Source organism: Oncorhynchus keta, chromosome 14 (assembly GCF_023373465.1).
Source record: "Oncorhynchus keta strain PuntledgeMale-10-30-2019 chromosome 14, Oket_V2, whole genome shotgun sequence".
NCBI lineage: Eukaryota > Metazoa > Chordata > Actinopteri > Salmoniformes > Salmonidae > Oncorhynchus > Oncorhynchus keta.
This window is the reverse complement of record NC_068434.1, coordinates 33,066,200-33,136,900: the sequence shown is the minus strand read 5'-3', so window position 1 is coordinate 33,136,900 and position 70,701 is coordinate 33,066,200. Positions and strand designations below refer to the sequence as shown.

The window sequence follows — 70,701 nt, the reverse complement described above, 5'->3', positions numbered from 1 at the left end:
CTACCCCCAAGCCATAAGACTGCAGAACAGTTCATCAAATGGCTACCCAGACGATTCACATTGACACCATTTATTTATTTTTTGCAGTTTGCACTGGCTTTATGCAAAATCACTGGACTTTACCCACACACTCACACATACTACACTGACACACATGTGTGTGTGTGTGTGAGTGTTGCAGTAGATTGAAGTAGAAATGTTACATGCATATCTTTTAAGAGCAGACTATTTTACACCTGGCTTTGTTTGACAGCACCTTTACTGGGCCTTTAAATGAGTTACTCTTTACAGTTTACACTTAATGGGATAGTTCAGAGAAATAATGTATTCAGATATTTGTTTTCTTACCTCATAAGCAGTCTTTGGACTGCTCTTAAAGGAAAACTCAGCCCAAAAATCTCTGGCTGAGAGTTTCCTTTTGCAAGGGTGGAGACTTCAGAACTCCCAATTTCTAACACGCATGGGCACAGAACTTAATCACGCAGATGACCAAATTTTTGTTCTAAGGAGTGACTGCAATCAACACTGGTTTTGGTAGAAAAGTCACTGCCAATAAACGCTTATGTTAGCATTTTCGGACTAAAAACATTATTTTACTTAGCATAGTGTGTCCGAAGTTGCACATCACACTATTGTATGACTGTTTTTGAATACAATGTCCTATATATTTTCTTAAATATCCTCTGTGTTGTGTGCTTATTGTTTAACCATTGATATACTCTAAGGGCCATTTTGAGAACTTATGGAGAATCAGTTACTGCTGAAATGTCTACCAATTTCATGTCCATCTTTTTGTGAGAAATTACATTGGTCACTCAAAACATTTGTAAAGTATAAATAGTCCACACTTTGGATGAGGCCTTACAAATAGAGTTAGTAGAAGGACCTGTAATAAACATATAAAGAATTATCTTATGAATCATTATTAAATACTTTAAAAGTTATTTATAAATGTGTCAATAACTAGGTTATAACATTTACAAATGTGGTAGTAGGTTTAATGACTAATAAATTAATCAACGATTCACTAATCCATTATAAATGCTTTATTTGATAAATTTTCTTATTTATCCATTATTTTACCAGGTAAGTTGACTGAGAACACTTTCTCGTTTGCAGCAACAACCTGGGGAATAGTTACAGGGGAGAGGAGGGGGATGATAGAGCCAATTGTAAACTGGGGATTAGTAGGTGACCATGATGGTTTGAGGGCCAGATTAGGAATTTAGCCAGGACACCGGGGTTAACACCCCTACGATAAGTGCCATGGGATCTTTAATGACCTCAGAGAGTCAGGACACCTGTTTAATGTCCCATCTGAAAGACAACACCCTACACAGGGCAGTGTCCCCAATCACCACCCTGGGGTATTGGGATAATCTTTAGACCAGAGAAAAGAGTGCCTCCTACTGGCCCTCCAACACCACTTCCAGCAGTATCTGATCTCCCATCCAAGAACTGACCAGGACCAACCCTGCTTAGCTTCAGAAGCATGCCAGCAGTGGTATGCAGGGTGGTATGCAAGGTGGTATGCTGGATTCGCTTTATAGCTCAATTGACATTTAAAGTCAATGTTCCCACGTTCACAGAGACTACATTCACGGTAAACGCTGCGTATGTCGGCTCAATCAGAAATTAGCTATACATTTTAATGCAGATCTTCCACGATACTTTGACGATATGGATTGAATCCAGCCCTAAGTATAGGGTAGTCAAATAAATAATAGGCCTAAACATACATTTTGTTTACCACCTTGAATGTAGAGAAATGCTTGTCGCAATGGAAAAAGAATGTCACAAATTTGCAGTGCCTTCAGAAAGTATTTCTACCCCTCAAGTTATTCAACATTTTGTTGTGTTACAGCCTGAATTCAAAATAGATTAAATAGGTGGGGGTTTTTTTCAACCGTTCGCTGCCCACACCCGCCTGCTCGACTAGCATCACTACTCTGGACGGTTCTAACTTAGAATATGTCGACAGCTACAAATACCTAGGTGTCTGGCTAGACTGTAAACTCTCCTTCCAGACTCATATTAAACATCTCCAATCCAAAATTAAATCTAGAATCGGCTTCCTATTTCGCAACAAAGCCTCCTTCACTAACGCCGCCAAACACACAAACTGACTATCCTACCGATCCTCGACTTCAGGGATGTCATTTACAAAATAGCTTCCATTACTCTACTCAGCAAACTGGATGCAGTCTATCACAGTGCCGTCCGTTTTGTTACCAAAGCCCCTTATACCACCCAGACTTATATTTCCCTCACTAACTTTAAACATCAGCTATCTGAGCAACTAACCAATCGCTGCAGCTGTACATAGTCCATCTGTAAATAGCCCACCCAATCTACCTACCTCGTCCCCATATTGTTTTTATTTACTTTTCTGCTATTTTGCACACCAGTATTTCTACTTGCACATCATCATCTGCTCATCTATCACTCCAGTGTTAAATTAGCTAAATTGTAATTACTTCGCTACTATGGCCTATTTATTGCCTTACCTCCTCACGCTATTTGCACACACTGTATATAGACTTTATTTTTTCTATTGTATTATTATATTGTGTTATTGGATTGTATGATTGTTTATTCCATGTGTAACTCTGTGTTGTTTGTGTCACACTGCTTTGCTTTGTCTTGGCCGGGTCGCAGTTGTAAATGAGAACTTGTTCTCAACTAGCTTACCTGGTTAAATAAAGGTGAAATAAAAATAATAAATAAATAAATAATGACAAGGTGAAAACATGTTTTTTGAAATTTTGGCAAATGTTTTGAAAACTAAATATAGAAATATCTCATTTACATAAGTATTGAGTCAATACTTTGTAGAAGCACCTTTGGCGGCAATTACAGCTTCAAGTCATCTTGAGTATATCTGTATCAGCTTTGGACATCTGGATTTGGAGATTTTTTCCCATTGTTCTTTGCAGATTTTCTCAAGCTCTGTTAAATGTGGAGCGGCAGTGAACAGCAATCTTCAAGTCTTTCCACAGATTTTCAATGTTATTCAAGTCTGGGCTTTGACTGGGCAACTCAAGGACTTCCACATTCTTATCCTGAAGCCCTTCCAGCATTGCTTTGGCTGTATTCTTGGGGTCATTGTCCTGTTAAATCTTTGCCCAGGTCTAAGGTCGTTTGCACTCTGAAGCAGGTTCTCATCAAGGATTTGTCTGTATTTGGCTCCATTCATTTTTCTCTCTATTCTTACCAGTCTCCCAGTCCCCGCAGCTGAAAAGCATCCCTGTAGCATGATTCTGCCACCACCATGCTTCATGGTAGGCGTGGTGTTAGATGGGTGATAAACTGTGCATGTATTTCTCCAGACATAGAGCTTTGCGTTCTGGCCAAGAGTTTTTGTCTGATGAGAAAAATTTTACTCAACAATATTTGCCTTTTGCACGGAGAGTCATTCATGTGCCTTTTTGCAAACTCCAGGCATGCTGTCATGTGCCTTTTTCTCAGGAGTGGCTACCATCTGGCCACTCTGCCATAAAGCCCAGACTGGTGAAGTACTGCAGAGACTGTTGTCCTTCTGGCAGGTTCTCCCATCTCAGCCAGGGAACTCTCCTGTTCTGTCAGAGTGGTCATTGGGTTCTTGGTCACCTCCCTCACCAAGGTCCTTCTTTTCGGGTTGATCAGTTTGGTTGGACAGCCAGCACTAGGCAGAGTCTGGGTAATTCCATATGTTTTCCATTTCCCATTGATGGAGACCACTGTGCTCTTGGAAACTTTCAACACTCTAGAAATGGTTTAATACCCTTCCCCCCATATATGCCTCATCACAATTCTATCTCTTTCTAAATCATGCCCAAACCACAGGAGGTTGGTGGCACCTTCATTGGGGAGAATGGGCGTGTGGTAATGGCTGGTGTGGAATTAGTGTAATGGTATCAAATACATGCTTTCCATTAGAGGTCGACCGATTAATCGGAATGGCCGATTAATTAGGGCCGATTTCAAGTTTTCATAACAATTGGTAATCTGTATTTTTGGACACCGATTTGCCGATTTTTAAAATGTTAATGTTTTATTTTATATTTTTGCACCTTTATTTAACTAAGCAAGTCAGTTAAGAACACATTCTTATTTTCAATGACGGCCTAGGAATGGTGGGTTAACTGCCTTGCTCAGGGGCAGAACTTCCGGTTACGAGTCCAACGCTCTAACCACCTGCCTTACATTGCACTCCACGAGGAGCCTGCGTGGCAGGCTGACTACCTGTTACACGAGGGCAGCAAGAAGCCAAGGTAAGTTGCTAGCTAGCATTAAACTTATCTTATAAAAAATAATACATCTTAATATAATCACTAGTTAACTACACATGGTTGATGATATTACTAGTTTATCTAGCGTGTCCTGCATTGCATATAATCGATGCGGTGCCTGTTAATTTCTCATTGAATCACAGCCTACTTCGACAAACGGGTGATGATTTAACAAGCGCATTTGCGAAAAAAGCACTGTCTTTGCACCAATGTACCTAACCATAAACATCAATGCCTTTCTTTAAAATCAATACACAAGTATATATTTTTAAACCTGCATATTTAGTATATATGCCTGCTAACATTCATTTCTTATAACTAGGAAAATTGTGTCAAGCAGTCAGGGTATATGCAGCAATTTGGGCTGCCTGGCTCATTGGGAACTGTGTGAAGTCCATTTATTCCTAACAAACGCTGTAGTTAATTTGCTAGAATTGTACATAATTATGACATAACATTGAAGGTTGTACAATGTAACAGGAATATTTAGACTTATGGATACCATCCGTTAGATAAAATACGTAACGGTTCCGTATTTCACTGAAAGAATAAACGTTTTGTTTTCGAAATGATCGTTTTCGGATTCGACCATTTTAATGACCAAAAGCTTGTATTTCTGTGTGTTATTATGTTATAATTAAGTCTATGATTTGATAGAGCAGTCTGACTGAGCGGTGGTAGGCACCAGCAGGCTCGTAGGCATTCATTCAAACTGCACTTTCGGGCGTTTTGCCAGCAGCTCTTTGATGTGCTTCAAGCATTGAACTGTTTTTTTTACTTCAAACCTATCAACTCCCGAGATTAGGCTGGTGTAACCGATGTGAAATGGCTAGATAGTTAGCGGGGTGCGTGCTAATAGCGTTTCAAACGTCACTTGCTCTGAGACTTGGAGTAGTTGTTCCCCTTGCTCTGCATGGATAACGCTGCTTCGAGGGTGGCTGTTGTCGATGTGTTCCTGGTTCGAGAGGAGAGGGACGGAAGCTATACTGTTACACTGGCAATACTAAAGTGCCTATAAGAACACCCAATAGTCAAAGGTATATGAAATACAAATCGTATAGAGAGAAATAGTCCTATAATTCCTATAATAACTACAACCTAAAACTTCTTACCTGGGAATATTGAAGACTCATCTTAAAAGGAACCACCAGCTTTCATATGTTCTCATGTTCTGAGCAAGGAACTTAAATGTTAGCTTTTTTACATGGCACATATTGCACTTTTACTTTCTTCTCCAACACTTTGTTTTTACATTATTTAAACCAAATTGAACATGTTTCATTATTTATTTGAGGCTAAATTGATTTTGTTGATGTATTATATTAAGTTAAAATAAGTGTTCATTCAGTATTGTTGTAATTGTCATTATTACAAATAAATTAAAAGAATTGGCCTATTAATCGGTATCGGCTTTTTTTTGGGTCCTCCAATAATCGGTATCGGCGTTGAAAAATCATAATCGGTCGACCTCTACTTCCCATGTGTTTGACCCCATTCCATTCGCTCCATTTTAGCCATTACTTTGAGCTATCATCCCCTCATCAGCCTCCACTGGTCCAAACAATTGAATTGGCCACAGGTGGACTCCAATCAAGTTGTGGTGACATCTCAGCTCATATCCGCAGGAAGTAGTTAAGGGGTGGAGGTTCTGCAATCTTTTTTACTAGTCCTGTAGTAGCAGACCAATATAGACGTCTTCAGCGAGGGCAAAGGCCCAGTGCACTACGTTTGAAACTAAATGTACACTCCATGACCAGAAGTATGTGGACACCTGCTCGTCAAACATCTCATTCCAAAATCATGGGCATTAATATGGAGTTGGTTCCCCCTTTGTAGCCTCCACTCTTTCCACTAGATGTTTGAACATTGCTGCGATGAATTGCTTCCAGTCAGCCACAAGGGCATTAGTGAGGTCGGGCACGGATGTTGGACGATTAGGCCGGGCTCGAAGTCGGCGTTCTAATTCATCTGTGCAGGCCAGTCAAGTTCTTCCACACCGACCTCGACAAACCATTTCTGTATGGAACTCGCTTTGTGCATGGGATGCTTAAGTTGGAAAGGGACTTCCCAAAACGGTTGCCACAAAGTTGGATGCACAGAATTGTCTAGAATGTTATTGCACACTGTAGCATTAATATTTCCCTTCACTAGAACTAAGGGTCTAGCCCGAACCATGAAAAACAGACCCAGACCATTATTCCTCCTCCACCAAACTTTACAGTTGGCACTATGCATTCAGGCAGGTAGCCTTATCCTGGCATCCGCCAAACCCAGATTTGTCCATCAGACTGCCAGATGGTGATGCATGATTCATCACTCCAGCGAACGCATTTCCACTGCTCCAAAGTCCAATGGCGGCGAGCTTTACAACACGACAGCCGACATTTGGCATTGTGAATAGTTATTGTGCTGACATTGCTTCCAAAGGCAGTTTGGAACTCTGTAGTGAGTGCCATTGTTTCTCCTAGACATTTCCACTTCACAATAACAGCACTTACAATTGACCAGGGCAGCTCTAGCAGGGCAGGAATTTGATGAACTGACTTGTTGGAAAGGTGGCATCCTATGACAGTGCCACGTTGAAAGTCACTGAGCTCTTCAGTAAGGCCATTCTACTGCCAATGTTTGTCTATGGAGAATGCATGGCAGTGTGCTCAATTTTATACACCTGTCAGCAGTAGGTGTGTCTGACATAGCCAAATCCACTAATTTGAAGGGGTGTCCACATATGTTTGTGTATATATAGCGTATTAGTGTGTCTACCAGCACTTGTATCTTGAGTCTGATATTTATCTGTACAAAACAGTTAATCTGATGATAATTGTGGAATATAAAAATACTTGCTTGATATATATTTTCCAGTTTCTTGAAATACATTGCAAATTAAACTTATTTCTATTTGAAAACTGAAATGGTCTATTCATTTGTTTTCCATTTTAGTAGCCACTTTTATCCAACACAACTTACAGTAGCGAGTGCATACATTTTCATACTTTTTTGTACTGGTCCCCCATAGGAATCAAACCCACCACCATAGTATTGCGAGCACTATGCTTTAACAACCTAACCACAACATCACACACCACTTAAATGTACTCAAATACTGTATTGTGCATTGTTTTTCTTCATGTTTTTTCTACAGGTACAAACCTAGATGCCCAGCCTATGCACAATACAGTAATTAACATTTACATTAAGTGGTTTGTAAGGATGGTAAATTAATACTGCACAAAAAAATCATGTTATTTGATGTAAAAAAATATATGTATTTGTTGTGGATGATTTGTGTCTTTGCCCATAACTTTGCACCTTTTAGATCTAAATGTTTAAGGACAGGGTTTTGTTATTTCTAGATTCCATTAGAATGACAATCGCAGAGAAAGGTACACGGCAACAACTTTTTCAATTCCAACTATTGAATCCTCCAAGATACTGTTCTTAATTATGCAACGACCTTTTTTTTGCCAAAGTGGTGATGCTGAAATATTTGTTTTGCCCTGGTACAGTTGTCTATCTGTCCGCTAATACTAGTAAAGGCCCAGTAAAATAATTTGTTTTGTATAATTTCTCATATTATTATTATGATTTTTCAGGGGGTGCTGCAGCACCCTCAGCACCCCTGCTTCCGGCTTCTATGCCTGAGCTCAAATACATGAGTGTCATAGCAAAGGGGTGTGAATACTTATGCAAATCAGATGTTATGTTAAATCAGATGTTTGTTATATCATTTTCAATACATTTGCAAAAATGTCTAAAAACATGTTTTCACTTTGTCATTTTAGGCATAAGTCAAGGGCTATGAATGTATTTACATGTCGAAGACAAGTGTTGCAAACTGAAATGGTCATACTACAATGTCTAACATCATTCACTAGTGGTCACTATATTACACATGTGTCATTTTGTCTGTTGAAGACTTTCAGTTCCTTCATACTGTATGTACTGTACCATTTTACCTATCTTCCTCATGAATCTATGTATTTAATGTCAGTATGGGAGTATAACAAAAAAAAGAAAAGACATTTGTATTACAACATTTGATGTGTAAACTGGGGGGGGTTAACTTTGGTAGTTTAACCCCTGAATGATGTGCAGCATTTAGTCTACTACCCTTGTTACCCATCTGCTAGGCGCTCTGTCTGTTTCTTTCCAGAAATATATCTTGGTGTAATGTTATTAAAAAGTGAAAAGGAGTTTATAGATTTTGTTATTACTTTGCAGGCCTAGATCTAGAATAAAAGTTATAACAGTTCATTGTAAATTTGCACTAGGACAACTTAGAGGTGAAACAACCCATGGACAAACACAAGTGCTGATTTGATTTAGAACAAATAAACCAAAATAAATTGACTTTAACAGGACCATGCACAGACCTTTGTGGGGCATGTGCTCAGTCAGAGTCCTTGAGCAATTATTAGGCTACTTTGATTACTTAGTTACATAAAAGCAATAGATGGCCACATCTTTATGGCAAATTAAATGACACAAATAAATAACCGTTGGTCTCAAAGTAATTTAATATTTCATATATAATAACTATAGTCATGTAGAACATATCTATTTACAGTGCCTTGCGAAAGTATTCGGCCCCCTTGAACTTTGCGACCCTTTGCCACATTTCAGGCTTCAAACATAAATGTATAAAACTGTATTTTTTTGTGAAGAATCAACAACAAGTGGGACACAATCATGAAGTGGAACGACATTTATTGGATATTTCAAACTTTTTTAACAAATCAAAAACTGAAAAATTGGGCGTGCAAAATTATTCAGCCCCCTTAAGTTAATACTTTGTAGCGCCACCTTTTGCTGCGATTACAGCTGTAAGTCGCTTGGGGTATGTCTCTATCAGTTTTGCACATCGAGAGACTGACATTTTTTCCCATTCCTCCTTGCAAAACAGCTCGAGCTCAGTGAGGTTGGATGGAGAGCATTTGTTTACAGCAGTTTTCAGTTCTTTCCACAGATTCTCGATTGGATTCAGGTCTGGACTTTGACCTGGCCATTCTAACACCTGGATATGTTTATTTTTGAACCATTCCATTGTAGATTTTGCTTTATGTTTTGGATCATTGTCTTGTTGGAAGACAAATCACCGTCCCAGTCTCAGGTCTTTTGCAGACTCCATCAGGTTTTCTTCCAGAATGGTCCTGTATTTGGCTCCATCCATCTTCCCATCAATTTTAACCATCTTCCCTGTCCCTGCTGAAGAAAAGCAGGCCCAAACCATGATGCTGCCACCACCATGTTTGACAGTGGAGATGGTGTGTTCAGGGTGATGAGCTGTGTTGCTTTTACGCCAAACATAACGTTTTGCATTGTTGCCAAAAAGTTCAATTTTGGTTTCATCTGACCAGAGCACCTTCTTCCACATGTTTGGTGTGTCTCCCAGGTGGCTTGTGGCAAACTTTTTCTAGGGTAGGTGCAAAATAAGAAAAAACTATTGCAATACCTATACCTGACAACAGACGTAAGGAAACATATTATTAGATGTGCAGCCCAAGTGCAGGCCAGAAGTCCTAGAAATAACGTGTATTAGCAGGGGCTAAGGTAGCTGAGGAACCCTCAACTTCGTTCACCTCGATATGAGAATGGAGTTGAGGCACAGTTTCTAAACCCAGAGGCGCAACAGGCCGGGTTTTGTGGTTGGAGAAGTCAATGAGAGAAGAACAATTATTCTTTAGTTGTTCCTTTTCTCGAAATCTACAGGTACAACCTAGATTCGAGCCAATGTCTTAAGTAGTTTAACATGTTATTACTCCAACCTAGTGAAAGTGGCAAATCGACACGTTTTCCTTTTCGTCAAAAACAACTTTATAACGAAGAAATGCCTTTGATTTGACGGCCTGCACATGCGCAGTTTGGTGCGAGACCTTTATTCCTGATGATGTGTTTCTAAGCATGAGCTCTGCTAGCCAACATCGCCATGACATTGACATTTGTATTTATTCATTGCATTACACGAACATTGTACGAAAGAATATAAAATATCACACATAACAAAAGAACCCCCCCCCCAAAATGCATAAATAATAAATAAATCCAGAGTCACAAAAAAAGTATACTGAACAAAAAATATCAACGCAACATGTAAAGTGTTGGTCCCATGTTTCATGGGCTGAAAAAAAAGATCCCAGAAATGTTCCATATGCACAAAAAGAGAATTTCCCTCCAATTTTGTGCACAAATTTGATTACATGCCTGTTAGCGAGCATTTCTCCTTTGCCAAGATTTTCCATCCACCTGACAGGTGTAGCATATAAAGAAATTGAACAAACAGCATGATCATTACACAGGTGCACTTTGTGCCGTTTTGTCACACAACACAATGCCACAGATGTCTCAAGTTGAGGGAACTTGCAATTGGAATGCTGACTCCAGGAATGTCCACCAGACCTGTTGCCAGATAATTGTTCATGTTAATTTCTCTACCATAAGCTGCCTCCAAAGTCATTTTAGAGAATTTGGCAGTACATCCAACTGACCTCACAACTGCAGACCACGTATTACCACACCAGCCCAGGACATCCACATCTGGCTTCTTCACCTGCAGGATCATCTGAGACCAGCTACCCAGACAGCTGATGAAACTGAGTATTTCTGTCTGTACTAAAGTCAGACAGAAATGTGGGGGAAAACTGATTTTGTGGGGAAAACTGATTTTGTGGGGAAAACTGATTTTGTGGGGAAAAACTGATTCTGATTATCTGGGCCTGGCTCCCCAGTGGGTGGGCCTGGCTCCCAAGTGGGTGGGCCTATGCTCTCCCAGGCCCACCCATGGCTGCGCCCCTGCCCAGTCATGTAAAATTCATAGATTAGGGCCTAATTTATTTATTTGAATTGACTGATTTCCTTATGTGAACTGTAACTCAATAACATTTCTGAAATTGTTGCATGTTGCGTTTATATTTTTGTTTAGTATGTATTACGCTATATACAAGTTACATTTTGACAAAATACTGTAGACACTTCTTTGATTATTTAGATTTATATATTTTGGGGATGTTAAATAATATTGTAAATCAATTAGAAATATATTTAAAAGTGTATTTTTTACCCATGAACTTTGTTTTATGGATGAAACATTTTCCCAATAAAATGACAATATACACAATGTATTGGCAGTGACTGTGCGTGTATGTAAAATAAATAAGAATATCGAATTTGGTCATGCTTTACCCATCTTATCACTAATATATAGTTTCATATCTGTCCAAAATATTTCACTATGCAAACCATCACTAAATAAATGCTCTACAGTGACATTTTCCAATTCACAAAAGCTACATTCACATTCTACATGAATTACATATTTAGAAATAAGACTATTCGGAATATTTAAGGATCTTGTAAGAGACTTTTTTCTACCTTATTAGTTATGAAATATTTATGTGGATTAGTCCACGCACACAGTCATTTCACATCAAATGAAGATGCCCATAGAAAAATTGCAGCAGGGGTAGTCTTCCGATTAATCATTTCTATGTTTATGCCATTAAATTCTATACTATCCCTGTAACTTAGTGCATGTAATGAAAAGCTTGATCGATCCTTCAGTAAAGTAAGGATTCCATTGGGAACAGCTTTCATGAAAATATATTCCTTTCACAACATAACAAAGCTATATTTGGCTAATAATTCATTGTAAATATAAAGATTACCATTAACAGTTATAAATTGACTAACCACTAAGATATTATTGGCGATCTAATTATGAAAAAATAAGGTTTTATTTCTATATTTAATATCACCGTTATTCCAAATAAAACATTTGTGTGTAGAGAAGTTGTGCTTGTATAAAAAGGACTAGCAAATTAGAGCTTGTTAATGGAATGTTGCTAATTTAAGTTAACCCACAGCATAAGGGCATTGGAGTAAAAAATGAAGCCCCCCATTTTTCTGGAAAACAAAATGTGGTATCATATTCCAAAGACTATAAGATTTTGTTGTCTGCCTAAACAACGATCGCCAACAAGTGTGATCAGGGATTTTTATTGGAGAAGCTGTTTTAGCCTATCTTCAAACTGGACCGTCTGTGGTTGAGGGTTCCTCAGCTAGGGAAATTGCAACCATTACATCCCGAGCATGCTAGCTAACTCACTTGTACAGCAATGATACATACAAAAGCTTATCACAGGAAGCTCGCAATATCTAACAGGTACAGTGGCGATTTTAGCATGTAAATCTTGGTGGGGCAAAAAATATATATGTGGGATGCATGCCATCAATGCTACTACAGAACACAACACTATCAGTGGAGCCATGTGTGGCAGCAAAACAGTCATTCAGCCTCATTTACTGCCTTTAAAAAAAACATAGCTAATATGGCTTACTTGCTTAAACAAATGTGGTTTCTAATGACAATTGAGATGTACAAACTATGGCATAAGGGGACGACAAGCGGATAAGAGGCCATCCGTAATTTCGATTAAGACATTAATGAGCGAGCTAGGATGGATATAGTCATAACTATTTGTTCAGCACTTTGAAATGTACAGTAACAGAATTCAGAACATGGGCCGTTCTTACAGTGTTCTTCCTGTACACCAGGTCAGAACCATAGGGTCAATTAAGGGTACATATATACAGACAATGAAAACTCTTCCAGTATTCGATGATTACATTTCTCAAAAACAGTTTTTTTTTACCCCTTGTTCCTCCCCAATTTCATGGTATCCAATTGTTTAGTAGCTACTATTTTATCTCATCGCTACAACTCCCGTACGGGCTCGGGAGAGACGAAGGTTGAAAGTCATGCGTCCTCCGATACACAACTCAACCAAGTCGCACTGCTTCTTAACACAGCGCACATCCAACCCGGAAGCCAGCCGCACCAATGTGTCAGAGGAAACACTGTGCAACTGGCAACCTTGGTTAGCGTGCACTGCGCCCGGCCCGCCACAGGAGTCACTGGTGCGCGATGAGACAAGGATATCCCTACCAACCAAGCCCTCCCTAACCCGGACGCTAGGCCAATTGTGCGTCGCCCCACGGACCTCCCGGTCGCAGCCGGTTGTGACAGAGCCTGGGCGCGAACCCAGAGTCTCTGGTGGCACAGCTGGCGCTGCAGTACAGCGCCCTTAACCACTCCGCCACCCGGGAGGCAAAAAAAAAAAATGGTCACAGGCTACATGTGCACCACCAGTAGGCAAAATTAAGAGGTGAAATTAGATCAAATTATTAGGTTGAGGCAAATGGGCTACTAATAGCTTACTACACAACATACAATTTGGATTAATTTCTTAGCTACAGTATACATATCTCCCTGGCCTATTACATAATTTATACAGCAGCATAAAATACATTTTTGGACTAAACTTGAACAGGAATGTGACGCAGCGTTACAAATTTTGTCATCAAACTTTGTCATTAAAGTCTGGCATTCTCTTGATTTATGGTGCTTTCAAGACAACTGGGAACTATGAAAAAAAAGGTTGAATCATGATGACGTCAGTGACTTTCAAGTCATAGCTCTAGGCCAGAGGCCAGAGTTCCCTATTTATAATTCAGAGTTGGATGAAAGTTCAAAACGTATTTTCCTAGTCATAGCTTGTTTTTCCCGAGTTCACAGTTGTCTTGAACTCACTAAAGTCCGATTTTGCAGTTCCGAGTTAAGTTGTGTTGAGCGTGGCACAAATCATGCTTCACTGACAGCATGGCCAATGTTGAATGTTTATAATTTGAAACTAGGAAAAGAGACCCTTAATCTTAGATTTGGAACCACATAGCCACTCCACTCAATAGCAGGCTAATGATTGCTTTGCAATGCTTGCAGTTAGCCACTGATTCCTTCCAAACCACTCATTGTTGAATTTGCAATTTCCAACTTGCTGTGTAATGTTTATGTGCAATAACCAATGGCCAATGAGTACCGATACATTTTATCTATAATTTCCCTTCATTATTTATCTTCATTTGACAAGGATTCAAAAGCATTTGCCAGTAGATTTTCAACTTGATTCATGATGATGACTGCTAGTTAAGATTTTGAAAGTATGATGTTGACATGATCAGTCCAATCAAAGCTACTGTAGATATAACGGGATTTGACGTAATTTTATCTGTGGCCAATGACCTTGAGCCTTCTTTTATGGGCACTTCTAATGTTACTCTATGGTAGCACCCAAGGGGCTTGAATTTTCTAGCTCTAATCTTAGACTTGGCAGTAACGTAGTGTCCCCATGAGTGACAGAACACTGAGCCAATCACGGCGCAACGCTCCATATTTTCTGCTGTCTTTCCTAACCACCAAAGAAAGCATTGAGCTAGGCTGAAACACCTCCATTTTGGAGGAAAACAAAAAAGGAGACCATGTTTGTATGCGACTTTATTACCGCCATTATATAAAAAAATCTTTTTTACATTGTTTGCAAACTGATATGTCACAAAATAACATGCAAAACAGGCAAGCTGGGAACTTGTAGAATGTATGTAGCAGGTTAGGATAATTAGTTTAATGTTAGGAAAAAGATTAGGGTTAGCCAAAATGCTTTCCTAACTTGCTATGAAAATCACTTCAGGCGAAGTGGCCTGTTTTTAGGGAGTCCCGTACGCAACCTCCCCATATCTGCAAGCATGACCAATGGCATGACACCTTATTGATAAGTACATTCGACCAACCAATAGGAATACATCAACATCTAATACATATTTCTGCAGAGGCAAGTAGAAACATAACCAACCTCTTAGAAAAGCTTAGTAACCAAATATTTTCTGTAACTAACCCAAGATAGACTAGAGACTGTCATTTTACAATGGGAATAAATTAATCATAGCAGGCAGAGCAAGCAAGGGCAGAGCCAAGCACAAGCCAGTGAGATTCTAAAATATATTTGCATATTTCCGTTAGGGAACACCTACTCTGTGAAGTGCATGTGCAATAACTCGATTCACCTTTGCAATCCTTCTAAATCCTTGGAAATGCCAACCCTATGCTTCACATTTATACATCCGGCTTCACATTTATACATCCGGTGAAATATCTGGCTCGTTGGCAGCCCTCGGCTCTAACCCCTCAGCCCTTGAATGACGTTTTACATCGTTACATCCGAGTGTACCTTAAATGTCCCAGGCCCAAGCGAATGAGAGTGATGATCGGAGAAGCAACATTCTTGGTGGGAATGTTGAAGTTGAGATGAAAAACAACCAACCTAAAGCTATTCATGTAACAAGCAAGCTAACATAGCTAAGTAGCTACAGTTACCGATAGTTGGCTCGCTAGTTTTATTGTTTGGTCATTTAGTCCAATACATTTTCAGAATTACCAAACATATATTTATGAAGCTAGCTATGTTTTATAGGCTCCTCACTACGAGACTAAGCCAATTTACCAATGCTAAAATCAATGTCATATACAGTGCCTTGCAAAAGTATTCGGCCCCCTTGAACTTTGCGACCTTTTGCCACATTTCAGGCTTCAAACATAAAGATATAAAATTGTCTTTTTTTGTGAAGAATCAACAACAAGTGGGACACAATCATGAAGTGGAACGACATTTATTGGATATTTCAAACTTTTTTAACAAATCAAAAACTGAAAAATTGGGCGTGCAAAATTATTCAGCCCCTTTACTTTCAGTGCAGCAAACTCTCTCCATAAGTTCAGTGAGGATCTCTGAATGATCCAATGTTGACCTAAATGACTAATGATGATAAATACAATCCACCTGTGTGTAATCAAGTCTCCGTATAAATGCACCTGCACTGTGATAGTCTCAGAGGTCCGTTAAAAGCGCAGAGAGCATCATGAAGAACAAGGAACACACCAGGCAGGTCCGAGATACTGTTGTGAAGACGTTTAAAGCCGGATTTGGATACAAAAAGATTTCCCAAGCTTTAAACATCCCAAGGAGCACTGTGCAAGCGATAATATTGAAATGGAAGGAGTATCAGACCACTGCAAATCTACCAAGACCTGGCCGTCCCTCTAAACTTTCAGCTCAATAAGCTGAATAATAGGCTGAATAATTTTGCACACCCAATTCTTCTGTTTTTGATTTGTTAAAAAAGTTTGAAATATCCAATAAATGTCGTTCCACTTCATGATTTTGTGTCCCACTTGTTGTTGATTCTTCACAAAAAAATACAGTTTTATATCTTTATGTTTGAAGCCTGAAATGTGGCAAAAGGTCGCAAAGTTCAAGGGGGCCGAATACTTTCGCAAGGCACTGTATTTCAGCAATAAGGCCCGAGGGGGTGTGGTATATGGCCAATATACCACGACTAAGGGCTGTTCATATGCAATACGCAACACGGAGTGCCTGGACACTGTACTTAGGTGTCGTATATTGGCCATATATCCCCAAACTCCCGAAATGCCTTATTGCTATTATAAACTGTTTACCAACGTAAAAAAATATATGTTTTGTCATACCTGTGGTATACAGTCTGATATACAGCTCAAACTACCCAGTTTATAAATATATATATTTTGCAAGCTAGCATCCTCATTTTGTCTGACAGGCTGAAAATGCAGCCATGTTGATTAAATGTGACACTTTGCGGCCACTGGAGTATGACACGTGACTACAGTTTGCATTGAATTGTGGGTCATATCAACCCCACAAGTCATCAAAGTTCTACACTTGCTCCCTGGAGCTGAATGGAGGGCAGAGTGGGCAACAGTAGTGAATTGGTATATGGTATATGGTAGTGAATTGGCATATGGTTTCGACGGGGATTCCCCCAAGGGAATATGTCTAGCGCGAGGGCTGAGGGGGCACTGTAACCATTGTTCTATTTGTAACTGTAGTACCCAATAATATATATAAACCCTGGGTTGATGATTCAGTGTGCAGTGTGCAGTACACGTTACACTGACGTCACACACAGATGCGCGCGCCCACTCAACATAGCTTAGGTTAACGTTTTTATTACTTCTAAACAAAATTTTGGTTCTCACGCTTTCAATTCTGTTTTAATTCTTGCTTTCACAGTTGCTAATATTATATTTGTTTGTGATCTTTGCAAAATAACTGCAAAATAACTGTTTTGGATACAGCACTTGTTAACTAGAATGCTAAAGCTCATTGATATAGGCTGCGGCAAAAACTAGCCAAAGAGCCATTTTTTTCTGGTTGAAGTGTTTTTTAGGTATAATACAGTTGATTTGCTATGATGACCCAAACATTATATTAAGCCTCTTTGGGATAGGGGACAATATTTTCTTGTCTGGATGAAAAGCGTGCCCAAAGTAAACTGCCTGCTACTCAGGCCCAGAAGCTAGGATATGCATATAATTGGTAGATTTGGATAGAAAACATTCTAAAGTTTCTAAACCTGTTAACATAATGTCTGTGATTATAACAGTGCTTATTTGGCAGGCGAAACCCTGAGGACAAACCATCCAGGGGGAAAAGAATTGAGTTCACTGTGTTTTCTATTGGTTTTCTATGGGTGACTAGATTTGAGGCACATGGTTGCAGTTCCTATGGCTTCCACTAGATGTCTTTAGAAATTGGTTGATATTTTTCCTTTGAGTAATGAAGAGGTACGGCTATTCAGAATGAGTGTCAAGCCAATTGGACTCTTTTGTTTGGAGAGCGTGACCTGGAGCTTGCTCCACTTTGATTTTATCCGCTATTGAACACAGTATATTCCGTCTTAAATTATATCGATTATTTACGTTTTAGGATAGCTAAGGATGGATTAGGATAGTTGTTTGAAATGTTTGGACCAAGTTTACAGGTAACTTATTAGATCATTTGTAGTCCTTTTGGGCGAGTTGGAACCGGTGTTTTTCTGAATCAAACGTGCCAAATAATCTGACGTTTTGGGGATATGAAAAAGGAGTTTATCAAACAAAAGGACCATTTGTGATGTTTCTGGGACATATTGGAGTGCCAACAGAAGATCTTCAAAGGTAAGGCATGATTTATTTAGTTATTTCTGACTTTCGTGTCGCACCTGCTTGGTTGAAATATGATTTTCATGTATTTGTATGCTTTCGCCGTAAAGCCTTTTTGAAATCTGACACGGTGGCTGGATGAACAAGAAGTTAAGCTTTATTTTGGTGTATTGCTCTTGTGATGTTATGAAAGTTAAATATTTCTAATAATTTATTTTGAATTTCGCGCTCTGCAATTTCACTGGATGTTGTCGAAACGTTCTGCTAGCGAAACGTCTAGCCGTAACAGGTTTTAAGCAGGACATTCATACGAGCCTTAAAATCCAAACATAATCCATGCACTCATATGCAACATGTAAAAATACGCTTTTTTTTGCTGGCATTCTATAAGAACTCCCCATTGTTCTGCCACCAACTTGAAGTGCATCGCCCTCGCGTGGCAATGTTTGCAAAACACAGAAAGGCATCTGTTGTTCTTTGAGAGGCTTTGAAGCCATCTGTTGGCCATATTGGCACTCCCCAGTCGGAGCAGTCCTCCATAGGAATTCTATAATATTTAAATGAAATGTTTTCATAGGAAAAATTACATGTATTGAACTATTTTTGTTGTAGTGGGGACAGTAACTTTAGTAATCTAAAAAAGAGTATGCTTTATGGATTTTTAAAAATATATAGTTACATTTTATTTTTATGAATAGCTCAGATAATATAATTTAAAAGTATGCTTTAAGGTGTCTGTAATAGAATAAATGTAGCAAAATCAAATGCAGACATGAATAAATGCATTTCTAGCTAATAAATGCATGAATAAATGCATTTAAATGCATTTAGATAAGAGGAATACCTATGTATGAATGCTGTTAATTGACTACAGCGTTCAACACCATTGTCCGCTCCAAGCTCGTCACCAAGCTTAGGACGCTGGGACTAAACACCTCCCTCTGCAACTGCATCCTGGACTTCCTGACGGGCCGACCACAGGTGGTGAGGGTAGGAAACATCACCTCCGCCATGCTGACCCTCAACACGGGGGTCCTACAGGGGTATGTGCTTTGTCCCCTCCTGTACTCCTTGTTCACCCACGACTGCATGGCCACGCACGTTTGTTTGCTGACGACACAACGGTGGTAGGCCTGATCACTGGCTACAATGAGTCAGCCTATAGGGATAATTGGAAGTGACCTAGCAGTGTGGTGCCAGAGCAACAACCTCTCCTTCAACGTTAGTAAGACCAAGGAGCTGATCGTGACTACAGGAAAAGAGGGGGACTCCCCCATCCGCATCGATAGGGCTGCAGTGGAGCAGGTTGAGAGCTTCAAGTTCCTCAGTGTCCAAATCACTAAAGACTTAAAATGGTCCAAACACCCATGCCCAGTCGTGGAGAAGGTGCGACTATGGCTCTTCGCCCTCATGAAGTTGAAAACGTTTAGCATGAGCCCTGAAATTTTCAAAAAGTTCTACAGCTGTACCATTGAGAGCATCTTGAATGGCTGCATCACTACCTGGTATGGCAATAGCACCTCCCTCGATTGCATGGCGCTACAGAGGGTGGTGTGGACAACCCAGTACCTCACTGGGGCCAAGCTCGCTGCCATCCAGGACATCTATATCAGGCGGTATGGAAGGAAGGCCCGGAAAATCGTTAAAGACTCCAACCACTCAAGCCATAGACTATTCTCTCTGCTTCCACACAGCAAGCAGTACCTGTGAATAAAGTCTAACACCAACAGGCTCTTCAACAGCTTCTATTCCCAAGCAATAAGAATGATATACAGTGGGGCAAAAAAAGTATTTAGTCAGCCACCAATTGTGCATGTTCTCCCACTTAAAAAGATGAGAGAGGCCTGTAATTTTCATCATAGGTACACTTCAACTATGACAGACAAAATGAGAGAAAAAAATCCAGAAAATCACATTGTAGGATTGTTTATGAATTTATTTGCAAATTATGGTGGAAAATAAGTATTTGGTCACCTACAAACAAGCAAGATTTCTGGCTCTCACAGACCTGTAACTTCTTCTTTAAGAGGCTCCTCTGTCCTCCACTCGTTACCTGTATTAATGGTACCTGTTTGAACTTATCAGTATAAAAGACACCTGTCCACAACCTCAAACAGTCACACTCCAAACTCCACTATGGCCAAGACCAAAGAGCTGTCAAAGGACACCAGAAACAAAATTGTAGACCTACACCAGGCTGGGAAGACTGAATCTGCAGTAAGTAAGCAGCTTGGTTTGAAGAAATCAACTGTGGGAGCAATTATTAGGAAATGGAAGACATACAAGACCACTGATATTCTCCCTCGATCTGGGGCTCCACAAAAGATCTCACCCCGTAGGGTCAAAATGATCACAAGAACGTTGAGCAAAAATCCCAGAACCACACGGGGGGACCTAGTGAATGACCTGCAGAGAGCTGGGACCAAAGTAACAAAGCCTACCATCAGCAAGGGCATTGAAGATTAAACGTGGCTGGGTCTTTCAGCATGACAATGATCCCAAAGCACACCGCCCGGGCAACGAAGGAGTGGCTTCGTAAGAAGCATTTCAAGGTCCTGGAGTGGCCTAGCCAGTCTCCAGATCTCAACCCCATAGAAAATCTTTGGAGGGAGTTGAAAGTCTGTGTTGCCCAGCAACAGCCCCAAAACATCACTGCTCTAGAGGAGATCTGCATGGAGGAATGGGGTGAAATACCAGCAACAGTGTGTGAAAACCTTGTGAAGACTTACAGAAAATGTTTGACCTCTGTCATTGCCAACAAAGGGTATATAACAAAGTATTGAGATAAACTTTTGTTATTGACCAAATACTTATTTTCCACCATAATTTGCAAATAAATTAATTAAAAATCCTACAATGTGATTTTCTGGGATTTTTTTTCTCATTTTGTCTGTCATAGTTGAAGTGAACCTATGATGAAAATTACAGGCCTCTCTCATCTTTTTAAGTGGGAGAACTTGCACAATTGGTGGCTGACTAAATACTTTTTTGCCCCACTGTATAGCTAACAAAACTGCATATCTGAGTTAACCTTGTATTTATATATTTCACCTTTATTTAACCAGGTAGGCAAGTTGAGAACAAGTTCTCATTTACAATTGCGACCTGGCCAAGATAAAGCAAAGCCGTTCGACAGATACAACGACACAGATTTACACATGGAGTAAAACAAACATACAGTCAATAATACAGTATAAACAAGTCTATATACAATGTGAGCAAATGAGGTGAGAAGGGAGGTAAAGGCAAAAAAGGCCATGGTGGCAAAGTAAATACAATATAGCAAGTAAAACACTGGAATGGTAGTATCCTTAATTACCATTTATTTTAAGTTGTTCACTGTCTCTGCACACTCACAGGGCCCTACACACTCACACACACACTCACTCCATAATATGCTCACTTACACATAATATCCACATACATTTATACTGACTCTACACACATGAACACCCACTCACATACAAGCTACTGCTACTCTGTTTATCATATATCCTGTTGCCTAGTCAACTTATCCCTATACATATCTACCGCCAGTATTCCTGTACATTGTAAATATGGTATTGTAACTGACCCTGTACAGTATGCTTATTTGCTTCCTTATTGTGTTCTTCATGTTTCTTGGGTGTTTTTTTAGTATTACATTGTTATTGATTATTGCATTGTTGGGTTTTGAGTTTGCAGAAAGAAATTTCACTGTGGTTGTGCATGTGACATAAAAACTTGAAACTATAGCTTCCAAAATATTTTTTACAACGGTGAGGGGAGTGCCAAGATGTAGGAAAGGTTGCTTCAACACAGCGCCCCCTATTAGTCATTTTGTGTATATATAAATTATTGGTTGTACCCCATGAGAACCCAAAATATAGGCCAATAGAAACTCTCGTTTGCGTTGCAAAACGTTCTCCGTTTGGAGTAAATTGTTTTGAAACGTTTTTCAACCGAACAAGGTAGTGGATACACTCCTGGTAAGGAAAATTTGACACAGCAAGCCATAACATGTGACTCTTGTTTTTCGACTCTGCCTAAACCATAAAGAATGATAGAAGACTCTTCGTTGTATCGTTCATATTATGGCGTCCGTAGTTATGGAATGTTAACTCACAAGCATAATTAATTGGCTATGGATGGAATTATGTGATCCTTTTTTAACCCATAGGGCAGGTTTTCCCATACTCGGTTTTGCACTACACAGCTCATTCAAATAGTCAGCTAATCATGCATCTTTGATCATTTGAATCGGCTGTGTAGTGTCAGAGCAAAAAGCAAAACGTGCACCAAGTTTGGGAAACGCTGTAATAGGAAGTCCCACCCAGTTGACAATTTCAAAATTATGAAAGTCCTCAATGGCGCTGCCTATGCTGACATAGGCTTTGGGGCACTAAGAGTCCTCTATCTAACTCTATGGCCCAAACGCATTATTCCGTCTCTAATCTGTGCTTCCGTACTCATAGCCATCGGAAAGATCATACTACGGTCACTTTTATATAGGACCGACTGTAAATCATTCTCTGTCCTCCCTTACGATGGCGTTTTTACAATCGATTGTCTTGATCTTCATGGCATCTTTTTGTATTGGTAAGTAGCTACTTGACTAGCTTATCTATATTATTCTATGTTTACAGTCTTTTTGGCAAACCCTTGTCTAACGAGTCGCTGTCACTATATATTAACAATTGCAAAATTAGGCCTGGATTCTTCACAAATTAATCAGTTAAAACTGCGCTATGAAGCAGTCGTGCTTTTTTAATCAATTAGTAAATTCATAGATCATGGAAAATATTTAGCTTCATTCCCACTAGGCACATACTGGAGGAATCAACTCAACAACATTACGTTGAACCAACGTGGATAGACGTTCGATTGACGTCTATGCCCAGTGGGTTTTTCTTTGCGAAACGTAGATTACATTAGGCCTGTTCAATATTTGTGACATGACACGGTCTGGTTCTTGCCAGATTAGTATACCAGTCTGTTTATGCAACTCCCATTTGTGTAGACCGAGATATAGGTAAATATGAAAAAGGTATTCTGGTGTCACACCTTTCCTCCCCCATCTTTCAGTTCCCGTTTACTGTGCAAATATAGAATACTATATTCTCTGCAACTATTGCAGAAATACGTTAGGCCGTTTTAAATTTGGGACATGATGCGGTCTGGTTCTTAACAGAATGGAATATATTTATTGAGCTGAAATAAAAAATCGCTGAGGAGTATTTACGTCTGTAATAAAGCCCTTTTGTTGGTAAAAACTCATTCTGATTGGCTAGGCCTGGCTGCCAAGTGGGTAGGACTATGCCCTCCAAGGTCCACCCATAGCTGCACCCCTGCCCAGTCATGTGAAATCGATAGATTAGGGCCTAATGAAGTTTATTTCAATTGACTGATTTACATACGCTTTGAAATGGTTGCATGTTGTGTCTATATTTTTATTCAGTATATAAAGCTCCACTCCACACTTAATTCTTAATGTCTACTGCTTGCAAAATCATATTTTTTCATATATAAATATAATGTTTATTTGCATGACAGTAATTGTCCTGACTTTTAAGAATCCCTGAATCGCTTTGCTTTTCTGATTGGCAAGTTTCAATATTAAATTATTTTAGATCTACAGGAGTGCAAGTTTCACCATTGCACGGACCGTGGCGATACTTTGGCACAATTATTACAATATGGCAAATCTTAGTCAATTGCATTCTATCCATGCTTGCTTTTGCAGGCTACCCGAGACAAGGAGATAGGTGGGAGGGCATACAGGCTGTTGACAATTTATTAATGCGCAATTTGCTTAAATGTGTAATGGAAACATTTCAACCACAACATTTTTATTCAACACTAGGTTTTTGCAGATTTGTTTATTGTTATATGTGTGACATCATTACGTCCATCTGTTTAAAAAAATAAAAAAAAACGATATGTAAATGGAACGCACCCAAGCAGGGAATTGTCGCATTTATTTTCTATGCAAACTTTCTAATTGGCGAAGAAAGAAAAAATCTCTGGACAAGTTAATGGAAACATAGCTGTTGGCAAGAGAGCACAAACAAGACTGGCACCCAGGCTTGTGCCTTGTTCCAATATCTGAATAGAAATGATGTCTTGTACTAAAGTCTGCATCTGACCTAGTTAACAACTTTTATTTATACTAACAAACTAAACTGTGGGATCTTCACAGGTGAGACCATGGTCATCGGTGAGCCTACCAGGCCCAAGTTGGGCATCACACAGCTGTCCTCAGTAAGATATAAATGACTGTATGTGTGAAACCAACAGATCTAACATGTCTCTTCCAGGACCAGGTTTGATGGAAACTACACCGGTTAACAGTTAACAATTGTATAACTTCTCTATTCTAGGGAATATAGCCCAGTACTTGGTTCATAAAGCATTCATCACATCTATAGAAAACTCCATATCTTGGCCACATATTTCTAGTAACACCAAGCCTGTTTCACCAAGCCTGTACTTTCATACACTAGAAACAAGTTATTTTTCAACTTCAGAAAGACAGTTGTTGTGGTGTGCATTTTTTCATCAGAGATTCCATACCTGAACTGTAGAGCATGTGGTTGTTAGGTTAGAGATGTAGGGGGTTATGACTGAAAATGTTAATTGATAGTTACTTGCTGACCTCTCACCTCTGACCTTCCCTATCTACCAGACAACTGACATCTGCTCAGACTGCAGCCAGATCATTGAGCTTTTCACAGACATGATCTCCAACTCTGACACCCAGGTGAGTACCCATTCTGCTGAAGTATGTCTTCTCTCATGTTATAGTTGTAGCCAGAGTTGCAGATAACACCCTGACCAGAAAGTGGTACTTCAAGTAAATCTGTAAAAAGCCTTATGTCTCCCCCCCATCTTTCAGTTCCCGTTTACTGTTCCCATCTCCCCCCCCCATCTTTCAGTTCCCGTTTATTATGCAAATATAGAATACCATATCTTGCAACAACTCCCGTACAGTACAGTCAACAGTTGAACTCTGCGCTTGAAACAAAGTCTACTAGAAGGATGTCAAATTGACATGTCATTGTGCATCTCACCCCATAACAAAGTGAGCCACTAATAGTGTACCTATATATGTACCTATTTTAATTGTTTAGGAGCTGATCCACAACACCCTGGATGCCCTGTGTCTGCGCCTCCCCATAGTTGAGGCTCAAAGCCACTGTATGTCCCAGGTGCATATGTACCTGCCCCAAGCCCTCCAGTACCTCACTGGCATACTGGTGAGTGCCTGACAACTGCAAACATGCAGAGAAAGGAAAGTCTGGTTTACAACGTAACCATCCAAAAATGTTCCTACATTGTATCATGGGCAATACTGTTGTTATTCGATAACATAAGGACTTATCAATTGTGTTTCTCCTTCATATCTGTAGAAGCCAGGTGAGACGTGTATGGTCCTGGGCCTGTGTGCTGTCCGCTCAGAGAGAAAAGCGCCTGAACCGCTTCCTCCCACTTTCAATGACATCGATCTTTCGAATGCTGTACTTGACTCCGGCACCAGCCCAGAGCTGAGTGTGAGCGCTGAACTTTTGTACAGTCTAGGAACGGAAGTCTCTTCGCTTCTTTGCTTGTTTATCAATGTGTTTTTCTAGTTCTGCATGGTTTGTCATTTTTCTGTTTGCACTGAATGCTCTCTCACCAGCTGATCTCCTCTCCAGGTGCAGGTCAGCCCACAGTGTACCTTCTGTGTTTATCTTATGAAGAAACTGGAGAGCATGTTGCCTACAGAGAAGACTGAGGTAACTCTCTCAATAAGTCTATATATTTCTCACAAGTGTCCACACTCACTAACACGCAGACGGACACCCTTGACCCTTGCAGGATGCCATAGTGAAGCTAATGGGTGAGGTGTGTGGCCTCCTGCCTGCAAGCTACAAAGACCAGTGTGAGGACTTTATCAACAAGTATGGAAAGGAGATTGTTGACTTCCTGCTGTCGTCAGCCGCCCCTCACTCCATCTGTGCCCTGCTGCACCTGTGTCTGTTCCAGGAGACCCCCAGCATGGGTGAGTGGGGTGATTTGGTCAGACCAGAGCTCTCGTTTCAATCATAAGGTCAAATGTTTGTGGTCTCATACTGATATGACTATGTGGGCTACACATTTCCTTTCTACTCTCTCCTCTTCTACCCTCATCGTTCATGCTCTCCTTGATCTGAAGATTATCTCTGTCTCCCTTGGCACTGCTCTTCCACATTGTAGCCCTCTGTAACCCTGACCTCCCTCTCCAGAGATGCCCCTCCCCTCTGACTGTGATTCCTGCCGTACGCTGGCGGTTCTGAGCCGGCTCCACCTGGGTCTCAACGCCACTGAACCTCAGACCTCCTCTTTCCTCCAGTCTGTCTGCCTGCAGCACCCCAATGCCATCCCCAAGGTCTGCCCAGCCCCTATGCTCTACATCCACCCCTTAGCCCCTACATGTTTATTTAGAAGCCCCACAGAGGTTACGGCAGTTTCATCTGGCGTAGAAGGAGAATAGGCCTAAATATAGTGCTCTATGCTGTAGTCGCCGTAAGATACAACAATAACAAAAAGCTTTCAGTTGTGTTTAAAGCATTGACGTCAGTTTCATTGTGCCTGTCTTTGTGTTCTGTCCAGTGTGACATGTTCACCAAACTCTACGGTCCCAGACTACAGAAGGTTCTGGGAAGCCAAATGGATGCTCCGGATACATGTGAGGTAATTAAACCATTCCCATCCAGCCGTAGGAGAGGGTCCTCCTCTGACTCTACAGTGTCTATAATCCCCAGACCACTTCTTCTAATTACTAACCATGACCACTGTCCCATTTGACAAGTGGTTTAATTGTGTGTAAGATGACTGAGTCTTGTCTTAGTTAGTATGGACTCCAGAGTGGTGCAGTGGTTTAAGGCACTGCATCTCAGTGCTTGAGGCTTCACTACAGACACCCTGGTTCGATTCCAGGCTGTATCACAACCGGCCGTGATTGGGAGTCCCATATGCGTCGTACGGGTTTGGCCGGTGTAGGCCGTCATTGTAAATAAGAATTTGATCTTAACTGACTTTCATAGTTAAATTAAATAAATGTAAAAACGTATATCAGCTGACTATACAAAACTTTGTACTGAGTGTACAAAACATTAGGAACACCTGCTCGTTCCATGACAGACTGAACCAGGTGAATGGGATGATCCTTTATTGATGTCACTTTTTAAGTCTACTTCAATCAGTCTAGATGAAGGGGAGGAGACTGGTTAAAGAGGGATTTTTAAGCCTTGATACATGGATTGTGTGCCATTCAAAAGGTGAAAAATATTTAAGTGCCTTTGAACAGGGTTATGTGTTTTTCACTGTGGAGCGCATGCCCTCAACATATTGAGACTGTTCTGAGGGCAAAAGGGTGTGCAACTCCATATTAATGTTTTATACACTCAGTGTATATCTCTTTGTCCTCCAGAGAGCTGATATGTGTGTTGCTGTGAAAGAGCAGCATCTTCTGGGGAAGAACCAGTGTACCTGGGGACCCAGTTACATCTGCAGGGACTTGAAAACTGCTCAGGGGTGTGGTGTAAGTAAACTAGATCTGCCATGGGCCCGGTTTCCTGATGGCGATAGAACGAGTGTTTTTAGCGATGCATTTTTCCTACAACGATCGTAGATGTAACATGCGTTTCCCAAAACCATGCAGGGAGAGCGGTCGCTAAGTGCGTCGTTGGAGCATGTGTCAATACTGGGAGTGCTTCTCTCGGATCAGGTTTCTCTTTTCAAATCTTTAACATTCAAATTATTTCACAATACTGACAGATCAGCTCCTAGAGAGATATTACCACCTACGGCTGTGAATATTGAGGTGGCTATTTCTAATGCTTACCCAATCAAAATGCACTAAATAACCGATTTGGCACATTATTGGGCGCTTGCTAGGCTACACATCATGAAATATTGAGATGACTTAGACAGTAGCCTACAAGTAGCAAAATAACTCAGCCTACATTTCATGTTAAATCAGTTATTTCAATATGTTATACTGTACGTTGCTTGTTTGCAGCAACTGCAAAGACATTGGCAACTTTGTATTTGTAGTCAACTTTATTCAACTTAGTTTTTTTATTGGCGGTCAGAGAGACGGATAAACCACGTGATTCCATGTTTAGCGAAGATCTTCTGTGTATAAAAGCATCTAACGACAACAGCTGGTACCCTTACAGCTCATTGAAATAATGCTTAATTCCTCCTGAAAAGTGATTAAATTAAAGCTATTTTATCATGTATACTTGCATGCCTTGGTATGTCATAGAATAAAGCAAAGAAGCTGTGAAAAGAGATGAATTATTGCTTATTCTACAAAGATATTCAAAAATAGCCTGGACACATTTGTTGGTACACCATAGAAAATATAAATAATTGGATTTAGGGATATTTCAGACAAATTTGTTTCTTTAATTAGTATCACACGTCTCCAATCTTGTAATCAGTCATTCGGCCTATTTAAATGGATAAAAGTAATCCCTGAGCTGTTTGGTATCATTGTGTGCACCACACTGAACATGGACCAGAGTAAAGTAGTCACTGAGCTGTTTGGTATCATTGTGTGCACCACACTGAACATGGACCAGAGTAAAGTAGTCACTGTGCTGTTTGGTATCATTGTGTGCACCCCACTGAACATGGACCAGAGTAAAGTAGTCACTGTGCTGTTTGGTATCATTGTGTGCACCACACTGTACATGGACCAGAGTAAAGTAGTCACTGTGCTGTTTGGTATCATTGTGTGCACCACACTGAACATGGACCAGAGTAAAGTAGTCACTGAGCTGTTTGGTATCATTGTGTGCACCACACTGAACATGGACCAGAGTAAAGTAGTCCCTGAGCTGTTTGGTATCATTTTGTGCACCACACTGAACATGGACCAGAGTAAAGTAGTCACTGTGCTGTTTGGTATCATTGTGTGCACCACACTGAACATGGACCAGAGTAAAGTAGTCACTGTGCTGTTTGGTATCATTGTGTGCACCACACTGAACATGGACCAGAGTAAAGTAGTCCCTGAGCTGTTTGGTATCATTGTGTGCACCACACTGAACATGGACCAGAGTAAAGTAGTCACTGTGCTGTTTGGTATCATTGTGTGCACCACACTGAACATGGACCAGAGTAAAGTAGTCCCTGAGCTGTTTGGTATCATTGTGTGCACCACACTGAACATGGACCAGAGTAAAGTAGTCACTGAGCTGTTTGGTATCATTGTGTGCACCACACTGAACATGGACCAGAGTAAAGTAGTCACTGTGCTGTTTGGTATCATTGTGTGCACCCCACTGAACATGGACCAGAGTAAAGTAGTCACTGTGCTGTTTGGTATCATTGTGGTCACCCCACTGAACATGGACCAGAGTAAAGTAGTCACTGTGCTGTTTGGTATCATTGTGTGCACCACACTGAACATGGACCAGAGTAAAGTAGTCACTATGCTGTTTGGTATCATTGTGTTGCACCACACTGAACATGGACCAGAGTAAAGTAGTCACTGTGCTGTTTGATATCATTGTGTTGCACCACACTGAACATGGACCAGAGTAAAGTAGTCACTGTGCTGTTTGGTATCATTGTGTGCACCACACTGAACATGGACCAGAGTAAAGTAGTCACTGTGCTGTTTGGTATCATTGTGTTCACCACACTGAACATGGACCAGAGTAAAGTAGTCACTGTGCTGTTTGGTATCATTGTGGTCACCCCACTGAACATGGACCAGAGTAAAGTAGTCACTGTGCTGTTTGGTATCATTGTGGTCACCCCACTGAACATGGACCAGAGTAAAGTAGTCACTGTGCTGTTTGGTATCATTGTGGTCACCCCACTGAACATGGACCAGAGTAAAGTAGTCACTGTGCTGTTTGGTATCATTGTGGTCACCCCACTGAACATGGACCAGAGTAAAGTAGTCACTGTGCTGTTTGGTATCATTGTGGTCACCCCACTGAACATGGACCAGAGTAAAGTAGTCATTGTGCTGTTTGGTATCATTGTGGTCACCACACTGAACACTGACCAGAGAAAGCAAAGGAGAGATTTGTCTGAGGAGATGAGAAATAGACAAGCATGGTAAAGGTAAAGGCTACAAGACCAACTCCAAGCAGCTTGATGTTCCTGTGACAACAGTTGCAAATATTATTAAGGTGATTAAGGTCCATGGAACTGTAGCCAACCTCCCTGGGCGTGGCCGCAAGAGGAAAATGGACTCCAGATTGAACAGAAGGAGAGTGCGAAAAGTAGAAAAAGAACCAAGGATAACTGCCAAAGAGATACAAGCTGAACTCCAAGGTGAGGGTACGTCAGTTTCTGATCACACCATCCGTCGCTTTTTGAGCGAAAGTGGCCTCCATGGAAGAAAACCCCAGGACTCCACTTTTGAAAGAAAAAGATAAAGCTAGACTGAAATTTGTAAAAATGCATATTGGCAAGCCACAATCCTTCTGGGAGAATGCCCTTTGCACAGATGAGTCAAAGCTGAAGCCTTTTGGCAAGTCACATCAGCTCTTTGTTCACAGATGAAAAACATGAAGCTTTCAAAGAAAAGAACACCATACTGACAATGAAACATGGAGGTTCACCCAACTACCTCATTCCCCAAATTATTTATTTTTGCTATTTTGCACCCCAGTATCTCTACTTGCACATCATCATCTGCACATCTATCACTCCAGTGTTAATGCTGAATTGTAATTATTTTGCCACTATGGGCTATTTATTGCTTTATACCTCCCTAATCTTACTACATTTGCACACACTGTATATAGATGTTTCTATTATGTTATTGGCTGTATGCTTGTTTATCCCATGTGTAACTCTTGTGTTGTTGCTTTATCTTGGCCAGGTTGCAGTTGTAAATGATAACTTGTTCTCAACTGGCCTACCTGGTGAAATAAAAAAGGCTTGGTTATGTTTTGGGGCTACTTTGCTGCACCTGGCACAGGGTGCCTTGAATCTGTGCAGGGCACAATGAAATCAAGACTATCAAGGCATTCTGGAGTAAAACGTACTGCCCAGTGTCAGAAAGCTCTGTCTCAGTCGCAGGTCATGGGTGCTCCAACAGAAAATGACCCTAAACACACAGCTAAAAGCACCCAAGAATGGGTAACAACAAAAGATTGGACTATTCTGAAGTGGCCTTTTATGAGTCCTGATCTGAATCCTATCGAACATCTATGGAAAGAGCTGAAACTTGCCGTCTGGAGAAGGCAACTATCAAACCTGAGACAGCTGGAGCAGTTTGTTCAGGAAGAGTGGGCCAAACTACCTGTTAACAGGTGCAGTTGTCTCATTGCAGTGATTGCCTCAAGGTTGTGCAACAAAATATGAAGTTATGGGTCCCATAATTTCTCTATGCCATTTGTTTTATTTACAATAAGTGGAATAAAAAAATCATAAGCAAAGTCTGATTTATATTAAATATGGAACAAACAATGGTGGATGCCAATTACTTTGGTCAGTTTCAAGTTATTACAGAGAAAATTGTGCATTTGTCTTTTGTGGAGGGATGCCGTAGCTGTTCTACGAGTGGTCTGAGGCAGGCTACGACTTCCTTAAATTTGATTAATTGCAACATTAACAATGGTTTTGGGAAACAGCTTGGCGATTTAACTATGCTCATACAAAGGTTCTAACGAACTTAAGACGTTTTTGGGAAACTGGGCCATGGTCTTATCTAATACAACAACCTAAGCTATAAGTAAATAAAAATATAGGACATGTCTGCCGTGGTGTATTGTCTGAAAAACAACCCGACCAATGCTTTGCTGCCTTATTTCTGATGTGGTTTTATTTTCATACAACTCCAGATGGTAGAGTTCTGCCAGAAGTTGATGTGGAACTAGAGCTGAGAACCACTCCCAGAGTTCTCCCTCCATGGATGAAGCTGATGATTTAACTGCCAAATATATGTTTTAGTATTGCACTTGTTACTGATTGCACTATTGCCTTTAATGACTTTTCTTTGCCACAGTTTAAATGAAATATTTTGTCAACTTAATTTTACAGGTCATCTGATATTGCACTGAGCAATTTAAGTCAAATGTCTGGATATTTAATTTCTTGATTTTCACTTCTGGTAGACTGTTGTAGCACTGAGATGATTTGATGTCAGGTTTGATTTGCACTGGGTGGGCTGTTATGAGTACAGTAAGTAATTTAGTCAAGCAATGTAAATAATTGACTTTAAATAATATTGGACCTTTTTAAGCACATATCCACAAGTATAACAATTTACATTTGAAATGTGACTTTTCAGTTGTAGGTAATAGTATCTTCATATAAAATCAGTCATAATCAGGAAGAACATAGTAAATGAAAGTGGCAAAGTGTCTTGAAGAAATTAGTGAACATGTACCTCCTGTTAAGAAATCCTTTCAATCAGTAATGTGAACAATTTAATTAATTTTAATTGATTTAATGTACAATTGTTAGATTTCATTTTTGTGATCCAACTAAATGTACATGAGTATTTATCCTATAATGCTTACAATAAGAACATCCTTTTGCAACCCTCACTATTTGGTAATGTCAACATTTTATTTCTTGTTTTTACTTCCTTGTTTCACAAATAAAATAAAAAGACCCAACCCCAATAAATATTCATCCAAAAGGGTAAAACATCAAATGAAATGAATGACTGGAAACATACATTTCAAAGCTGGTTTATTCCACCATTTACAGTTAAAAGTAAAAAATAATAGTAAGACATTTTTCTCTCTCCAAAATCCACCAATAAAAAGTACTGGTCCTCATGTGGTGGGGGCTTACCCTGAGGTCATCTTGAACAGTGTCCAGTTCCACTCTAGTGGCTTTTTGGGGCTCGTCTGACCATTGGCCGGCATATGACATCTCTCTCCTGTACAATTAATCTTTCAATGCCTTATTCATGCCCCTGTGTGGTTAGTTGTGTCATCTTCGTTCTCTCTTCTTTTCCAAATCTGGAACGAAGAGAACCACACAACACAACTGACAGTTACAGGGAGTCAGTAACTTATCTAGACATAAACCTGTAAATTAGAGAACAGCATATGGTATAATCGGTGGTCAATGTGACACAATAGAGCTTACCTGAATGTAGGCCTCCGACAGTGTGATCATCTGGGGCAGGATATCCGTCACCTGCAAGTCCTGGAGCTCGTACCACTTCCCAGTGCCCTTCAGTGACCAAAAGAAGGCACACATTAGCACCAATAACTGAACAGGATGAGTATTTATTACACAAGCTCATAAAATATTGCACATCTAAAGCTCTGCAAATGTGCACCTCTAGAGTACACTAGGAGAAAGTCCTGAAAACGCAGCTGTCACTTACATGATGCAGGACATGCATTCTGTATGCCCCCTCAGTGGGCTTCCCATCATGCACCACATTGGCCACCAGGTCATAGGTGGTGTTCTTCTCTGTGACCTGTGCCTCTTCTGTCAGGTACTCACGAAGGTCTACATTCCTGGTCAAGGAGCAAATGCAAGGAGTCAAAAACACAGACATGAACTCATCAGGCTGAGCATGATGCTAAATTACCATTGAGTACATGGGGAAAGTATGCAACAGTCTCTTACGTGATGGGAAAGTTGACGATGGTGGGGTTCTTCTCCACAAAGAAGTTGTTCTTGGTGAACCTCTTGATGCAGAAGATGAGATAGGGAGGCAGCTTGAGCAACTGGAACCTTTTGAGGAAATTCTCTTTATAGGTTTTATACTCCTAAAAGAAAACAGGAGTGTGAAGGGACCAGAGGAAAGGGCGAAGAGGTGAGGAAAATCAAAAGGTGATAAAGCACTTAAGATTATGTCAAACAGAAGCTGAAGTCTCACAGGCCATCCTTCCAAATCTTGTCTCGTTGACTCGACATTTGAAAGATTTTGCTTAGGATGGGAGCGCTGGCTGTTAACACTCACTTTTGTTTTAATAACCTATGCAGCATTAGTTTTGTATCCTATGCTAGCTAGCTTAATGCAAGTCAGAAACATTTTCAGAAACAACATTAGTTGGTAGAGCAACCCATGCAAAATATTTGTTTAATAAGTGGCAACGCATCACTAGTTTCCATCTAGCCCACCCCTCGCGTTTTGTTTGAGGCTTTCAAACAAAACGTGAGAAGCCTAGGCTTCTGAGGCTACTTTTAATTTAACTTGGTGGTAGAGATGGTTGGCTTGAAGATATGAGTGCTAATCCTTTGAGCTAATGTAAGTAGGAGTTTGAGGGCAGTACCTTCTCTGTGTTGCCGTTAAACTTGGCCAGGATGTTGAAGAGGGGGACCTGTGGGATGATGAGCTGCTCCTTTTCATCCTTGTACAGTGGGGCTGTGGGAAGGTCAAGGGTCAGGAAGAGGAAGGTGGACTCCGACATCTCCTCCTGGTACTCCTCCTTCAACAGCAGAGCCACCTTCTCTTCTGGTGGCTGGAGAGAGAAAGGCATGTATAAAATTAACAATTTAGCTTTTAAAATCTGTAATCATATTGAAGTCATGAATTCACAAGTAAAAATGTAAACTTTGATACAATGATGCAGTCTTCCTTTTACAAAGGTCTGACAATAAGCCACTCGCCAAATCTGGATGAGGAAGCTTCTTGGAGAATATACGCATGGAACCTTGGAACACTTTGGTGAGGCTTGCTATATTGGCGAAAGGTGAGAGATGGGAAAGAAGAGGGAGATATCTTTGTTAATATCACAGGTTGTACAGTAAGGCAGACAACACTGACTTATAAGGACCATGAAAAAGGATTAAGTCATATCCTTCCTCAACATCACTCCCTCGACCCCAGTCATCAGTCCCCTCCACCTCCCACTCACAAGGTTTCTTCTTGGTTCCTCCCAGTGCACCATGCAGAGCGTTCATGAACCAGGACAGAAAGTCCACAGCATCCCCTGCAGGACAGAGACCAATCAGCAGATTTGCAACACATACATTTTATTGTACTAAAAACATTTTGTTCTTGAGAAACAAGACTCTCAGCCTAACTGAATGTGATATAATAAAATCCTGCCTTGCTTGGTGATCTGGAAGTTCTTCTTGCTACACAGCACTACAGCCTGCAACATCTCGTGGGGTGACACGTGGGCCTTGAAGTTCCGGGGGTTCCACAGCTTGCGCATCAGCTCACCGAATCGCTGCACCAGCAGGAACATGATGTCACCAGGTGGCCTACGGATGCCGCAGTAATTCTCCTCTTCCAGAAAGTAGTTCCGCAGTGGGGGCACATTGGACAGGGCCTGAAGGGTTAAAGATAGTTCACCATAATCATTTTACAATTTAGCAGACCCTCTTATCCAGAGCGACTTACAGTAGTGAGTGCATACATTTTCGTACCGGTCCCCTGTGGAAATCAAACCCACAACCCTAGTGTTGCGAGCGCCATGCTCTACCAACTGAGTCACATGGATGATCAACACACAGGAAAAGGTTAAGCAGCATGTGAATGGTGAGAGGTCTGATTCACCAGTGGATACTCTGTGGTGGATAACAGTCTTACCTGCAGCACCACATTAGCGTAGTCATTAGCCTTGATGTTGTTGAGCCCCACTATGCCAGGCAGATAGGTGGTGCCATCATAGGCTCGATACAGCTTGCCCTGCTTGTCCAATCCAGAGATGTGCTGTCTGGTGAATGTGGGCTTCAGTACATACTAAACACAAAGAACAAAAATATATGACCACCTCCATTATTGCACAAACCATGGCTGAACATAAACTGTTCAACTTTATTTCAGAACTATTGGTTTAGCACCATTTAATCAGTGCATGTTTGAATCAATGCCTCTGACACCTCTGAAATGGTCTTATTACAGGGTTAATGTGTGCAAACCCATGTCTGTGGACCCACCGTGATGTCTTCCAGCGATGAGTCAATGATCTCGTAGTTATCTGGCAGACAGTAGAACTTAAGTGTGTGCAGATTGAGGAACACATGGTGGGTGAACTGCACACTGTGAGTATAGGCATGGGACTTCAGACCTCTACCTGGAAGAGACACACACACACACCAGTTTAGGTTGAGGTCAAATCATTTCTGAACATTTTTCAGGTAGGGAGGGAGGTAACAACGTTAATCTGAAGTATTGGATGATTTACCTTGGAAGTATTTCCCACAGATGAGACAAGCATAGACGTTGATGTGGGAGAGCGAGATGGAGCACAGCTTCTCAAAATCAAAGTCCAGCACACTCCTGAAGACAAAGGTGTTAGAGGTGAATGACAAATATTACACATTCAGTGTTAAAACCAGTGGACGTTTAACGTTACCTATTGATTGTGTCGAGGTAGGGACAGTGGCGACTTCTGCGATCCTCAGATGAACGGCCTACTTTCACAGGCACTGTGAAAGACAAACAACATGTCAACAAACAATTCAGTGTAACTCGCTAATGTGATGCCTAGCAATGACAACAATCGTGGGTATCTAGCTAAGATTAGCTACGTTACACCAGAGATTTGTGTTTACAAAAGGCCTCTGGCTAACACTAACTTAACTAGAAGTTGCCAGAAGATATTTACTATACCATTACGCTTGGACTGCGCTGAGTTCGGAACACAGTCATGGTGACATTAAAGCTTCGAACACACTGACAGCGTCATTGCGCAAAATAGTATGCAGCATCATCTGGATATGTATGCACTCAAAATTCAACATTCACCTTCTGCTACCATTTCTGTCAAGCCACCTACACATACGTATGCACCCCACCGAACACACTAGGGGGGGGGTGCGTCCTCCGAAACACAACCTAACCAAGCCGCACTGCTTCTTGACACAATGCCCACTTAACCTGGAAGCCAGCCGCACCAATGTGTTGGAGGAAACACCGTACACCCGGTGACCTTAGCGGTGACCTTAGCGTGACCTTAGCGTGACCTCGGCCCGCCACAGGAGTCACCAGTGCGCGATGGGACAAGGAAATCCCTGTCGGCCAAACCATCCCCTAACCCGGACAATGCTGTGCCATTTGTACGCCGCCCCATGGGTTTCCCGGTCACGGCCGGCTGTGACAAAGCCTGGACCCAAACCCAGAATCTCTAGTGGCACAGCTAGCACTGCGATGTGAGCTTAACATAAAAACTAAAATGATATAAAACACATTTTCCTTAAAGTATTTATGTTACTGTCCCCACTACAACAAAACAAATACATGTCATTTTGTCCTTGAAACATTTAACTAAAGTAATGTAGAATTGCATTCATTCCTATTGGGGATTGCTCCTACTGGGGAGTTCCAATATGGCCGACCGGTGACAAAAGCCTCTCAAAGCCAATACATAGCGTCAGCAATCCAGGGTTTATATACATCATTTTTTCTGACCCCATTTCTCACACAGGCTCCAATGTGTCTTAATGTAGTTTTTTTTACATGTGCAATGTCATGACAGGAACACAGTTGATACTTCAACTCCTGTTGGAAGAAAGATGGCAGAAGTGGATGCCTTGTTCAAATCAAGCTGCGCGTCGAGCAAAGTGGGTGAAGACGAATGTTATGAATGGCCAACAGTAGTAGTGAAAACTGGAACAAAAAGGAAATTGGAGTACATGTGTATGTATGATAATGAATCGCTTCTTGTTGGGATGCGTTTGTTGATTAAGGATACATATGTGGGAGACCCGTTTGAGGAGTTGAAAATTGTGAAATATGCTCTGGGAAAAGTGGAGTCTATCAGAGTGACCAAGTGATCTTATGTTGATGAATTGTATTTCTGAAGAACAGAGGAAGATTGCACTGAGCCTCAAAAGAATCTGGACAACAGATGTTTTGAAGTTCGGAGTAGAGCACCCGTCAAAGGAGTCATCTCAGGAATGACGACCGAGATGTTCAGCCTGAATATCTGAAGTTAATTCCTGGTGTGATTGGTGCCCGGCGCTGACACGCTGGGTGAATGGAGACAAATATGAAAGTCTGTCAGTCCTGACAGAGTATACTGAAGAACGGTGTGTAGAAGGACAACGGTGTTGCAATTGTGATGGGGATTATGATCCCGGGTTCCTGGAGTGCCCTGTAAAGGTGAAGGAGATTGAGGTGGCAAAAGTTAGAGCGGAGGCGATTAAAATAATTGAGAAAACAAGTGACGCTAGTGAAGATATGGTAGTGGATGCACCACAGCCTGTAGTAAATGTTTGCTGCCAGTCAAAAGATAAAGGTGGATTTTGTGGTGTTCATTGCCACAGTTGTAAACTGTACGGCACAAGTCTCAAAGAAGTCTGGACATTATTGTGGCTGTGGCTGAAACTTTTCTGGGACTTAATGATCTTACATCTGAAGACTGCAAGGGGTACTGGCTCCGGAAGACCCGCCCTCCCAGGTTCCCCTTGAGCCTGTGAATCAGATCTGTTTTATTTTTTTTAACAGAAAAGTTGGTTTGTTTAGTTTATTTTTTGTTACGTTTTTTGGGGAATCCTGTTTTCACCCTGCACAGTAGGTGGCGGGATGCACATTAAATTGTGCGATCGGCAATATACCATAAAAGTGGGCTGAGTCACAGACATGATCTTCCCGTCGGCGTAGTACCTCGGGGTAGTGCGGTGGAGTAGATCTTCGTGGGCTATACTCAGCCTTGTCTCAGTGTAGTAGGTTGGTGGTAAGTTGATAACCCTCTAGTGGTTTGGTGGCTGTGCTTTTGCAAAGTGGGTGGCGTAATATCCTGCCTGGTTGGCCCTGTCTGGGGGCATCATCAGATGGGGCCACAGCGTCCCCCAACACATCCCTGTCTCCAGTATCTATGCTGCAATAGTTCCTGTCTTACCTGGTGTCCTGTGTGAATTTAAGTATGCTCTCTCTCTCCCTCCCGGAGGACCTGAGCCCTAAGATCATGCCTCAGGACTACCTGGCCCGATAACTCCTGGCTGTCCCCAGTCCACCTGGTCGTGCTGCTGCTCCAGTTTCAACTGACCTGTTCACCAGATGTGCTAGCTTGTTCTGGACCTGCTGTTTTCAACTCTCTCTACCACACCTGCTGTCTTGAGCTCTGGTTGCTCGGCTGTGAAAAGCAAACTGACATTTACTCCTGGGGTACTGACCTTTTGCACCTCCCTCAACCACTGTGATTATTATTTGACCCTGCTGGTCATCTATGAACATTTCAATATCCTTTAAATGGCCATGTACTCTTATAATCTCCACCCGGCCCAGCCAGAAGAGGATTGGCCACCTCTAGGTTTCTTCCTAGGTTCACGCCTTTCTAATGAGTTTTTCCTAGCCACCATGCTTCAAAATGTATACCCGGGGCGGCAGGGTAGCCTAGTGGTTGGACTAGTAACCGAAAGGTTGGAAGTTCATATCCCCGAGCTCTTCTGCCCCTGTACCTAGGTCGTAATTGAAAATAAGAATTTAGTTAAATAAAGGTTTAAAAAAAATCTGTATTGTTTGGGGTTTTAGGCTGAGTTTCTGTATAGCATTTTGACATCTGCTGATTCGATTGATTAAAGAAGAATTGTCTTAATGTATTGCGTTCCCGTGCAGCTCAGTGTAAACAAGCGTAGGGTCGGTATCTTCTGGCAAATCTAGAGGGACACTTTTGATGCTGGGATCTTAGCTAGTTAACAATACATTAGTCAGCTAGAACTAGCTACCTACCAACAATGTTATTTGTGTTAACTAGCTAACTGGGCAAGCACACATTAAAATATACGTTTGGAAATAAACACCAGCTTGTTACGAGTTTGAGTTAGGTTATACACGGTTTGAAATTGTTAACTACCTTCATCGTCTTCAAAGTCAAGTTCTCTCTCCCGTTTTACAGAGACCATCGTGTTAATCTTTGTTGCGTATGAAAAAACAGAGCTGATAATAATAACTAAAGTCAGGGTTGAGTTGATTTTACTAGCTGCACACCTCCAAAACTCCCGGTTTCAATATCAAAATGGCCAACCAGAGTTTAACCCCATATTTTCAAGTTGACTCTGGCAAAAACAGAACGGCGGAGATTGAATAGTGTTAGACATTTTTATTTGGGCCTCCAAAGAGCAACGCAGCTTTCAAACAACTTTAAATAATATACTTCATGAGGATTAAAAATGTGAGAGAAAAAAATCATTTGCAAGGGTAGAAGCTTGATCCGAAAAATAAATGATGGACAAGCTCGTAACTCCGTGTGCAATTCCAGTTAGACAGCAGCCCAGCCCACTTTGGAATGGTTGTCACTAGTTACCACAGTCACAAAGTCATACACCCCGCCTATTTATAATTTTTATCTTCTTAAAATATGATTTTGAAACCTTACCTTAAACACAATGATAAACCAATGGCTAACCATAACATTAAATTAAGATCAAAAGCACGTTATTTTTTTGTTTTGCTTAGTTTTTACAATAGCCCATTTTAACTTAGTGGATGTGATAACTAGTAGTAAATCCCTTTGAAAGATTGATTAACGTTATGATGCAGCTTGTGGTGTTGTGCATATAAAGAAGGACTAATGTTCCATCTTAAATACTAAATACATTGTCCATCATCTCTCACGATGGAGATTTTGCGGGATGATGAAGAACAAGAGCTCAAATATAAACGTACGGGTCGTTTGGACATGAGCCATGGTTTCTTACACCACATTCGAAGGAACCAGATTGCCAGGTGAATCACTAATCTGAGCTAACATGCCGTGCGAGGTGTATATTTTGTCAATGTAATCAATTATGAGAGCGTGCAGTTGTTTAGTTTCGAGGGTTTTCTTGATCATGTTGAAATTCATCGCTAGTACGCCTACTCACTCCAACCTCTACTGGGCATGCGCACAACGTCTAACAGAGAACTGCCCCTCTTCAGAGTATAAATACCATGAACAGATATTGCTCTCTGCGGTGTACAACTACACCCATCATGGATATTGTTAGAAGTTGTACACTCACAATCATTCCAATGATTTTAATTAAATTGCCTTGTTACTCTCTAATTTATATAAATAATGTTTCTCTTACTGAAAGATTCAGACACTGACTTATCACTTTGTCTTGCAGAGATGACTATGATAAGCAGGTAAAGCAGGCCAATGAGCGTCAGAGGGCCAGGCTCACCACTACCCCCCGACGCCCCCGCCGGCCAGATATCCAAGTGTACCATCCTCGACGTGGAAGTAAGAAACCACTGCTACTAGTATGAACTTCTGTCAACTTGGAAGACACAGTTTAGTGGTGATGTGTATGTATGTGTCTCCAGATGGATCTGAGCCAGGAGTGGGTGCAGAGACTGAAGAGTGGAATGAGAGTGGGTCGAGTACAGAGCCAGAGACCCATGGAACTGAACTCTTCTGGCTGGACTACCAGGCTGACTCTGGCTGTGTCACCTCCTTCATTGTACACAAGGTCTGTCTGTCTACTGTCTATATTTTTATGATGGTGCGCATCCTGTGCCCTCGTGACCTGTTTCCTGTCTCTTAGGAGGACAAGCCAGAGAGGGTGGTGGAGCGTGTAGCAGAGAAGAATCTTCTGGACTCAGCCATGAGGGTGGCACTGCAGGCCCGGATTCGAAAGGAAATGGATAAACGTCTGGACAAACGCTGAAGGAAGTGAATTAAGTTAACAGTGATGAGAGGGGTGAGGAGTCAGAGGCCTCTGTTTACCCTCCAGCCAACACTCTTCCTGTATGTAAGGAATGCTAGTAGCAGAGGACTACTATGGACCCACATTCTGAGAGACTGTTAACCAGGATCTGAATGATGTCACACAGCCACGCCGTCCCCTCTGTGCTAGTGTACAGCCATGGGGAAAAGACTGACTTACAGAAGGGTAAAAATGGAGCCGTCCTCACATCTCTTGTATTGGGCTGGCATCTCTGACCCTGGGTCATGTCTGTAAGGGGCTCTGTGAAACTGCCTTTGTCTTGTGGTTGAATGGGCCATTGGCTGTCAACCTGCTCCAAAGGACAGAGCTGAGAACATGGGCCCCTATCTGAGCCACACCAGGGTAAGGCTGGGCAGTATACCATATTTTACAATATACCGGTATTGACACACGGACTGGTTTGGGGTTTTACTTTACCTTCTGCATGGTCAATGCAGCACATACAACAATGTTGATGACAACAATGCTGTTTTCATTTAGCTTCTTAATATAAATCTACAAGCATTCTATAATTACACTATTAGTTTCTGTTTCTTACATCTGTAAACCTCTAGTTCGGCTTGTCTTAGCAAGTTGGGCCTAAATCCTGTTAGTTACTAATGCTAATTGCTAGCTAGCTAATAAATGTACTGAATCAGAGCAAACGTAATTAGCTATACAGCCTGATAATACCAGTGATAGTGTAGACCTAAAACAGCATGTTTGTGCAACAGTATCTTCTAAATCAAAGAGGAAGCAAGAATGTTAGCTACATGAAGAAGGTAAGAGAACATTCAATGTAGCCACAGATTGAACAGTCCCCTAGAAACACTTAACACTTTTGTTCCTAGTTCCTACCCTGTCGCAATAACTCCTCCCTGGCATTTTCATTCATTGTCATGTCAAACACTGTATTCAAAGTGCCAACTATTATTCTAACTATAGAATTAGAATAATCATTCTATTTCCACAATTCCAACAGTTCACCCAAGTGTTTTTCTCTAAATCGTAAGTCAAATTGCAACATTTGGTTAAAAATAAGGCACAGATTGTTTGCCCATATTGTGCAGACTTACGTGGAAATGATCTCAAATGAGTGCAACAAATGTATTAAAATGCACATTTTGGAGGGGGGGGGGGTTGAAGTTGAATTGAACAGTGTAAAACAATCTGAATGGAGAAAGACCCATTGAAATCACTTATAATGTATGTCTTTTCACCCTAGAGTCATACACTACTCATAAATAACATTGAGCTTTTATTATACTTTTTGTTTTAATACTGTGATATTTTGGCCATATTAACCCCCACACCCACCAGAGGCCACTTTTTTAAAATGAACCTTTATTACAACTAGGCAAGTCAGTTACTGCCCAATGGGACTCCAGATCACAGCCAGTTGTGATACAGCCCAGGATTGAACCAGGGACTGTAGTGACACCTCTAGCACTGAGATGCAGTGCCTTAGACCGCTGTGTGCGGCAGTTTCAAGGGTGCGTGCACACAAGCCTTGCATGCGGCAGTTTTCCCGCAAGGGTTGGTATTTATACATTTTGAACTATTCCCACGCAAATCTCAGACCATGTGTACCCACAACTTCTAGTTGTTGTCTGATCAACTGTATTGCAAGCAAATATTGTTATTTTGTGGGAAATTGAGGTGTTTGATGCACAGGAATTATAATGGTAGGCTAATATCATTAAAACCTATAGGCCTAATTATAAAACAGATGCATTTGTCATTGGTAAAAAGATTGCATAGCAGCATGTCACCCAATATATTTTTTACTTTATATAAGCCTACATCATAATCTTATTGCAGGGCATATCTCTCCTTTTCTGACATGCCGCTACATAAAATATTATGCTACCATTTATCCATCCCTCATTCAATGGCCAACCATGCTAGAAAGTAAATAGACTGGTAGCCTATGACAGTATGGTTAGGCTATAGTATTGCTGTGTGAAAGGAGCGCAACATGGTTCATCTCAACGCCTATACCATGGAGATAGACTAACAATCATGTATTGATAAAATATTTCACAACAATTAATATTTTGCATAGACATGTGGACTGTAGGCAGCATTTACTTCGAAATTGTTCAATAGAAAATCAATCTTGCAGAATGCGTGGCCTTTTCTCACTGTAGACGTAATGCATTCTTTGTTTTAAAAAAGTAACGGCAAAAGATTAAAACATTCTGCCCACAACTCTACAGAAATGTGATCACATTTGCCATTGCGCTTTCCTTTAGCAACTATCACAGCCCAGTTCCAACATCTCCAAATAATACAGCAAATGAAGGCGTTGTTGTTACCATAAAAGGTGAATGGAGGGCATTTTCCCAGCGGAGGTGTAAGCCCTCGTTCTCACACACATATGGTTTAGCTCTGATTTACCAATTAAGCTTGCATATGTGCAAAATGTTTGATAAATACCAATAATTTGTTTGCATTCAAATCCTAGATGCTCCACGTACGCCAACATTTAGTTTGAAATGTATCCACGTTGATAAATGAGGCCCTAATCCCCAGAAACTGGGACGCCACCCCTGTGAATTTCTTTTTCACCACACAGTGACATCCTCTTCCCCATAGAAAGTGTGCTGTGTTTACAAAATGTGTACTTTTTGTTTATATGGATGTGGTTTAAATCCATTGGAGGCTGCTGAGGGGAGGACGGCTCATTTTAATGGCTGGAATGGAGCAAATGAAATGGCATCAAACAGATGGAAACCATGTGATTGATGTATTTGATATCATTCCACCCATTACCACAAGCTCTTCCTCCCCAATTAAGGTGCCACCAACCTCTTGTGTTTACATTTTATTTGGCAAAGTGATGTGACTGGGATGTCATTGCAGTTATGTTTTTTTGTTTTCATGAAAAAGTTACCATGTTGATTTGCTGTCTGCAGGGTTACATGAGGTCACTGTGGCTCAATATGACTAAGGCAGGAGAGAAAATCAATTTGGTCGTAGCTGATTCTTGTTTGTTTAAAAAATGTGCTGTGGTCATGACTTCTCTAATTTATTTTGTGATTGTCCTATATGTTCTAAGAGTTATTTTTTTATACTGTCATTTTCTGGAAAGATCCTTATTGTTTCAGTAATTACAGATATTAAATATTTATTTTCCAAAGGTGTTTATTGTATATTTATTTCTTAAAAGTGGTTGGATGTTCACTGTATGCAGATCTAGTGTGTGAGTACACAGTTTTGTTAAAGGTGAACGAGACTGTACGTTTCTCTTTCTCGAACACAAAAAAACCTTTTCCATGTCAATGTTTTAATTTACGGCCTGGGTGATGTATGGCGAAGGCTGTACCATTAGTATGGAGGATAAGGTCATTGTCATGGTTTCAATTCCATATGATGTGCTTCATGCAATCCTAAATTATATGGCCAGATTAGACTAGCGAATGTTGTGGAGTGAGCAGAAAGTACAGGCCTGTATAATGGGGAAATAACTCCTCTAGGGGCAATGTAATGTTACTATTTGTCACTAGGGGGAAGCATCTATCATTTTGACTTAGACAGGGCACTGAAATGTTCCAGTTTGATGTTCAATACAACAAAATTGATCCAACTTGTATTTTTCCATATATTCTCCTTGATGCTCTTACACCATTCCCCTATTGGTTACAATTTCTCTTTCAATAATGGCCAGTGTGAACATGTTTAGACTAGGTTAACACAAATGCATTTGAGTTAAGTGACCAACACTTTCATACCCATCAAATAATTATAAGTATTGCACTGCAATGTTCCTTATTTTGGAAAACTGACTAGCATGGTTAAGTTGTGTAACCAGAGTCAGGCTTTGAACCAGAGTGACAGTATCCTGCAACCCTAAGAAGTCACATGGCTAACCTCCATTCATACCACAGGCCTACTAACACTAGTTCACTAATGCAAGGTCATAGAGTTGTATAGAGATCGCAACATTGTATCTTTCCCATTATGGCGGCTGTGATCGCACGACAGCGCCATTGAGGCCATTTCCAAGTAGCCAATTTTAATCTACTACTTCTATAAATTGGTAAGCAAACTAAAAGGGTGCATACTGCCACTTGGAGTGTGTTGTTTGAACAGGTGTAAAGCCAAGGTTGGAAATGTACTGCCACCTGCATTTATGGAATGTTTTCTCACAAGTGTAATTAATTGGCTGATCCCTCCCGATGACCTGGATGGAATTATGTGATCCTTCCCTAACCCATAGGAAGTCCTACCCAGTTGACTACTTTAAAATGGTCCTCAGTGGTGCTGCCCATACTAAAATGTTTTTTGGGGCACTAGAGTCCTCTATACAACTCTGTGCAAGGTTTGACACTTTGTTAGAGATTAGATTAAATAACTAACTAAATAATGTTTTTTTCCTTGAGCTGTGGTACAACTTGTTCCTAAGGGACTCAACAATCCCATCCAAAGAAGAATAGAAAGACAGACAAACTTCTGATTCCCACCATTTGTGGGCAATTAATTGTTTTCAGCAATGCATGAAAATATGTAAACTTTATCCCAGGGCCACATGCCTGGCCAGTCTTTGTTGCTGTTACATAAAACCCCTTTTCAGGAGGAGTGGTCTCTGTGATGTCATTGGTGGAACAAGGTCACCCCCCTTTGGACTCATGCCACCCCCCCACGGACTCCTGTGTTATAAAAGGTTCACATGTTAAGACTGCATGACTGACTAGACAACAATATTCCTCCAGCAATGACGGAATTGTACAAATAAAACCAGTAACTCCATTAAATTGAGATACTGGATGAGATCAGAAAGTTCCTTATATTATAATTTACAAAAGCATAACAATTATGTTTCACGTAACTGCATTGCATAACCCTATAAATTGTATTTTTGTAGCTAGAGAAGTTGCCCTGGAGCCACAGACCTATGGGCTTTGAGTGGTAATGAAAAAGACAGACAGATAAGATTAGTGTCATCCGTATGGAGGAAGCTGGTGGGAAGAGCTTTAGGAGGACTGGCTCATTGTAATGGCTGGAATGGCATTAAACATATGGGGCAACAGGGCCTAGTGGTTAGAGCGTTGGACGAGTAACCTTTTTTTATAACACTACACTCCTTCAAGAGAGGGTCAACAGCAGTGGAACTGTGCTGCGACAAAGGTGGCTCAGGCTTGATTAAACCACTGCCCCTACCTCCTCCATTCATATTTGTCGATCACATAGGTATTTTTTGTGACTAATTGTGTGAAGTACTGTATACAGTACCTTCAGAAAGTATTCACAACCCTTGACTTTTTACACATTTTGTTGTGTTACCAAACAATAACCCATCATTTCAAAGTGGAATTATATATTTTTAGATTTCGCTTTTCGACCGTCGTCTCTCCCGAGCCCGTACGGGAGTTGTAGCGATGAGACAAGATAGTAACTACTAACAATTGGATACCACGAAAAGGGGGTAAAATAATAAAACAAATTCAAATTAACCCCCTTTTCGTGGTATCCAATTGTTAGTAGTTACTATCTTGTCTCATCGCTACAACTCCCGTACAGGCTCGGGAGAGACGAAGGTCGAAAAGCCATGCGTCCTCCAATACACAACCCAACCAAGCCACACTGCTTCTTAACACAGCGACTTGGTTAGCGTGTACTGCGCCCGGCACGCTAGCTAGTGCACGATGAGACAAGGATTTCCCTACTGGCCAAACCCTCCCTAACCCGGGCGTGAACCCAGTGTCTCTGGTGGCCCTAGACCACTGCACCACCCGGGAGGCCTTTAACATCATTTTGCAATAAGGCACTAACGTAAATCTGCAAAAAATGTGGCAAAGAAATTAACTTTACAAAGCATTATGTTTGGGGAAAATCCAACACAATTCATTACTGAGTACCACTCTTCATATTTTCAAGCATGGTGGTGGCTGAATCATGTTATGGGTATGCTTGTCAACGGCAAGGACTGGGCAGTATTTTAGGATAAAAATAAATGCTATAGAGCTAAGCACAGGCAAAATCCTAGAGGAAAACCTGGTTCAGTCTGCTTTCCAACAGACACTGGAGACAAATTAATATTTCAGTACGACAATAACCTAAAACACAAGGCCAAATATACACTGGAGTTGGTTACCAAGACAACAATGAATGTTCCTGAGTGGCCTAGTTACATATTGGACTTAAATCTGCTTGAAAATCTATGGCAAGACTTGAATATGGCTGTTTAGCAATAATCAACAACCAACTTGACAGACCTTGAAGAATTCAATCAACTTTGAATTCAGGTTGTAACACAACAAAATGTGGAAGAAGTTTAGGAGTATAAATACTTTCTGAAGTCACTGTACCTCCAGGGTGGTTAACATATGGCTGTTTCTTATTGCGTCTGTGTTGGGGGGGATTTTGGGTAAATTAAACACTCCATGCTACTGTTGAACATCTTAAACTAGATGGAAAGTTATAATGGACCTTTACGTTTTCAAATAACTGCCCCTTTTCTGGCCCACAAATTGGTTTTGACTAACAAATTGGTCAGCCCTCCACTGAATTTAGAAATCCTGATGTGGCCCTCAACTCTAAATTATTTTCCACCCCTGGTATACCTAATTGTGAATACATCCATGGATGTGGTGGATTGAGGCTGCCGTGGTGCAGCCATAATGCAAACCCCAGCAATCTAACAGTGCGAGTTAAAAATAGAAGTTTGAAAAAACATTCTTGACAGTATGAGTGGACAGCAGCTGCAGAGTGTAGTCAATTAGTGGCAGACAGTTTGGACACATCACAAGAGTAACTTGAGTATCGAAGTTATTCATGGTCCCTGGTTAGTACAGTGTATCTGTAGTAATGTACTACCTCATGATCCGTAAAATGTGCTTAGGTAGTCCTACTGGAGGTTCCTGGAAATGACAGAGTCAAGACATTAATGTCAGTTTTATTTGGTGTCACAGGGGAGTAGTTAGACTGATGACCTGGACAGGTTGATCACACTTACAGAGAACTGATTAAATTACTATATGGGATTATATAAATAAGTATATGGGGTTGATGATCTCTTTGTCTGAGGACATATTCCAGTGCTCCGGAAGCATCAGAAGAAAACAAAGAATGAACAGCTAACATTTTGTTCATTTTGAACAGCTAACCTTTTGCTTTGGAGTCTTCCTTCAGGGTAGACACGTGTCCTAAAGCCGTCAAGCCATGTGAGCCACATACAGCCAACCACACACACACAGTAGCAGCCACTCCTGTTAAGGCATAGGTTTGCCAAACTCTTTAGGGAGGCACAAGAGAAAGACATAAAACAAACGAATAAAACCACAAATCAAGTTTGACTGTTTATGCGTTCAACAATTGTATGTTGTTGCTGTGACGTTATTTGCATATTGCATCTCGATTGGCCATATGTTAATGAAGGCCTGTGGGAATTCGGGGGGTTCACGAGGAAAGTTTCTCTCTCACGCTTGTAATGTGAAGGCATATCAAGCTCGCAATAAATATATCTTCATAAATATACTGTTTGTAGTTATTGTACTCACGACCAGTTAGATTGCACGACTGTTGCCTTTGTCAAGATGGCGATAAACCGGAACAGACAGAAACAGAATGGTGCCCAGGCTATAGCACAACATTGATACCCAATCTCCTTCGAGATTAGACAGACTCTGGGTTGAGCTACTATGAAATCCATTCATACATTTAAAAACCAGCCAGATAAATACAGTACAATGTAACAGAGCGGTGAACACCAAAGTAATTAGAAGAGATGCAGCTCAAAAGATGACTCATTTTGAACAGCTAGCCAACCTACTGGTTTGGAATTGTATTAACGAACTGAACAGGATTTGGCTGCTGGTGATAAATGGCCTGCTTCAGAAAGTGTTTCTATTGCCAATCAGACACTAAATGCTTGGAACCAGAGTCAAGAAGGACAATGAAGCCTTTGTATTCTTTGGGATGTAGATTACTCTAAGAATTACTGGTGGAAAAATCCGTACAGAGGACAAGGTCGGCCTTTTATTTTTAATCAGGAAGTGAAATATAACTGGGCTAACTTGGGCTGGATGCCAGGAACCTCAAGATACGATATCACGATCAGACGCAATGTATATATGTAGCGATTCTCACGATTCTATATGTATTGCAATTCGATGCTGTGATTTTACTGCGTTTCGATATTTCTCACCATGTGTCTTCTGAAGAGGAACAAGAGAAAGCCATGAGTGTTGATCAGTCATGGAAATAAGTGCTGAAAACAAATTGTCTCCATAAGTAAACATATGGGAAACTGAAGGAATTATTTATGTCAGTGGGCCAAGGAGGTGTGTCTGCGTTCTGTGAGGTGATTGGTTTGCGTGTTTTCGGAGTAGTTTTTGCAGCCTAGGCACTGGCGTGTACCCCAGGGCCGAGACACAAATTCAACCGAAAACTGGGGCCTGTTGCACAAAACTAGGATAAGGGATTAAGCCAGGATATCTTGGTGATCCTGGCTCAATTGATCCGTAATCCGGTTGCACTAAAGATGGATAGGGGGCAGGAGGATATGTTATGGTATAAATTACCATGGAGATTTATTCTGTGGAGCTAGCCTGCTCCAGACCAGGCTAAATTCCAGGATCTATTTAATCTCATCCCTAATGTCAGTCAGCAGTCACCACAAATGGAAACCAATAGTTATTTCACTGCTCACTATACATTGTTATCACATATAACTAGACCCACTGTCATTAAACGTTTGTGATCATTAATTTCAATGATTTTGGATAAAAAATTATTTTTAGATGTTGCTATCATTAGATAATGTACAGTTTCCCATAGACTATATATAAAATGATAGAATATTAGGGCCACAGAGGGAAAAAAAAGACAAGTCATAATATTGTAACCAGTTGTTTTAAAGGAGGACAGTTGTTAAAATGACAGATGCGGGGCATTTCGTGAAATTGTACTTCAGTATGGTTTCATAAACAAAGACATGCTGATGTGCTAGAATATTAAGTATCACATTGTCATAAGTATCAAAACAATATGTAGCTTTTCTGCAGAAAGAACCAGCCTCATAAATTTATGACTTTATCCTTTTCTTCAGTGTGGCCCTAGTACTCTGTCATATAAACAAATACACATTCCATATGAATATAAAAACACAATGTGTAACATTATGTTCCTTTATTGAATAAGGACAAAACAAAGCAGGTAAACCATCAGCTCCTTTCGAAACTGAAGTCACAGTGACTCTACAAGATGGAAAGCACAGAATCCTTGCATCCTGTAGCTCCAACTCCAAAAAGTTCTGGGACACTGTGAAGTCCATGGAGAACAAGAGCACCTCCTCCCAGCTGCCCACTGCACTGAGGCTAGGAAACACGGTCTCCACCGATAAATCCATGATTATCGAAAACTTCAATAAGCACTTCTCAACGGCTGGCCATGCCTTCCGCCTGGCTACTCCAACCTCGGCCAACAGCTCCGCCCCCCCGTAGTTCCTCACCCAAGCCTCTCCAGGTTCTCCTTTACCCAAATCCAGATAGCAGATGTTCTGAAAGAGCTGCAAAACCTGGACCCGTACAAATCAGCTGGGCTTGACAATCTGGACCCGCTATTTCTGAAACTATCTGCCGCCATTGTCGCAACCCCTATTACCAGCCTGTTCAACCTCTCTTTCATATCGTCTGAGATCCCCAAGGATTGAAAGCTGCCGCAGTCATCCCCCTCTTCAAAGGAGGAGACACCCTGGACCCAAACTGCTATAGACCTATATCCATCCTGCCCTGCCTATCTAAGGTCTTCGAAAGCCAAGTCAACAAACAGGTCACTGACCATCTCGAATCCCACCGTACCTTCTCCGCTGTGCAATCTGGTTTCCGAGCCGGTCACGGGTGCACCTCAGCCACACTCAAGGTACTAAATGATATCATAACCGCCATCGATAAAAGACAGTACTGTGCAGCCGTCTTCATCGACCTCGCCAAGGCTTTCGACTCTGTCAATCACCAAATTCTTATCGGCAGACTCAACAGCCTCGGTTTTTCGGATGACTGCCTTGCCTGGTTCACCAATTACTTTGCAGACAGAGTTCAGTGTGTCAAATCAGAGGGCATGCTGTCCGGTCCTCTGGCAGTCTCTATGGGGGTGCCACAGGGTTCAATTCTCGGGCCGACTCTTTTCTCTGTATATATCAATGATGTTGCTCTTGCTGCGGGCGATTCCCTGATCCACCTCTACGCAGACGACACCATTCTATATACTTTCGGCCCGTCATTGGACACTGTGCTATCAAACCTCCAAACGAGCTTCAATGCCATACAGCACTCCTTCCGTGGCCTCCAACTGCTCTTAAACGCGAGTAAAACCAAATGCATGCTTTTCAACCGATCGCTGCCTGCATGCCCGACTAGCATCACCACCCTGGATGGTTCCAACCTTGAATATGTGGACATCTATAAGTACCTAGGTGTCTGGCTAGACTGCAAACTCTCCTTCCAGACTCACATCAAACATCTCCAATCAAAACCAAATCCAGAGTCGGCTTTCTATTCCGCAACAAAGCCTCCTTCACTCACGCTGCCAAGCTTACCCTAGTAAAACTGACTATCCTACCGATCCTCGACTTCGGCGATGTCATCTACAAAATGGCTTCCAACACTCTACTCAGCAAACTGGATGCAGTCTATCACAGTGCCATCCGTTTTGTCACTAAAGCACCTTATACCACCCACCACTGCGACTTGTATGCTCTAGTCGGCTGGCCCTCACTACATATTCGTCGCCAGACCCACTGGCTCCAGGTCATTTACAAGTCCATGCTAGGTAAAGCTCCGCCTTATCTCAGTTCACTGGTCACGATGGCAACACCCATCCGTAGCACGCGCTCCAGCAGGTGTATCTCACTGATCATCCCTAAAGCCAACACCTCATTTGCCGCCTTTCGTTCCAGTACTCTGCTGCCTGTGACTGGAACGAATTGCAAAAATCGCTGAAGTTGGAGACTTTTATCTCCCTCACCAACTTCAAACATCAGCTATCCGAGCAGCTAACCGATCGCTGCAGCTGTACATAGTCTATAGGTAAATAGCTCACCCTTTTTCACCTACCTCATTCCCATACTGTTTTTATACTGTTTTTATTTATTTACTTTTCTGCTCTTTTGCACACCAATATCTCTACCTGTACATGCCCATCTGATCATTTATCACTCCAGTGTTAATCTGCAAAATTGTATTATTCGCCTACCTCCTCATGCCTTTTGCACACATTGTATATAGACTGCCCATTTTTTTCTACTGTGTTATTGACTTGCTAATTGTTTACTCCATGTGTAACTCTGTGTTGTCTGTTCACACTGCTATGCTTTATCTTGGCCAGGTCGCAGTTGCAAATGAGAACTTGTTCTCAACTAGCCTACCTGGTTAAATAAAGGTGAAAAAAAAAAAAAATTATACAAAATGATACATACACAGTCAAAGGTCTGTATATAACACACCCTGCATGTCTGCACACTAAAATAAATGCAGGACAAATCCATACACATCAACTGAACAGACAAATGAATGGATGCAGTAGCCTCCCTGCAGCCTTGTATTACACACAGTATACCGCACAAACATCATAAGAGGCCAAATTCGTAAAAAACGAACCCAAAAAAACCAAATTCCTCTGCCACCGCAGGACATATTTAACCAAAATTGAAAGCACACATACTAACTAAAATAATTCAACACATATTGGTCCCTCAGCAGCCGACCACTGTCGTCATCAGGGAAGATTGCCGGATTGTCCCAGTCCATGGCTGGTGGCACTCTGGGGCCCTCTCCTTCCTCAGGCAGGCCACATTGTGGAGGACAGCACAAGCCACAGTAATATCACATGCCCTAACAGGGCTGACCCTTAATTTGTGAAGGCAGTGAAAGCGTGCCTTCAGGAGGCCAAAGGTCATTTCAACTCTGGCCCTGGTCCTGGCATGGGCATGGTTGTAGGCCTGCTGTGCTTCCTGGGGGTCTGTGAAAGGTGTCAGGAGAAAAGGCTGGCAGCCATACCCCCTGTCTCCCAGCAACACACCAGAGAATTCACCTGTCAACACAAAATCTCATCATTACTACCTCATAAACACAGTGATATTCTTGACACAGCCATGATGGTTATAAATAGGGGTTGTGTGGCTTACCTTGTGATAGGCACTGATAGATTTCAGAGGCCCGAAAGATTCTGGAGTCATGGACTGAGCCAGGCCATTTTGCCACAACATTGCTGATCACACAGTCAGCATTGCAGACCATCTGAAATCATAAGATGAGGAATATTACACCAATCAATGCACATCACTGGCAGATTTTTTTGCTTATTTTCCTAGGTAATTTTGCTCAAGAAAATATTCAAGATGTTTTTTTAGATATTTTTTTTTTACTGAAAACAAGACAAAAATACTAAGTAAGAAAGACATTTTTGCAGTGCAGTGAGCAACCGACCTTGGGTCCTTTGAAAGGCGCTATATAAATTAAAGTGATTATTATTATAGCTCATCTATTTATTCAATTAAATTTTATTTATATAGCACTTTTCACAATTGTTTCATTCTGTCAAAGCAGCTTTACATTAATGAAAGAACGGTGGACAACATAAGAAGCAGAGTACAACGGCTAAGATTAAACCGTACTGAGCGTAGTAACGTTAAATAATAACGTAAGGCTTTAATAATAATTTATCATAGCTTTATACAGTGTGATGGACTTACTTTACACAATTTCACTCATATCTGCAGTGCATTTCAATTAAAAATTTAACCGTTTCATAATTACAGTACAACTGCGTTTTTGGAGATGTGAATTAAATATTTGAATTGTAATTGTGATGTTTCAGCGGAGCGGTGAGTGTGTAATTGTGCACTACTTACGCATTCAGGCGGTTTGCAATACTTTGCCACGCTTTTTCTCGTTGCTTTATCACTGTGGCGGTGTTGCCTTTCTTCTTAATTATATATTTTACCTCCTCGTATGCCTCCATGAGGATTTGTGCTTCCGACGGGGAAAAGTACTCGGCTCTAGTTGCCATGGTAAATCAGTTAATCTGTGATCTGTGGCGGGGTCTATTTAGTGAGCCGTGAGCGCGCACCTATCCAGGATTGGTTTCACCTGGCTTAATGAATCCGTGTCTGCTCATCCTGGCTTGGTCTTTGTGCAACCAATTAAGCCTGGACGCACATGTTTTGGCTTCATTGAGCTCAGCTTAGTCATTTATCCCGGATGTCTTAATTCTACTTTTGTGCAACAGGCCCCTGCAGTAAAACATATTCTAAAGATTGTTTGTCCATCAACTTGAACCTGGATTAATCAATAAATCCTTCAGGCAGGGAGTAGTACGATACCAAAACTCAAGTATCGGTTTTAGCTATATGTGCAAACTAAGTCCGTGCTTTAGTAAATTTGCTACCCAGAGGCAGTCAGTAAATGCTAACGAGATTTAGCGCTGTCCTTTTCGAGAGTAAAAAACTACCGTGTTTTAGGGGGTGGTATTTAATGTGCAACGTACTGTTTTAGCTAGTGATATTGTATCATTTTGACAATATTGCAATATTATTTGTGTGCTATATCGCCGTACCTGCACCAAAACTCCAGTATAAAATATACTCAGAGAAAACCATTGGGTGGGTTATATTTTCAAAGTTTAAGTCACCTTAAGTCAAGATGATGCCAAATTGTCTAATTCTAAACCCTTAAAAACAGACCAAGTCGATTTTTTCTAGAACTCTAACCTAAAATCGAACCAATGTCTTAAAGTTGAACATATTACTCCAACGTTCCAACCAACCTAATGAAAGCGACACGTTTTAATTTATCTTAAGAGTGCCTCTGATCGGATGGCCTGCATTTGCGCAGTTCTGCGCGAGGAGATCGTTAGCTCCGATGACGTGTTTCTGCGCATGAGCTTAGTTAGTAAAAATGTCATGGTGACAACGGCTGATTTTTGTCAATTTTATTTAACGAGACAAGTCAGATAAGAACAAATGTTTTACATTGACTACCTATCTAGGCCAAACCCTAACGACGCAGGGTCAATTGTGCGATTGTTTATCCCATGTATGACTGTTTATGTCGCACTGCTTTATCTTGGCCAGGTCGCGGTTGTAAATGAGAACTTGTTCTCAACTGGCCTACATGGTTAAATAAAACAAAACTCCCAATCACTGCCGGATGTGATAGAGCCTGGATTCCAGCCAGGGTCTGTAGTGACGTCTGCGACGCAGTGCCTAAGACCGCTGCACCACTCGGAAGCCCAATAAGCGGGACACCAGTCCTTTCTTGTACAAAACTGGTCTTTTACGGTCTGACTATTTACAATAACTGACTAAGTTTAGAATAGAATAGTAATACATTGATTAATCTGAAGGTATGAATTCTGAGAATGCATTTGAGTTGTTTCTCAGAAGACAACTCAGATCTTTTTACAATCAACATTTAATAACACTAAGCAAAATATGTACAAACATGAGCAATCATGAGAAGGTAGGAAATAGAAATCAAGACAGACCTCAAGATATGAATATTGAAGATGTGATAATGGTCTGAACCAAATATGTTGTCCTTGGCTCTGGTTAGGCCGTATGGAGGTTAACAAAGGAAAGATGGCAGTGTGTCCTCTGTCCTGAGGGGTTCCTTGGTGGTGGTTTCTTGCTCCTTTCCTCTGAGTTGGGAAGGTCCCTCGTGGACTGCTCCTTTGAGTTTCGTTCCCAGTTGCTTTGTCTGATGGCTCTATGAGCTGCAGAGGCTGTGCCCTAAATAGTCTTCTTTCCTTGAATGTAGTCTTAAAATGTACTGGTCAGGCAGGCTACACTAGCCCTTTAAAGACTATGTCTCCTACAGGGACCGTTTAGTGCATGGGCTCTTCAGTCACAATATATGTACCAAATTACAGGTACTATTCCTTAAAAAATAAAAAAGTACTTCACGTAACTTCAGTTCACCAGTTCTTGCCATTAAAGCTGAAGGTCCAGGCCCTGCGGTCAGCCTACTGAAGATGGGAGGTTCTTCTCCCTCAAGAAAGGTCCAGCTAGATAAAAGGCTAAGAGGGGGAGCAGTGCCTTTTCTAGTCCTGTGAGGTAACATGATAATTAACCTAGATGTGAAAGGCCACTTCTATAACCCGGGGTGCACGTTCTTGTCCTAGCAAAACACAGCTGATTCAACTAATTTAAGCTTTGAATCATCTGTGTAGTGCTAGGGCAAAACACATGCACCCAGGGGTTGGGAACAGGTTAGAGTTTGGAAATTCAGTAATCCATAAAAGTTCAGCTTTAGACAAAGGATGGTTAACATGTTAAGAACAGCTTCATTACATCACCTATAAGTGTGATCGGTGAGTTCTACTGGAGATGCAGTCTCTGCCCATCTTCATACTGTACCATCTGACAGTACACAAGTCACTATACAGGTATAATTTCCCACTTCTTGTTGACTAAATACATTTGACCTTACGAGTCACTGTGCTGGGGAAAACACTGTCAAAGCCACCATAAAACTGTCGAAGACTTGGGAATCACTTTAAGGCAAATTTACAACCATTGCATTAAAATGCAGTACTGTCCCCAGGGGTTCTCAGGTTTAAACAAAAAAAAAAAATTGTGCTGCAGACCCAGTTATGGAACAGGTGTACTCAATGGCTCAAATACCCAGAAACACATGAATTATGGCAAATTGCACTGCCATTTTTTCATATTCACCACCCATGATAGACTCGACTTTGATAACACCAGTCGCTAGTTATTGATGGATGTGTGGTACCACTGGTCAAAGATAATTCCATGTGCACAAAGATCTAGCTACAGCATACACTGACATTTAATTTATGCATTTTAAAAATGTTATGCACAAACTGACAATGAATGACACCAAAAACATGCTTCATGAAAGCAGACATTTATTGCAGATCTTTGACATGAGAAATCAGTATCTAACCTCTGAAGACAGTAGCATTGAGATAAGATACCTGTTCCTCAGGATGTCAGACCTGTTGATGAAGAGCAGGAGGGGAGAAAGTACAAGGGGGAGGCACTCTTACACTCAGTAGCCAGAAGACTAGCCAGTGTCAAAATATTTAAAAGCACCGAGGGAAACCCTATCCATACAAACAAGTGACAGCTTGTAAACGAGGCTGGTTTCTCTGTACCACACCAGCCAAACGTTGCCATCTCTTTATGCAAGGATAAGGGGGGGCTAAGAATGGCCTCATTGTATTGACCACACATTTAGTCAATACAATCTCACTCCATACAACCGCAGCCCAAAATACTCATCACATCAGCCAGTGACAGTTCCGTGGAGGCAGACCAAAGCTTTTCTGTAAGACACTTTGGAACCATTGAAAATGTTACAGCATTCAGTAGTCAATGTGAGATAAAAAATAAAAACCCTCTGGGGTTTAAGCTGCCTTCTGAATCATTGGCTTCTCTGTATCCACACCAAGATTCAGAGAACAAATAAATATATTTTTTAAACATGTTGTGCCAGTATTAAGAGCTCTTCATTGTGGCAAAGACAGCCTTCCTTCAGGATAAAGATAGTGGTTTCTCTGTAGCTACACCTGCCATCAATACCCAAGGAAGAGCCTTGACAAACCATTTTGTAAAAAAAAAAAAAAAAAAAAAAATTAAACTACCTTTTGAAGGAGTTTAACATGACATGCCAATGACAACATGTTTTAAACAATCAAGTATAAGCAACACCCCTACAGGCCATAGCAGTGACATAGCAGCTTCTGACTTTTCTGTATTACATCAGAACAGCACAGACATCTGCAGGGGCATCCCAGATTTTACTGCGTATTATTCAAGAAAGTTGCTTGAAAATAAATCAAGATTGTCTCGGTTCTCAGCCTGCAACGCATAGCATTTCTTTGAAAATAGCAACAACTACTGACCCTTAACTGTTCCATTCTTGCATCCTCAACAAATGATAAGGGGAGTGAAATAAAGCTTCAAAAAGGATTTGGGGTGGGTGACAAAACCAGAAAGTAGTGTCAACCAAAGGGAAACGATTAAGGGGCAGGGGGCCTTCAGTAGCACCAGTAAATTAATATGATCGCAACATGTAGCCTTGGTAAGTCAGACTTAACAGAAGCAAAATATTCTAAAGTTATGTATAAGGACAGCTAAGCCCGAATAACCAAACTACAGAATTTACAGTTCCTCAGTCATGCTGGGCAAGGGCTAGGCGTTGTAGTGTGAAAGACCAATGGCAGAGGAAGACTTGGCTAACCGCATAAAGAGCCTAGTAACACTGTACAACAAAGTGGGACTTGAATGGGGTGTAGCTTAGAAATCGAGCGAGACTGCTACAGCTGTATGAGATCAAAATAAAGCTGTGATATTTTTATTTATTTAACTAGGCAAGTCAGTTATGAACAAATTCTTATTTACAATTAAAGCCTAGGAATAGTGGGTTAACTGCCTTGTTCAGGGGCAGAATGAGATTTTTTACCTGGTCAGCTCTGGGATTCAATCTAGCAACATCCGGTTACAGGCCTAACGCTCTAACCACTAGGCTACCTGTCGTCCCAAGGTGGATAGATAATCTATAGACTGACTAACAATTGTTCCCATTTGAAAGCTGCAATTTTAAAACATTAAACACTATTAGAATAGCCTATGAGAAATACGCTTCATAACTAACTTGTCTTAATGCTTTTGATAAGCATACTAATTCAAATGGCCTGCAAAGGCAAGCTTTGCAACTAATATAATAATAATAACTAAGGCAAGCTTTGCAACTAAGGCATGTTCAAAACTACAGATTTAATTTTACTATCGTTTGTTCTACCTCATTACCTTACACCAATCATGTTTAGGTCATTCAAAAAAAAAAATCAACGTTGAGAGCCTTGAGCACCGTTAAATAAATTCATTGAAGTAGTAGCGGGAGAAAACCAGCTCGCATAAAAACTGAATTCATATGAAATGTAGAGAAAATATCAAATTAACGTTAGGTTTTTGGTGACCTCAAAATAGAGTGTTGAGGCCTCCCGGGTGGCGCAGTGGTCTAAGGCACTGCTAGCTGTGCCATCAGAGACTCTGGGTCCGAGACCAGGCTCTGTCGCAGCCGGCTGCGACCGGGAGGTCCATGGGGCGATGCACAATTGGCCTAGCGTCGTCCGGGTTAGGGACGGTTTGGCAGGGATGTCCTTGTCTCATCTCGCATTAGCGACTCCTGTGGCAGGCAGGGCGCAGTGCACGCTGACCAGGTCGCCAGGTGCAGTGTTCCCTCCGACACATTGGTGCGTCTGCCTTCCGGGTTGGATGCGCGCTGTGTTAAGAAGCAGTACGGCTTGGTTGGGTTGTGTTTCGGAGGACGCATGGCTCTCGACCTTAGTCTCTCCGAGCCCGTATGAGAGTTGTTGCGATGAGACAAGATATTAACTACTAACAATTGGATACCACAACATTGGGGAGAAAAGGGGGGTAAAATTCCTAAAAATAAAATTAAAAATAGGGGTGTTGTACAAAACAAAGTCAGTGATGAGATCATCCCTAACCAAATCAGAATATCAAATTCAATTTGTTACCCAGGTGTTCTGGCTCTGGACCAACCCATTGGCTTCTGGGACCAATTAAAGGAAAGGGGGATACCTAGTCAGTTTTACAACTGAAGATTCCTCCGCATTTAACCAAAATCAGAGGTGCGGTGCTTAATCGACATCCAAGTTGTCGTGCCCGGGGAACAGTGTGTTAACTGCCTTGCTCAGGGGCAGAACAGATTTTTACCTTGCCAGCGCAGGGATTTAATCCAGCTACCTTCCCGTTAGAACGAGTTCTAGAAATCGGTGAGGTATCCAAACTCCGTGCGGGGAAGAAACTACATCTGTGGCGTAGTGTTTGGCCTGAGCAAGGAGTTTGGGTAGCCAAGCAAGAAAATCTTAGCCCCGTCTAAATTATGCTCTTGCATTCAGTAAGTTGCTTATTACATTTATTGAAATAGGTTATGCAGGCTAGAGCAAAGGAATAGGCCACTTGGCATGTCCTTGCCTGGCCAGCTCTTTACAGCGTGATGCCAGTCAAGTTGAAATAGGCTAGTCCACGGTCACGTCACAATATCACCATCAACGACAGCCGTCAATCATATTCAATATTGTAGTCGTAAAACCCTAATACGTACTTTCAGATTTTCCTAACTTAATTGTTACTTTATATATTTTTTAACTTTTACTGTTCACACTTAAGTCCACAATGTAGGGGGAAAGAGGTTCTAAGTGTTGTGTTCTAGGTGGACAGATCAGCAAATTAGAATCAGAAGTTGTTTGCATCTGCCATAGCCTCCATTCAAGTCCCTTTCTGATGCGCTGTGAAACCAGATGAGTCAGAGCGAGACGGCTGGTGGAAGAGATTAGCTAGCTAACATATTATCCTCGCAACATTACTTTCCTGAAATATTTTGAGAATGTTGGTAGTATTACATTGACTACTAACAGCAAAAATACAGTACAGATGACTGGAGAGAGGAAGTAGAAAGGTGGTAGGGTTCTATAACCCCATTAACAGGGAAGAGAGTTGAGGGCCTTTCACCCCCAAGACCGTGTAAGCTTCTCTGTAGTATACACCAACAGGCCTGGGGGGAAAAGGCTTCACAAGTTTAGTATTTTAGCTTTTTGGGCATCTCCCATGGGAAGGAGTCCCGGCCAAAGTGGCCGTAGGCAGCGGTCCTCTGATACATAGGCTTCTTCAGCTCCAGCTCCCTGGAATACACAATCAACTCATTTTAGCAGCCCATCACAGGAAATGACCTGAGATCAACATCAATTCTCAGCCATAATGCTAAAAAAAAACAAAAAAACAAACAATAGGGAGTGTCGAGAACCATGGAAAGAAACAATCAGAAAGGTTAATTAGGCCAGCTAGTAGAGGGGGAGGAAGGGATAAAGCATCACTTACCCTGCTAACCAACTCATCCTTGAGCAGTGTGGGGACTGGAGCTTGGAGAGTGAAAGCGCACTGATCCCATTTATGAAATGTCATTGAACTTCAACAAGGTCTGAGAAACCAATGACCTTCCAGTTGGATGTGAGCAGGATACCCTTCATCGTGCTGGGTATTTAACATGCCATCTGACAACCTCAACTGTAGCTCTCAAAGCTTTAACCTTTGGCATTACATACTATACTTCACTGGCATTTAAAGCAAGACTGTTTGGGTAGGGGTGGAATATCAGGTTTGGCAAACTGATCACAAGCCCAGATTGCTGCTTTCTTACATGTCAGTAGCTACTGAGTGTCATTAATCACAGTAGCGAATCATTAATATATCATATTAAAAGGGTTAGAACCATCTGAACACCAGCTGACAGCTCAGGCAGAACAGAAAGACAGGAAGCGTGAGTTAAAGGCGAGTGACTGAAGGGGCAGATTCAGAGAGGCACACAACTTCAAAAGGGGTACACTTTACCTGACTATGACACCAGGACGAAGGTCAAAGTTTCTCTTGACGATGTCCAGTAGCTCCCGCTCACTCTTCTGAGATGTGCCGTAGTGGAATATGGAGATTGAGAGGGGATGGGCTACTCCGATGGCATAGGCAACCTGATGTATAGTTGTGAGCATACAAACATGCATCAGACTTTAGGTTTGATTTCGTGGCACCCCTTTGTGACCGATTTGTGTATAGTACATTTGGAAAACATTCAGCCCCCTTCACTTTGTTAGGTTAGAGCCTTTGTAAACAAAAAGCCTACACAAATGACAAAGCAAAAACTGTTTTAGAAATTAAAGACAAACTTCAAAAACCTGAAATTACATTTGCATAAGTATTCAGACCCTTTACTCAGTACTTTGACAACACACCTTTGGCAGCAATTACAGCGAGTCTTCTTGGGTATAACACTACAGGCTTGGCACACCTCTTCTCCCATTCTACTCTGCAGAACCTCAAGCTCTGTCAGGGTGGATGGGAGTGTTGCTGCACAGCTACTTTCACGTCTCTAAAGATGTTCGATCAGGTTCAAGTCCAGGTTCTGGCTGGGCCACTCAAGGACATTCAGAGACTTGTTCTGAAGCCACTCGTGCACTGTCTTGGCTGTGTGCTTAGGGTCGTTGTCCTTTTGGAAGGTGAACCGTCTCCCCCAGTCCGAGGTCCTGAGCACTTTCTCTGTTCATCTTTCCCCTCGATCCTCACAGAATGATGCTGCCACCACGCATCACCGTAGGGATGGTATTGGCCAGGTGATGAGCAGTGCCTGGTTTCTCCCAGAAGTGACACTTGGCATTCCGGCCAAATAGTTAAAGCTTGGCTTCACCAGAGCAGAGAATCTTGTTTCTCATGGTCTGAGTGCTTTAGGTGCCTTGTGGCAAATGCCAAGCGGGCTGTCATGTACCTTTTACTGAGGAGTGCCTTCCGTCTAGCCACTACCATGAAGGCCTAATTGGTAGAGTGCTGGTTGACCTTGTAGAAGGCTCTCCCATCTCTATAGAGGAACTCTGGAGCTCTGTCAGAGTGACCATTGGGTTCTTGGTAGTGCTGCACCGATATGACATTTTCCTTGGAAAAACAATAACCGATATTTCATTTTAGCGGCCTTAAGCATTCTAGTACAGTTAAATAGTTCACACATGTGGACACAGCGGTCTAAGGCATGGCATCTCAGTGCAAGAGGCATCACTACAGTCCCAATGTGTGAATCCAGGATGTATCACAGATTGAGAGTCCCATAGGGAAGCGCACAATTGGCCCAGCGTCGTTGGGGCCGTCATTGTAAATTAGAATTTGTTCTTAACCGACTTGTCTTGTTAAATAAAGGCTACACAAACCACACTGACCAAAAAGTTGTTGGCATTTACACATGTCCCCATTGCCAGTAAAACAACCAAAACCTATTTCTTTCACTTTCGTTTGGATTTGTTGTTCATTTGTTCAGTCATTTCATTCTTAACCAGGATTTCTATGGAATGCCGTTTGGGTCTTTGTGCGTCAAATAACGCTATTTGGTGTGTCAAATAAGCTTGCTGACCAATCAGGACCTGAATATGACTACACGTCACATAATAATTTAACGCGTTTATTAATTTTGTACGTAGTTACTGCACATGTCATCGATACATTTGCTATGATGCTGGTAAAGTCCACGCACCTACAGTGCTGGTCAAAAAAATAAAAACCAGCTAGCTCATGGCTGCAAAACAATGTGCTTCCCCAAAAACATAGCTAAACGACATCCATTCCAGTAGTTATAGTTAGCTAACTATATAGCTCAGTGTCATCTAAAATAACCCTAATTTATAAGACAGTTCTTATTTCATTAATGGTGGTCAGACCATCTATGTGAAGCTAGCCACAATAACGATTAACCACAACGGTGGCCTTTAGGTTTAGCCTTCAAAATAAAAGCATGGCACACATCAATTTGTATTCACTTGCATCACTGTCAATGACATGCGGTTTGCCTTAAATGTTTTGACAGTGATGCAAATGAATACAAAGAGTAGAATTCTGCCACACTTATTTTGAAGGCGAAATCCAAAGTCCACTATTGTGGCTAGCTTCACAACCTGGTCGAGCATCACTAGCCAGATGAAGCTAGCTGGCTGCTTATAATGTTAACCCTGTTGGCCAAAGCTAAGTAGCTGGCTAGCTATTTATTTTCATGAACTGAAGTTCAATTTAAATAGGCAAACAAGTGGCAACCTAGCTAATAATTCTCCCCAGAAGACAGTTTGGCCGGGCAACCAGCTCTAGGAAGAGTATTGGTGGTTCCAACTTCTTACATTTAAGAATGATGAGGCCAATGTTTTTGGGGACCTTCAAAGCAGGAGACATTTTTGATACCCTTCCCCAGATGTGCCGCGACACAATCCCGCCTGAGCTCTACGGACAATCCCGCCTGAGCTCTACGGACAATCCCGCCTGAGCTCTACGGACAATCCCGTCGACCCCATGGCTTGGTTTTTGCTCTGACATGCACTTGTCAACTGTGGGACCTTAGGCAGGTATGCTTTTCCAAATCATGTTCAATCATTTGAATTTACCACAAGCACACTCCAATCAAGTTGAACAAACATCAAGGATGATTAGTGTCAACAGGCTGCACCAGAGCTAAATTTCAAGTCTCATAGTAAAGGGTCTGAATAATTGTCAATAAGGCATGTTTATTTTTTAGAAATGCAGTAACATTCTAAAGACCCGTTTTCACTTTGTCATGTGTAGATTGACAATTTTATTTAATCCATTTTAGAAGGCTGTAACAAATGTGGAAAAGGTGAAGGGGTCTGAACACATTCCAAATGCTCTATACATGAGGTGCATCAATATCAGTCTCCTTATTAGGATCACCCTGCCCTCACCTGGACAAGGACCCGCTTGCACAGCTCAGCCTTCACCAGAGACTTGGCCACCCAGCGGGCAGCATAGGCAGCAGAGCGGTCCACCTTAGTGTAGTCCTTCCCTGAGAAGGCTCCTCCACCATGGGCACCCCAGCCTCCATAAGTATCAACAATGATCTTACGGCCCGTCAGGCCAGCGTCACCCTGTAGGGAAAGGAGTAATAGGTCATACAGAGTCTCAATTTACCCCAAAATAATTCTGACCGTAATAAAAAAACTATGGATCAAATTGCATGTAAAAATGCTTAACAGTTAAACAAGCCCATGCATCAAATTTACTTTAGCGTTTGTCCCTTCAAGCACATACCATAGATGCCCAGTCCTATCACTACTTATCAGGGTTCCTATACAGTCAGATGGAATTTCAAGATTACCACATTTCTAATGAACAAATAGCAGCATCTTTATGTACATAAAAAAAGGGTAATGTACTCTTGACACTGGGAGGCTGCTTTGTGAGCCCATGTACCATCTGTCATTGTGGAAGGCACATACACCACACCCACCAAAGTAGAATGCATGTTAAGCAACTAATATATAAATAAAGTGGTCAACCCTCAGCCTGGAGAGCTACTGGGTGTGCATGCTTTTGAAACCCTGCTCAAAACAGAGCCAGTTTAGCAGCTAATTTCTAAAAATGTGGTTTGTTGGAGGTGGACTGGAATAAAAGCCTGCAGACCCATTAGCTCTCCTGGAGGATGGTTGACCACCCTTGATGCCTTAAATAATTTGCTCATTCAGTATGTCAAATATCAAAAATGGTAGGCTACAAATAATTTTAATTCAGCTGAAGCAAGCCCACAAATTCTCATTGGGAAATGTACCTTCCAGTTGTCATATCTTGGCCACCTTAGTGTTTACTTTTCAACTCAATAGATGCTAGTCAGTCTGCAATGTCCCATACATTGGATCCCCAAATCAACTGGAAGTATCTACCAAACAAGTTGAAGCCACATAATCCAGAAGGCTACAAATAGTTACCTAAAATGACAAGTCAAATTATTTTGATTTGATTAAATGTGATTAAACCAAATCACAACTAATATAATGGCAAAGTGAATTGTTTGTTTTGTCAAGAAGATTCATTTAAATTAATTGTTCCAAAAAGTAAATAAACTTTGTACGACCTAATTTGCAAGTAATCGGTGGCATTTTGGGGGAAATAAATGCATGTCATTCTTTTATATAGATTTTTAAAAATATGCCTAAATAAGTTCCAAATATCTCTAACGGTCACCCCAGCGTGAGTGGTTTTATGCACCGTTCCAAAATGTGACCGTTATGCAACAGGATAGTTAACACGCACTGACTGCTAATTATCTATGGGCTGTTTCAACTTGTCAATTTCAAATGATTTTCTAACAACTTGTATTTTCTAACAGTTTGAATTGAGGTGTTCCACCTCATTAATTCATATAGAATTAATCAATTTCAGTGTCACAGACAATTTATGTTTGAGGCATAATGTATTTGAAGTTTTATTCACATTTAGGTACTGGTGACAAATAATACCTTCTGATTTTAATGGACACCTATGATGCGTGTAAAATACTTTTGAATGTTGTACTGATTATAATGAGCTAATGCTAAGCTATTCGCCATGTTTGTTGATATTCTACAACACATTCTGGGTGTAACTTAAACAGCTGTAAGACCAAAGATATTATGAGGTGAAGGAATGGTTGGTTCACTCATCTTGCGAGTACACTTCTGGAAGTGAATAATGCTACACACCAAAGCGGAGGACACTTTACTACCAACTAGATGTTGGTTGTGTGTGCACAAACTAGCAATCAGATTACTTCAGATTTCTAGAAGTGTTTTAATCAACATTGATCTCACCAATGTGATGATTTATAGTAATTGCTATTGCCAATTCGTATTGTGTTTTATGTCAGCCTAGAGTTATCTAAATATGACCAGTTGTGTTACGTCAATCTTTCCTCTGTTAGCCAGTTTGGATGATCGTGTATACGGTCGCTACTTCTGTGACTGTCTGAACATGGCATCCAAAATTAAACTGGTCACATTTAGTACATAACTTTGTAAGGACTGTAAAAAAATTAAATAAAAATCTTGCAAACAGTGGGGCTAGCTCATATGCTGACTTGAGTCAATTGAAATGGGACATTCTAAACAAACCGGTTTGAATGTACGCTGCAGGGGCCACTAGAATGATCACACCCATTTGTTGGTAAATGTTAAAAAGTTAATAGAAATTATGAAATACATTTCCATTACTTCGCCAAAACGTTTAAAATAATATCATTTTCCTAAACTTTTCCAGGTCTGGAAAACCATTTAAATTCAACGACTTTTCCAAGATTTATGACCTTTCGAAACCTGACAAATTGTCTCACCTGTGGGCCGCCGATGACGAAGCGCCCGCTGGGCTGCATGTGGTAAATGGTGTCATCATCCAGGTAAATGCAGGGCACCACAGCCTTGACAATCTTCTCCTTGAGAGCGTCACGCATCTCATCCAAGCAGATGTGCTCATCATGCTGCACGGAGACCACAATGGTGTGGACACGCACCGGCAACATGGCGCCACGGTCTTGGCGGTACTGAACGGTCACCTGCACACAGAAGCATACCAAGATAAAACGACAGCAGGATTGTTCAACCGCAGGCATAGATTAAGGTTGCGTTTCCCCTGCTCAGACATTGCAGACGTCAACCAATGGATGCAAAAATATATGACGTGGTTAAACCGAGACCTAAACTACCAATCCAGGCGTTTAATTAAGGTCTGGCATGCATCAGCCATGTCTGACCAGGGGAACAACCTAAAACGAGTTATATGCTGGAGTTACTGCTGGCCACAAACAAGGTTGGCGAGCTTGAGTAAGAAAACTAATATTGCACTCATCAGCTGGTATGATAAACAAACTAGTTTGTCTTAAGACTATTTATATAAGTCTGAAATGACTATCGATTGCACACAGGCAGCATACCTGGGTCTTTGAGTCAGGCCGGAGCCAGGGCAGGGTGCCATTGCGACGCAGTTCAGCCATCTTAGCGTTGAGCTTGTGGGCAAGCATAATGGTGAGGGGCATGCACTCCTCCGTCTCATCAGTGGCATAGCCAAACATCAGGCCCTGACAATAGAAAAAGTAGAACTATTACATCTGAAAAGAAAGCTGCATATTTAGCGTACTGATAAATGTACAGCTAACGTCACTAGTGCAGTGGTCCTCTGCACCCCAACTCATACCTGGTCCCCTGCCCCAACATCCTCCTCATTGCGGTCAATGTGAACACCTTGGGCAATGTCTGGAGATTGTTGCTCTAGGGCCACCAGCACATTGCAGGTCTTATAGTCAAAACCTTTAGAGGAGTCATCGTATCCAATGTGGCGGATGGTGTCGCGAACCACCTTCTGATAGTCCACTGTAGCAAGCGACGTCACCTCACCTGCCAGCAGGATCATCCCAGTCTTAGCAACAGTCTCTGAAAAAGGTGGAATAGTACATTAACCATAGCAATCAGAAAAAGCATATCAATCAATACGCATCTGGCAAAACGTTGGGGAGTTGTGCCATAATATAGGCCTACTACCATTAACAAGATGCAGAAAGTTTGAGATTCTTTCATTCATGTGTGTATTCACAGCTGACTCCAGGGCAGCTAGAAGTTGCATCAGACAAAAATAAAATAAAAACATGCTTTTTTCCTTACCACAAGCAACTTTAGCATCAGGATCCTGCTTGAGATGGGCGTCAAGCACAGCATCACTGATCTGGTCACAAATCTTATCTGTAAAATACAGATGTACCAGTTCACAATGATACATCAACATTTGCACAATTTAGTGGTAGGTTGCTTGTTCAAGAGCATGTAAAGCATTGCACAAATAGTAATAATTAGAGTTCTCCAATAGGTTTGGATTATGCTGGAAATATTTGTATTGTACACTGTTCTACCGACTACAGTCTTGAGTTGTACACATGCTGTACCATATGTCAGGATTATGGCGATGGTGGGAGGGGCCTAGCGGTATGTGTTGCCACAGATAGATTTTATAAATCTGTTTCATTGGTCAGAAGCATCCGGTTGGCGTTTCCACTCACCACCAAATATGGTGATGAGGGGGGAAGCCTCGGGGGAGAAGGTGGATTTTGGCTGACGTTGTCGATTAAACATTTGTTCTGTTACCAAACTATAATCTGTTATGAACAGGGCGGATAACGTTTAGTATTGTTCACCATTTGGCAAAGTTTACAAAAAATGTAGTTGGTTAGAAGGAGAACAAGGGCGAATTAAGTTATTGCACACCCCACAGTAGGCGTTCCCTAAAGGAATTGTGCAAATACATTATAGAACGCGCCGATCGGTTCTCGCTAGAACGTGCATGGCTCTGCCCAATAAAAAAATATATATATATCCGCCACCATTTCCGCGGGTTCACATGCAACAAAAATCTGATTCGTTTAGATTTCCAAGATGAACTACTACCGGTATAGCCAAGGAGTGGCACGGAACTCATCATACAGCCAATGTAGTGCCCCTTACATAGCAACCAAACGCAAAAGACAACACATATGGCCTTGTTCCCAGAGAGCCCGCGCGCGAACTGGTCGGAATCTTCGGGAGATCTTGTGAAATAAGCATGATGACGACTACAGGATACAAATATTTTTAAAGAGAATATAGCCCAAGGACGTATAACGTTCGTAATTGCACAATAGAGACCATGTGAACAAGGCTAAGCAAAGTAGCTAGCTGGTTAGCTAATAAACTAAGAACAATTTGGGCCTCACATGCGGCTTATGCAAGATGCTGACGCCGGTGTGGTTTGATCAGCAGAGATGGTTAGCTCGCTAACGTTAATTAGCTAACGAAGAAAACTAAGCAACACCGACGCGCGTGTGCTAAACAAGCCATCTAAACAAATAAATGACAAGTTATAACACACTGGCTGTATTTGTAGCTAAATTAGCTTTCTCACCAGGGTGTCCTTCTCCTACTGACTCCGAGGTGAATAGGAAGCAGTCCTCGTCGATAAGGGAGTTGTGAAAACCGTTAATCTCTCCGTTCATCATTGTTGCTTTTTTTTGGCAGATATAAATAAATGTTATAGCTAGCTAAATTATGCGTATTTTATTGATTCGTTTCCTGCGTTGGTGTTCTCACACAACTTCTCATCAGTCAGTAAATTCCACTGTCATTTAGAAGTGGCGCTCTGGTATTTATTCAGAAATTCACAAACGTCACTGTCGGCCGCATTGGACGATACCATATTAAACATGGGGGTGGAAACGTTGACCAGGTGCACTGAGAGGAACGCAGTTGTGTATTTGGCGGTTCAACGTCATACTTCTCCTGTAATCAGAGGAAGAGGAGAAGCGAGAGGGTTTACTCACACCAAAATATTTCCACGTTAAGTAGGTTATTAATTATTAAGCAAGGGAGTTTTTGTAGGTGTGGGCAATGAGAGTGTCGAATTTAGTCAATTAATTGCTATTTTGATACGAGGCTTATTTTATATAATAGAAATTTCGTAATGCTTAGGGCATGGTTTCCAAAAAGCATATTAAGGCTAAATTAACCGTTAGAACCTTCTAAAGATCATCGTTAAATCTCCTAAATTTTCCTAAAACCAATGGTATTAATGTTGCACTTGAAAACGCTCGTAATCTAACGCCTGTTAAGTGCGTCGTTAGATGCTTTTTCGCCCTCCCGCATCACTTCATAAACAGAATATCTCCGCTAAACATAGAATCACATGGGTTGTCC

The 70,701-nt window shown here is 41.3% G+C and overlaps 5 protein-coding genes across 10 annotated transcripts; 2 read left to right on the top strand and 3 right to left on the bottom strand.

Moving 5' to 3' along the window:
• The first annotated feature begins 22,526 nt into the window (after positions 1-22,526).
• LOC118393250 (prosaposin) lies at positions 22,527-32,642 on the top strand. 3 transcript variants are annotated; one of them, XM_035785748.2, is made up of 11 exons: positions 22,527-22,695; positions 24,296-24,357; positions 24,782-24,856; positions 25,227-25,352; positions 25,506-25,646; positions 25,797-25,871; positions 25,954-26,137; positions 26,361-26,503; positions 26,728-26,808; positions 27,548-27,658; positions 31,935-32,642. In XM_035785748.2, the coding sequence occupies exons 1-11, from the start codon at positions 22,644-22,646 to the stop codon at positions 31,968-31,970; spliced, it is 1,086 nt and encodes a 361-aa protein (XP_035641641.1). In that variant the 5' UTR covers positions 22,527-22,643; the 3' UTR covers positions 31,971-32,642. The 3 variants fall into 3 exon arrangements, with proteins under 3 accessions (XP_035641641.1, XP_035641640.1, XP_052317487.1); XM_035785747.2 differs by having other exon boundaries at positions 25,791-25,871; XM_052461527.1 differs by lacking the exon at positions 27,548-27,658 and having other exon boundaries at positions 25,791-25,871.
• A 131-nt stretch (positions 32,643-32,773) lies between these two features.
• Positions 32,774-49,872, bottom strand: LOC118393249 (U4/U6.U5 tri-snRNP-associated protein 2-like). 2 transcript variants are annotated; one of them, XM_035785745.1, is made up of 13 exons: positions 49,799-49,872; positions 36,372-36,444; positions 36,201-36,295; positions 35,953-36,089; positions 35,603-35,755; positions 35,117-35,342; positions 34,923-34,997; positions 34,675-34,742; positions 34,338-34,526; positions 33,688-33,830; positions 33,440-33,575; positions 33,196-33,282; positions 32,774-33,065 (listed from the first exon to the last, which is right to left on the bottom strand). In XM_035785745.1, exons 1-13 carry the CDS (start codon positions 49,848-49,850, stop codon positions 33,012-33,014), a joined length of 1,488 nt encoding a protein of 495 aa, XP_035641638.1. In that variant the 5' UTR covers positions 49,851-49,872; the 3' UTR covers positions 32,774-33,011. The 2 variants fall into 2 exon arrangements, with proteins under 2 accessions (XP_035641638.1, XP_035641639.1); XM_035785746.2 differs by lacking the exon at positions 49,799-49,872 and adding an exon at positions 39,813-39,985.
• Positions 40,470-42,934, top strand: LOC118393251 (UPF0561 protein C2orf68 homolog). Its single transcript, XM_035785749.2, has 4 exons — positions 40,470-40,684; positions 41,068-41,183; positions 41,267-41,412; positions 41,488-42,934. The coding sequence occupies exons 1-4, from the start codon at positions 40,575-40,577 to the stop codon at positions 41,608-41,610; spliced, it is 495 nt and encodes a 164-aa protein (XP_035641642.1). The 5' UTR covers positions 40,470-40,574; the 3' UTR covers positions 41,611-42,934.
• A 3,382-nt stretch (positions 49,873-53,254) lies between the features above and the next one.
• Positions 53,255-55,337, bottom strand: LOC127907266 (putative nuclease HARBI1). Of its 2 annotated transcripts, XR_008063942.1 has the most exons (3): positions 54,503-55,337; positions 53,777-53,888; positions 53,255-53,682 (listed from the first exon to the last, which is right to left on the bottom strand). XR_008063942.1 is itself a non-coding variant. In XM_052461526.1 (2 exons), the coding sequence occupies exons 1-2, from the start codon at positions 53,886-53,888 to the stop codon at positions 53,345-53,347; spliced, it is 450 nt and encodes a 149-aa protein (XP_052317486.1). In that variant the 5' UTR covers positions 53,889-54,198; the 3' UTR covers positions 53,255-53,344. The 2 variants fall into 2 exon arrangements, 1 of the variants encoding a protein (XP_052317486.1); XM_052461526.1 differs by lacking the exon at positions 54,503-55,337 and having other exon boundaries at positions 53,777-54,198.
• Positions 55,338-57,505: 2,168 nt separating this feature from the next.
• Positions 57,506-70,139, bottom strand: LOC118393248 (S-adenosylmethionine synthase-like). Of its 2 annotated transcripts, XM_035785743.2 has the most exons (8): positions 69,914-70,139; positions 68,644-68,721; positions 68,180-68,415; positions 67,920-68,063; positions 67,323-67,541; positions 64,924-65,106; positions 62,036-62,169; positions 57,506-61,329 (listed from the first exon to the last, which is right to left on the bottom strand). In XM_035785743.2, exons 1-8 carry the CDS (start codon positions 70,005-70,007, stop codon positions 61,227-61,229), a joined length of 1,191 nt encoding a protein of 396 aa, XP_035641636.1. In that variant the 5' UTR covers positions 70,008-70,139; the 3' UTR covers positions 57,506-61,226. The 2 variants fall into 2 exon arrangements, with proteins under 2 accessions (XP_035641636.1, XP_052317485.1); XM_052461525.1 differs by lacking the exon at positions 57,506-61,329 and having other exon boundaries at positions 62,032-62,169.
• Between the last annotated feature and the right edge of the window lie 562 nt (positions 70,140-70,701).

Bases quoted from the DNA above. Each gene is read 5' to 3' on its own strand.
- LOC118393251 (XM_035785749.2), top strand. From the start codon at position 40,575: ATGGAGATTTTGCGGGATGATGAAGAACAAGAGCTCAAATATAAACGT. The intron at 41,184-41,266 runs GTAAGAAACCAC...ATGTGTCTCCAG, and splicing joins GTACCATCCTCGACGTGGAA to ATGGATCTGAGCCAGGAGTG. The intron at 41,413-41,487 runs GTCTGTCTGTCT...CCTGTCTCTTAG, and splicing joins CCTCCTTCATTGTACACAAG to GAGGACAAGCCAGAGAGGGT.
- LOC118393249 (XM_035785745.1), bottom strand. From the start codon at position 49,850: ATGACTGATCAACACTCATGGCTTTCTCTTGTTCCTCTTCAGAAGACA. The intron at 34,998-35,116 runs GCAGGATTTTAT...TCTGTCCTGCAG, and splicing joins CTTCCAGATCACCAAGCAAG to GGGATGCTGTGGACTTTCTG. The intron at 34,743-34,922 runs GTGAGTGGGAGG...TCGCCAATATAG, and splicing joins AGGAACCAAGAAGAAACCTT to CAAGCCTCACCAAAGTGTTC.
- LOC127907266 (XM_052461526.1), bottom strand. From the start codon at position 53,888: ATGGTCTGCAATGCTGACTGTGTGATCAGCAATGTTGTGGCAAAATGG. The intron at 53,683-53,776 runs GTAAGCCACACA...TTGTGTTGACAG, and splicing joins CTATCAGTGCCTATCACAAG to GTGAATTCTCTGGTGTGTTG.
- LOC118393250 (XM_035785747.2), top strand. From the start codon at position 22,644: ATGGCGTTTTTACAATCGATTGTCTTGATCTTCATGGCATCTTTTTGT. The intron at 26,138-26,360 runs GTGAGTGGGGTG...CTCCCTCTCCAG, and splicing joins CCAGGAGACCCCCAGCATGG to AGATGCCCCTCCCCTCTGAC. The intron at 26,809-27,547 runs GTAATTAAACCA...TTTGTCCTCCAG, and splicing joins ATGCTCCGGATACATGTGAG to AGAGCTGATATGTGTGTTGC.
- LOC118393248 (XM_035785743.2), bottom strand. From the start codon at position 70,007: ATGATGAACGGAGAGATTAACGGTTTTCACAACTCCCTTATCGACGAG. The intron at 68,064-68,179 runs GTATGAGTTGGG...TTCTATTGTCAG, and splicing joins ATGTTGGGGCAGGGGACCAG to GGCCTGATGTTTGGCTATGC. The intron at 62,170-64,923 runs GTGAGGGCAGGG...ACTATACATCAG, and splicing joins GCAAGCGGGTCCTTGTCCAG to GTTGCCTATGCCATCGGAGT.